Below are 63,397 nucleotides of genomic sequence, written 5' to 3' on the forward strand. Positions count from 1 at the left end.
TATGAAGCTCCCAGACCCCTGAGGTTCATCTGGATCTGTTAGTTCCTATGAAGCTCCCAGACCCCTGAGCTTCATCTGGATCTGGTTTGTTGTGGTTCCAGAACCAGAACCAAGCAAGGTTCATCAGCGTTCAGTTATTCTGCTCCTCACCGGTGGAACAAACTTCCTGTAGACCTGAGGTTTGCTGCAACTGTAGATCCTTTAAATCAGGACTAAAAACATTACTGTTTACTCAAGCGTACTCTTAAATTAAATACTTACCTGCTGTACCTTACTGCCCTTATTTTTAACAGCTTGTGCTTTTTATTATTTTACTTCTTTTCTTATCATTTTATTTATTATTTTACCTCCTTTTCTCATAATTTTATTTACTGTACTGTTGTGTGCTGCTGCACTTGCTGCTTTTGATGTCGATGTAAAGCACCTTGAATCACCTTGTGTTAAATTGTGCTATATAAATAAACTTGCCTTTATTGATCAGTACAGATAAATTCATCATAGTGGGTGACTTTAACATTCATATGGATGTTGATAATGATAATCTTAAATTAGCTTTTAATTTTCTTTTAGAATCGATGTGTATCTAACAAAAAGTAAAAAAACGACGCACTGTTTCATTCATACCCTCGACCTGTGACCTTGCAGTGGAGTCCTCTGCTGCAGAAACCGCAACATTTGCTTTAATCTTTCTGCAGACGGTGGAAACTTCAACAGCAACAGATTTTGTGGATATATCAAGTAATTTTCTTATAATAATTGAGTTCTACCAACCGTGTCCGGCACAGATTCTTCAGTTCGTCCACAGGACGGAGTTAGTCACCAACGGACTTTTTTCTGCAGTAATATCCTTGTCCACCTTGTTTCCCTCCCCACAGGGACCATCCCACCCTGCCTCCACAGTTTTCTTATTTGTGAGGCAGGTGCTCATGCTCGACCCCTTTTAGGCTTTTTTCAAAACCTTTAGCCCAAACCGTCCTCTACTTTCTCACCAGTCAGCTGGAAAGCGTCCTCTTATCACACATCACACACACAGCCCACACACACTTTTTGCCTCTCCCACCACCATTTCAATTTTGTCTTCACCTCTGTTCATTTGTTCGCTTTGACCCATCCATTCTCAATAAGTCCACGGCAACCTGCCCTACATGTCTAACGACTGCTTCTATGTGTGTGTCCTGGATAAACTGATTTCTGGACTTCACTATCTCTGCAGAGCAGACTCCCGGCATCATCCCGCAGCCCAGAACGGCCAGAAAAAAGCCGCAGCAGCTCCGATTTGATTTGATGGTCGGTTCTAATTAAGAATGGCGCTCTGAGAGTGGGATTAATGTGCGAGGCATTAGTGGCCTTATGAATGGGGAGCTAATTGTGCCTGGACTCTGCACTGCTGACAAGCTGAAGTGTTACGTAACTCTAGGAACAAATTTAGACAAGAAAGTTCTTTCTCCATAAATTCACAGCAAAATGAGTTCTGCTCTGTGTCGCTATGTCTCCCTCTGTCTCAGAGTCTTCTGTATAAATCAGTCTAAATCAGGAAGAGGGGGCTGTAAAGAATTAAATAGGAACTCCATCTCCTTTGATTTAGGTGGTTAGAGAACTTACTTCAGAAAGTGCAGCCCCATAAAATGATTGAGGAACATCTAACTGGAACTTATCTACAGACATAAAACATACTATCTGAGTCCTTATTGTCATGTTTCGGTTTGTTTCACGTGAGCCAGTGAATCTCATCTGGACAGTATTGACCTTTGTCAGTGTGATTTGATCAACAGTGCACCTGTGATACTCCAGACATCCACTAGGGGGAGTCATGTCCTTTCTCCTCACTCCTCTTTCTGCTTTCCCTTTTTAGAGTCAATTACTTGAATAAAATTAGTGATGAATACCAAAGATGTCCTTTATAGAATCAGGCATAACGTAGAGCTCCTGCTTTAATCAGATTTTTTTTTTTTCAATTTTTCGGACAAACCAAGTCCCAACATTCCAACTTCCGATGCAGAAATAGGAAAAGCTGCAGTTCCTCTACTGACCACAAGGTCTGGATCCAACAGTGAGTAAATCTCCATTCTATTCATTCATATTTTAAAGAGAATAAGTTCAGATATGTTGTTAATTTTACTAACAGGCTGGTTGTGTGTTGGTCTAAAATGGGGGTCTGCAACCCGCGGCTCTTTAGCGCCGTGTGGCTCCTGGAGCTTTTCAAAAATGTTTGAAAATGGAAATAGATGGGGGAAGGAAATATATTTTTTGTTTTAATATGGTTTCTGTAGGAGGACAAACATGACACAAACATGCTTAACGTTTTCAAATGTAAAAATGTTTAGAATAAATACAAAATTTCAACATTTCTGATAACGAAGATTTGCTTCAGAGCCTGCAACACATGTTTCTACCAGCAGGGGGCGCCAGGCAGGAGGCTGTTGGAAACAAACCGGCCAAACAACGGAAAAAGGGAAAAATAACTGAGGAGAAAAGAGGATTCAACGTTTCTTGGACCAAATCATTTGCATTCATTGCAGACCTAATTGCTGACTTCGTAAACAAAACCGAGATAATACAGACTCTCCGCTCAGACAGTGAAGGAAAGGGCCGTTAAAACGGCAGCAACATCACCGATCAGCAAATCAAGGACAGACATTCAGCGCCAGCATACTCAATTATTGTGTCATGTGATGTGATGGATATTGAGACTGCGCTTTTATGCAGGAATGTGAACTCTTATGTATTTGTACCCAACTTAGTCATTTTGATAGCAGGCTAATATAACTAATATAGATACATGCAGCATGTGTTGCCTTCATTCTAAGGCTTATACAAGACTTTACATTTTTTGCGGCCCCAGACATATTTGTTTTTTGTTTTTTTGGTCCAATACGGCTCTTTCAACATATTGGGTTGCCGACGCCTGGTCTGGAGGGTTCTGAGAATGGGAAAAGATAAGCTTGTACTGATCCAGTGTCGACTCACTTCTGACACCGACACAATGAATTGAAACATATTGATGTAGATGTTCAGCTTCGGCGGGGCTCGGCACACATGGTGGATAATTCCAGGACCCCTCCAGTGGAAGTCTGCTGGGATCCGTGGTCCCGTATCCCGCAAAGTAGTGAGGTTAGAACCCCAATCAATAGGAGGCCACGTGACAGTGGTTTGGACAGGTTTGATCAGAATGAATGGAAAGTAACATCAGTTAACGTCGTAGGTTAGCGTAAGCTAAGTCACCAAGCTAACTTTGATTGACAAAAGGTGGGTGTGTCAGCCAGCTTCCAGGCCTGTTCAGCAGAGGTGGTAGTAACGAGTTACATTTACTCCGTTACATTTACTTGAGTGAATTTTGGGAAATGTTGTACTTTTAGGAGTAGTTTTGAATCACTATACTTTTTACTTTTACTTGAGTAGATTTGTGAAGAAGAAACTGTTCCTCTTACTCCGCTACATTAGGCTACGTTGAGCTGTTACTTTTCTTTTATCCCTTTTATCCACGTACGCGTCAATCTCATGACATCACTGAGTGATTCTTTGGGAAAAATGTTTGTTTTTGCATGTTTTGTCACATTTACACAGACTCAAACACACACAGAGTTTCTATGAGTTCATGTTTGTTCTAGTTCTGCTGGTTAAAAAAGAAAAGTACAAAGGCTGGAAATTTTGTGCTACTTGTGCTTAATTTATTTTTTTATTCTGTTAATTTATTTATTTTATTATTTATTAAAGTAATTGAATTTACTTTAAGCTTATTTTAATTTAAGGTATTTTTTATTAATTTTAATTTATTTTTATTATTTTATTGATTTAATTTGCCTGAAGATGATTATTTTGTACTTTTGTCTGTTTGAATGGTTGTGTTAAAAAAATAAATCAGACGTTACTCAACAGTTACTCTGTACTTGAGTAGTTCTTTCACCAAGTACTTTTTTACTTTTACTCAAGTAATTATTTGGATGACTACTTTTTACCTCTACTTGAGTCATATTATTCTGAAGTAACAGTACTTTTACTTGAGTACAATTTTTGGCTCCTCTACCAGCTCTGCTGTTCAGTCAGGTCCATTTGCAACATGGCACCACGCAATACAAGGAAATGAGACCTAAAAGCATTATTTCTTACAAAGTCTATGTTAAAAACATTAAAAACCACCTGCCAATAGCTGGTCTTTGGTTTCATATGAACTACCATGCAAATGTTTTCATTGTGCCATCATTTTATGTTTTTTGAAAAGTAAAGAAGGGACAAATAAAATAAAATCATTTGGGCAATTTTTAGTACTCGCATGATTCAACAGCTTGCGGATCCAGAATTAGCTGAGGTAAGACAAGGGGATACAAGGAATGTGCTGTTTGTATTCATCAGTGTCCCATGGTTCTGGAGGAGTTCTGGTGCATTCATTGAGTTGTTTGGACCTTCACTACACAGTACGCTGTGTGCTGCTGACGTCCCCGACCCCCCTCCCCCAGTCTGGCCTTCGGCAGGAGGGTTCCCTGTGAGGTTAATCAACCTTTGAACTTGTTTTGTCCTCCTGAAACTGTCACATGCTTGGCTAACAGAAGTCACAGCAGCCACTTCCTGATCTACTCAGGGTTTTGAACTGTCTGGTGACATCTGTCTACTGTAGTGTGATTGACTGAATCACATGTTATCAATTCCACCCATTGTCTACTGTCTACTGTTCACTGTCCTTATATGGTCATTTCCTGTCACGTTTCTTAATAAAAGCATAATGCAGGAGGAGTGTACTTTGGGGAAGCTCAGGAGTTCTCAATGAGAGCCTCCTTGCTCTGCACTCCTCTGCTCCCCCCTCCCTCAGGAGTGCGTTAAAACTATTCCAAGCAGTCTCTGTGTCTTTCCTCGTTATGAATTTATGTAATGTTGATTTAGACCTAAGATCCTATGATCCAGGTCCTGCTCAAGGCTTCTTCCCTCCTAAAGGGGAGTTTTTCTTGCCACTGTTTGGCTTAAGGTTTTTCTCCCACTATGGGAGTTTTTACCTGCCATTGTTTATGTAAAAATTGCTCGGGTTTATGTTCATATTCTGGGTCTCTGGAAATTCAATTCAATTCAATTCAATTTTATTTATATAGCGTCTAATACAACAGAGTTGTCTCTAGACGCTTTACAGAGACCCACACCCAGAACATGACCCCCGAGCAGTTATTACATAAACAATGGCAGGTAAAAACTCCCCTAGTGGGAGAAAAACCTTAAGCCAAACAGTGGCAAGGAAAAACTCCCCTTTAGGAGGGAAGAAACCTTGAGCAGGACCAGGCTCATAAGGGGGGACCCTCCTGCCGAGGGCCAGACTGGTGGGTCAGGGACGGCAACAGCACAGCAGGCAGGTGGAAGCAGCAACGGGATGACCAGGGGTGGGGACCGCAGGCAGGTGGAAGCAGCAACGGGATGACCGGGGATGGGGACCGCAGGCCAGCACGCAGCTCCCGAAGCTCCGGTCCAATCAGCAAGTCCTAGGTTGGGGTGCAGGGTCGGGGAAAGACTTGTGCTCCGTAATGCAAGCTACAAGCCACCCACGACCACCTGCAGGTTCCGGTGTCCGGCAAAGGATGCTGCAACATGGACAAAAGAGAGAAAAGGGAGGAGAAGGGGGGGCCAGCACAAGAAAATACAGGAGCGACTCTGACACACTAAAGTTTACACTACCTAGAGATTTACCAACACCAGCTAGAGGTTTACTAAACACTAACTATAGGCTTTACTAAACAGAAATGCTTTAAGTTTAGTTTTAAAGGTGGAGGTGGTGTCAGCCCCCTTAACCCAGATTGGACTGTGTGGGCTGATGTGTGGGCTGATTGGGTAACGTATTGCGTCACGCATCGCGTCACTTCCTGGTGTTGCGGTCTGTGCTGCTGCCGTCTCACGGCGTTTGCAGGCTCAGATCTCTCCCGACTTTTTATCTAAAACTTAGACTGTTTTCTGGTAAAATAGCACTATATCTGGTACATTACTGTCTTTATTTCAACACTCGCTCATTTTCTCTTCCGTAACTTTCACTGTCACCAATCACCGATACATTTTCTGTCCGTTAGCCTCCGTTAGCATCTTAGCATGGCCGCTCCGGCTCCCACCGCTTCACCTCTTTCCTGCTCAGTGTGTGAAATGTTTAGTTATTCCTCTGCCTCCTTTAGTGAAGACGGTAAGTGCTTAAAGTGTAGCTTATTTGCAGGGCTGGAGGCGAGGCTCAGTCAGTTAGAGGTCCGGTTCGGCCAACTAGACCATAGTCCGATAGAATCCTCTGCGGACCGGCCCGTAGCAGCTGAGCGTAACCGCTCCCCTGCAGCTCCCGAGCAGCCGGCCAGGCAGGGCAGCTGGGTGACGGTTCGGAGGAAGGGTAGTCTTAAAGGGCTCACGGAACACCACCCGCTTCATGTGTCTAACCGTTTTTCCCCACTCAGCGACACATCTGCTGAGAAACAGACCCTGGTGATTGGAGACTCTATTGTGAGACATGTGAAGCCGACTCCAGAGACCTTAGTTAGGTGTATCCCGGGGGCCAGAGCGGGCGACATAGAAGCAAATTTGAAGCTACTGGCAAAGGGTAATCGTAAATATGGTAAAGTTATCATCAATGTCGGAGCTAATGACTCCCGTCTTCGCCAGTCGGAAGTAACCAGAATGAATATTGTCTCGGTGTGTAACTTCGCCAAGACCATGTCGGACTCTGTAGGTTTTTCTGGCCCCCTCCCCAATCTGACCAGCGATGACATGTTTAGTCGCATGCTCTCGCTCCGCCGCTGGTTGTCTCAGTGGTGTTCAGAAAACGACGTGGACTTTATTGACAACTGGGAGACATTCTGGGGAAAGCCCGGTCTGATTAGAAGGGACGGCATTCATCCCACCCGGGATGGTGCAGCTCTTATGTCTAGAAATCTGGCCAATGTTATTAGACACTCCCCCTGACAATGCAGGGTCCAGGCCAGGATGCAGAGCTGTAGTTTAACAGGGCTGGAGGCGAGGCTTAGTCAGTTAGAGGTCCGGTTTGGCCAACTAGACCATAGTCCGATAGAATCCTCTGCGGACCGGCCCGTAGCAGCTGAGCGTAACCGCTCCCCTGCAGCTCCCCGGCAGCCGGCCAGGCAGGGCAGCTGGGTGACGGTTCGGAGGAAGGGTAGTCTTAAAGGGCTCACAGAACACCACCACCCGCTTCAGGTGTCTAACCGTTTTTCCCCACTCAGCGACACATCTGTTGCTTCTCAAGGACCAACGCCTGCCAACAAAACTGTAGGATTGCATTATGTAATTAGCGACTCTAAAACTGTAGGATTACATGATATTGGCGACTCTGGCCAGGTGCCTAGAAAAATAGAAGTGGTTGCAGTTCCCCGCCCTCCAAAAGTTCACCAGGTGCAGCGTTATAGAGGCGTTAACCAAGATAACCTTGTAAAAATTAAAACCAATGTACATTTGGTACCAATTACAGACCTAAAAATTAGATGCGGACTACTAAATATACGATCATTAAGCTCTAAGTCTCTGTTAGTAAATGATATAATTACAGAGAGCAGGAGTGATATTTTCTGCTTAACAGAAACATGGTTACAGGAGGAAGAGTATGTTAGTTTGAATGAATCAACTCCGCCCGGCTACTTTAATCATCACATTCCTAGAAGCACGGGCCGAGGCGGAGGAGTCGCAGCAATTTATAACTCCGGTCTCGAAACAAAAATTGAACCTAAGTGCAACTATAATACATTTGAAAGCCTCATGCTTGGTCTGAAATTTCCGAGCCGGAAATCAGAGAAGCCAGTTGTGTTAGTGGTAGTGTACCGGCCCCCTGCTGGTGCGTATCTGGAGTTTTTGTCTGAATTTTCAGATTTCCTTTCTGGATTATTGATCAGCACAGATAAATTCATCATAGTGGGTGATTTTAACATTCATATGGATGTTGAAAGCGATAATCTTAAATTAGCCTTCGATTCTCTTCTAGAATCAATGGGTATCTCACAAAAAGTGGATAAACCGACGCACTGTTTTAATCATACTCTCGATCTCGTTCTCACCTACGGTGTTGAAACTGATGGTCTGTTGGTGTCACCTGTAAACTCCCTTTTATCCGACCATTACTTAATAACGTTTGAATTTAATTTTGTTGATGTTGAAGTGCAAAATAGGAGGTATTATTTTAGCAGATGTTTGTCTGATGAAGTTATTGTTAAATTTAGGGAGGCCATTGCTTATCTTACGACAGTGCGAAATAGTGATGTAGTCGAGGCCAGTGACCTGGGTTCTACCTCTGCAGATGTTGATTTCCTTGCTAGTAACACTGCTGATTTGTTGCATTCAGCTTTAGATGAAGTTGCTCCTTTGAAAAGGAGGGTTTCTAGCCACAGGAGCTTAACTCCCTGGTATAATTCAGATATCCGCATGTTGAAACAAAACGTGCGTAAAATGGTAAGGAAGTGGTACTCTTGTAGGTCTGTAGACTCTCATCGTGAATGGAAAGATATTCTAATAGTATATAAAAAAGCCATTCGCAAAGCCAGAACAGCTTATTATTCAACGTTGATAGAGGATAACAAAAGTAACCCACGTTTTCTGTTCAGCACTGTAGCCAGGCTGACAAAGAGTCACAACTCTGTTGAGCCGTGCATTCCTGCAGCTCTCAGTAGTGAGGACTTTATGGGCTTCTTCAACAGTAAAATCGCGAGAATTAGAGAAGAAATCAACCAGCCGGTTGTAGGTGTTTCTTCAGCTTTAGCGACTTCCCTAGGCTCTGACTTGTCTCTAGACTGTTTTGATCCTATAGACCTCCCTGAGCTGACTTCACTCGTTAATAGAGCTAAGTCAACCACATGTATGTTAGACCCCATCCCGACTCGACTATTCAAACATATTTTTTCTCTTATTGGTACGACAATACTGGACCAAATTAACTTATCCCTAAGTTTAGGATATGTACCACAGGTTTTCAAAGTCGCAGTAATTAAACCTTTACTTAAAAAACCTTCTCTTGACCCAGACACCTTAGCTAATTATAGACCAATTTCCAACCTTCCATTTGTGTCTAAAATTCTGGAAAAGGCAGTTTCAAGCCAGTTATGTGACTATTTGTATAGAAATGATCTGTTTGAAGTCTTTCAGTCAGGGTTCAGAATGCATCATAGCACAGAGACAGCACTTGTTCGAGTCACGAATGACCTCCTTATGGCCTCAGATAAGGGATTAGTGTCCATACTGGTTCTACTGGACCTCAGTGCTGCTTTTGACACTATAGATCATGGCATTTTACTGCACAGGTTAGAGCATGTTGTTGGGATTAAAGGGACAGCTCTATGTTGGTTTAAATCATACCTATCTGACAGGTTCCAGTTTGTTCATGTACATGAGGTTTCTTCAGAACAGTCAAGGGTCTGTTATGGTGTTCCGCAGGGTTCAGTGCTAGGGCCAATCTTGTTCAGTTTATACATGCAGCCGTTGGGAAGTATAATCCAGAATCACGGCATACAATTTCATTGTTATGCTGATGATACGCAGCTCTATTTGTCTATGAAGCCGGATGAAACAGAACCGTTAGTTAAACTTCAGGCATGTCTTAGGGACATCAAGGACTGGATGTCCAGAAATTTCCTGCTTCTAAATTCAGATAAAACAGAGGTTATCATTCTTGGTCCAGAGCATCTTAGGAAGGGATTAGATGGTGTTGCGATGGCTTCCAGTGCAACTGTGAGAAATCTTGGTGTTATTTTCGATCAGGATTTGTCGTTTAAACCATATGTCAATCAGGTTTGTAAAATAGCCTTTTTCCATCTCCGTAATATTGCAAAGATTAGGAAAATCCTCTCACAGAGTGATGCAGAAAAACTAGTTCATGCGTTTGTATCTTCTAGACTAGATTACTGTAATGTATTGTTAGCAGGATGTCCAAGTAATTTGCTGAATAGGCTCCAGCTGATCCAAAATGCAGCAGCACGAGTACTGACAGGAATTAGCAGGAGAGACCACGTCTCTCCAGTGTTAGCGTCGCTCCATTGGTTACCCGTAAAATTCAGAATCCAATTTAAAATTTTATTACTTGCGTATAAAGCCCAAAACGGCTTAGCTCCGCATTATTTGCAAGACCTGATAGAGCCTTATGTTCCTGTCAGAGCTCTCCGCTCCCAGAGTGCAGGTTTACTCGTAGTTCCTAGAGTATCTAAATGTAGATTTGGAGGGCGGGCGTTCTGCTATCAGGCGCCACTACTATGGAACCAACTTCCAATCTGGGTTAAGGGGGCTGACACCACCTCCACCTTTAAAACTAAACTTAAAACATTTCTGTTTAGTAAAGCCTATAGTTAGTGTTTAGTAAACCTCTAGCTGGTGTTGGTAAATCTCTAGGTAGTGTAAACTTTAGTGTGTCAGAGTCGCTCCTGTGGTTTCTTGTGCTGGCCCCCCCTTCTCCTCCCTTTTCTCTTTTTTGTCCATGTTGCAGCATCCTTTGCCGGACACCGGAACCTGCAGTGTGGGAGTGAGGGGGGCAGGGTAACGGCCCCTTTTGGGCGGGGGAGAATGTTCGTCCCTCAAGACTCCTCTCCCTGGCCCTGCCCCTTCTCAACCTTTCCCCGACCCTGCACCCCAACCTGGGACTTGATGATTGGGCCGGAGCTTCGGGAGCTGCGTGCTGGCCTGCGGTCCCCACCCCTGGTCATCCCGTTGCTGGCCCCCCCTTCTCCTCCCTTTTCTCTCTTTTGTCCTGCAGGTGGCCGTGGGTGGCTTGTAGCTTGCATTACGGAGCACAAGTCTTTTCCTGACCCTGCACCCCAACCTGGGACTTGCTGATTGGGCCGGAGCTTCGGGAGCTGTGTGCTGGCCTGCGGTCCCCACCCCCGGTCATCCCGTTGCTGCTTCCACCTGCCTGCTGTGCTGTTGCCGTCCCTGACCCACCAGTCTGGCCCTCGGCAGGAGGGTCCCCCCTGATGAGCCTGGTCCTGCTCAAGGTTTCTTCCCTCCTAAAGGGGAGTTTTTCCTTGCCACTGTTTGGCTTAAGGTTTTTCTCCCACTAGGGGAGTTTTTACCTGCCATTGTTTATGTAATAACTGCTCGGGGGTCATGTTCTGGGTATGGGTCTCTGTAAAGCGTCTAGAGACAACTCTGTTGTATTAGACGCTATATAAATAAAATTGAATTGAATTGAATTGAATTGAATTGGAAGTTGGTTCCATAGTAGTGGTGCCTGATAGCAGAACGCCCGCCCTCCAAATCTACATTTAGATACTCTAGGAACTACGAGTAAACCTGCACTCTGAGAACGGAGAGCTCTGACAGGAACATAAGGCACTATCAGGTCTTGCAAATAATGCGGAGAGAGACAACATCTGTTGTATTAGACACTATACAAATAAAATTGAATTGAATTGAGTTTTCCGAAGGTTCCACCACAGCATCTCCACCAGGTCCAGGTCTGGACTTTGACCAGGTTATTCCAGAAGCCGTCGTGGGTTCAGTGACCACAGTTGTCATGTGTCATATTTCTATGTTCTGTCTTAGTCTGTCGCAAAAAAGTGCTCATGTGAATGAAATATGGAAAAAAAAATGAATAAAGCATTGATGTGTGTTTGTAAGTCCATAGTCATCATCATGCCTCCTTGAATTCAACCATTCAGAACACAGTTGGACCAACTCTTCTCACTTTTATAAAGAGCCTCTGGTGATTTTCTGAAATCGTTTCAGGATTCTGGAGTTATGATGGGTCAAAGACTGCTCCAGACTGCTCCCTTTTGATGATTTTAACCCTTGCGCTGTCTTCGGGTCAAGGAAGGAGGAAGAGAAGAAGGAAGGAAGGAAGGAAGGAAGGAAGGAAGGAAGGAAGGAAGGAAGGAAGGAAGGAAGGAAGGAAGGAAGGAAGGAAGGGAGGAAGGGAGGGAAGGAGAAAACAAGGAAAGAAGGAAGGAAGGGAGAAAAGAGGAAGGGAAGAAGGAAGGAGAGGGCAGGAAGAAAGAAGGAAGGAGAGAGCCGGAGGAAAGAAGGAGAAAGAAGGAGAATTAGGTCATTTTGACCCGAAGACAGCACGAGGGTTAAAGGTGTAAACCACCATCAAGCTGGAGCCCAGAGAGCTTATGCGTCTCAATAGTGAAGCTGCTCCTCTCTGTGGACTGAAGATGTACTCACCTCTCCTGCTTGACAGCTCTGTGGTGAACCACTTAACTCCTCCAGCCTACAATTACACACTCTTTCAGCTGCTGGAGCTGGCAGCCCTCTCTCTCATCACATTCTTGCAAAATATTGTGAGACATCATTCCTATATGAAGTTATTTTGTGTCCATATGTGGAAAAACGACGTTCCAGGACATGAAGCAATGTGTTATCAAATGTGGCAGTTTCACGATCAACTGAAAGGTTGTGCTGGATTATTTCACGCGGGCCATCATTCGTGCGGGACAGCTCAAATTGCAGACTCTAAACCCATCTTTATAGTGATGACACGTCAGACGTGGCCCTGTGTATCACTGTGTCTGGATTTTCCCATTGGAGGAGTAAAACAACATATCAGGTCACATCCTACAACATACCTCCCAAATATTTGTCCAACTACACATCCAACATTATAAAAACAATTGCTTTTGTCATTTTGAAAACTGAAATTCCTTCTGCAGGGTTGGGGGGTGTTACCCACCACAGCTGAAAGAAGGGTTATACATGACAGGCCACCATTTGTCACCACTCTGGCACTAATAACAGGAAAAGTTAAAGACACATATCAAGATGCTGAGAGCCTAACAGAAGAAAAAAAAAATTGACAGTGGGTGATATAGTCCTGCAGAGGGGAGTCATTTTAAACTACTTACATGTCAATTTGTATTCAGCATGCATAGTTGCAATGCATTCCCTTTTTTAAGTGTCACTTTTCATTCACATCTATCAGCTCTGGGTAACAACTAACGTGACACATATTCCAGCGAGACCCGACAGCAAGTAGCAATTATAATACTAACACAGAGCATGGAGAGAGCTGCCCAGGTAGGAAAATGAGCTGTGTCCAAGAGCGCAAACTGACAGCACAAGACGCCCTCCAACACCGCACACTGTCATAAAAAACAGCGGTAACACGCTGTCTTTCGTCTGCTCAAACCCAAATGTTATTAGGTTTATTTGAGCCAACAGTAATCTGGAGTGGTGGATTTATGGTTCAGGCAACATTTTCCAAAACTGCATATATAGAAATATGTGGTTTTTAAAGGGAAATTAAAGCAATAATGTGTAATATTTCAAGATAAATGCCTTTCACTTTGATACAAATAAACATATTCTGTCCAAGTAGAACAGCCGTTTCCTTAACCGACACCACAGATGTTTGCTATCTATTCATCCATTACAATCTGCTTCTTTTCAGACACATCTAGAGTCACTCTCCATCCAACACAACACCCTACCCTCCAAATGTCCATTTGTCAATCCATTTTCTATACCCGCTTTATCCTTTGCAAGATCATGGGGGTCTGGTGGAGTCTATCCCAGCTAATTACAGGTGAGAGGCAGGTACACCCTGGACAGGTAACCAGTGCATCGCAGGACCACACATATACACACAACCAGAGATATGGCGCTTTTCCACTAGTACCAACTCAGCCCGACTCGCCTTGGTACGGCTCGTCACGCATCTTCCCGGCTCCACCCACTTTGTCCTCGTTTGTTTTTCAACAGTCAGGTGAGAAGTGGGCGGGTTGGGGTGAAGTGGTCGGGTTGGGGTGAGAAGTGGGCAGGTTGGGGTGAAGTGGTCGGGTTGGGGTGAAGTGGGAGGGTTGGGGTGAGAAGTGGGCAGGTTGGGGTGAAGTGGTCGGGTTGGGGTGAGAAGTGGGCAGGTTGGGGTGAAGTGGTCGGGTTGGGGTGAAGTGGGAGGGTTGGGGTGAGAAGTGGCTAGGTTGGGGGGAAGTGGTCGGGTTGGGGTGAGAAGTGGGCAGGTTGGGGTGAAGTGGTCGGGTTAGGGTGAAGTGGGAGGGTTGGGGTGAGAAGTGGGCAGGTTGGGGTGAAGTGGTCGGGTTGGGGTGAAGTGGTCGGGTTGGGGTGAGAAGTGGGCAGGTTGGGGTGAAGTGGTCGGGTTGGGGTGAGAAGTGGGCGGGTTGGGGTGAAGTGGGCGGGTTGGGGTGAGAAGTGGTCCGGTTGGGGTGAAGTGGGCGGGTTGGGGTGAGAAGTGGGCGGGTTGGGGTGAAGTGGGCGGGTTGGGGTGAGAAGTGGGTGGGTTGGGGTGAAGTGGGCGGGTTGGGGTGAAGTGGGCAGGTTGGGGTGAAGCTGCTGTGACGTACCCGATTGCGCAACCCCTTTGTTTGTGTCGCCGCTGATCAGAAAATCAGCCGGCTGAGAGTAAAACAGAGCTCCTGGTGGATCTGATCGATCCTTATCGCCCGTCTACATCCTTTTTTAATTCTCTCGTCAGCCACCAGGTTTATGAACATCTGCACCTCAATGGCTGAGTTATAGTTCTGCGTCAAAACGACGCTGTGCCTACGGCGTGTGCCGTGTGCTACGGCGTGTGGTATGCGTCGACGCGTCACGCCGTAACTGACATGCACCTCCCAAAGATTGTAACTACGCGTCGAGGCGACGCAGACCAAACGCAGACCAAACGCAGACCAAACGCAGACGAGAGGGCTGTGATGGTTCTCTTTCGTGTTCGAGACTGACTCTCCACTACAGATTAATTTCATTTATCTGTATGGGAACTGACCTCGAACGAGGCAGTCTCGTGGAATACCTCTTTAAGACACACGTACTGGTGGCCCTGCCTCCATGCCAATCACGGGGCTACATAAGCCCCCCGTGGGCAGTGCCACCCTGATTCATTTGATTTCCACGTTGGCAGACGTGGGGTTACCTCAAAGCGTTTCTGTGAATATTGTAGCTTACCTTTGTGTAGAGAGCAGGTCCTGCGGGGCTCCTCTCAGGATCCTTTGGGGTCCCAGCTGTACAGATTATTCCCATAGAAAATCCGGGCACGGTAGTCGAACCCGCCGGCGGCGGGGGAAGCACTGTTGCCTTTGTCAAACAGCGGGACATTGTACCGAACCCGCCTCAGGCAGGGGAGGTGCAGTAGTCGCCGTTGACTCGTCGCGTCGTACTGCTTGTGTTAAACCCGCCTAAGGTGGGGGAGACCTGGCAGTCGGCGCTTCATGAACTGACTGTACGCGGCGTTCCTCAGCGTGAAACCGACCTAGTTGGTGGAGCGCTCGTGGCGCCGTGTACATCACATTTTGACGTTGTAAACACATACATATATATTATTGTCGCAACGGCGTTAGCGGCCTAACCGCGGCAACGCATTGAGTTTGTAGGTTGGCTACTACTGTTGTTTATATATACAGGGTTCTCCTAGATTATATATATATATAACTAACGTTGTAAACAAACGACTAGGGGACAGCATTAGCAGCAGCACCGGCATCTGTCTTCCGCTTCCGCGTGACGTCGCCGTCGGCGGGAGGGGTGGGCACAGGCCACACTGCGGCCGGTGTCCACGAGAGGGCACTGTTGCCTGTGCTGCGGTTTGCTGGCTGTTACCTGGCGTTATATATATATGGTGTGGTTTACACACATATACATATATTATTGTTGCAACGGCATTAGCGGCCTACACCGCGGCAACGCGTTGAGTTTGTAGGTTGGCTACCACTGTCATTTATATATACAGGATTCTCCTATATTATATATATCTATATATATATATATATAGATATTATATTATATATAAATACAGTTTACCTCTGTGAACAATGGCCACTCCCGGTTCACAGGCTCCCTTATGTCAGAACTGTGAAGTCAGGATGCCTGCAGAGGATGCCCATGACATGTGCCGGCTGTGTTTGGGACCGGAACATGCCCGTATGTCCATGCGGGACCCGTCGGCATGTATGAGCTGCTTCATCTTGCCGGCCAGGGTGAGGAGAGCTAGAGCTGAGTCATTCTCTCTGGACCCCTCAGGCGGTGGTCCGGCTCCAGCCAAACGACAAAGGCGGTCGGTGGGGGACGGCACGTTGTTTACGCCACCTCCGGAGACTACGGTGTCCGTGCTGCCGCCCGCATCAAACTCTAATGCCGCCTCAGTGACCGAGCAGCCTGTCGAGCAGCCTATGGACGATGCGGCGGAGTCGGAAGATGAGGTTGATATTCTTGGGTTTGACTCAGAGGGAGAAGACCCCTTCAGTCAAGGAGAACAGGGGGAGGCGGAGCAAGAGCAGGGGGAGGACCAGGAGCAGAGGGACCCTCCACCTCTACTGCATGAGATCATGGCTCGCGCCGCTCAGGCATTGGGCGTCGAGCTGCCAACCGAGCATCGCCGGGGGGCCTCCCGGTTTGCCGATGAGGATGAGGAGCAACCACGCCCCCGAATGGTCCCGTTACTGCCGGATGTAGAGGATATTGTCAGTGGACTGACCCGTCCAAGGCCCGCAGGTGGTCAGGGCTGTTTAGACAGCTGTCAAATGTGAGTGACAGTCAGAAGATTGGCTGTGGGCCGGCTCCCGAGGTGGATCAGTCCTTGAGGGCTTTCTTCGCCCCCCCCTCCGCATCGGTTCTGGGGCAGCCGAAGTGCTCGGGCAAATACACTAAGCCATTGGACGCATTGCTTACTAGAGTGCACGCAACCACGGCGGTGCAGTCTAAGCTGGTCAATACGGGGTCCATCCTGGCTCTGTACCAGCGCCACCTAACCAAGCGACTGGTAGGCGGGGACTCCAGTGTAGCGGCTGAGCTGCATCGGGTGTCCTCGCTCTCGGCGAAGCTGATGCAGGAGCAGGCGGTGGCGTCCGGTAGGGCCACAGCCTCGGTTTGGTTGGCAAGGCGCCATCTGTGGTTGTCCCAATCATCGTTTGGTACGGAAGACCGGAATGTGCTGTTTAAGCTGCCGGTGGTGCCGTCTGCCATGTTCGGCCCGGACGCCAAGGCACTGCTCGAGGAGGCCCGAGAGGCCCGCAAGTGTGCCAAGGACCTGTCAGGAGGCCTCCAGAAACAACGGGGCCGTGGGCAGGGCTTCAAGGCTCCCCAGGTGGTGCCGCGGCGGCAGCCGGTACAACGGCAGTCAGATCAGGGCGACCTGAGGGTCCAGCTGGATGCTGCTCGGCGCGGGAACGCGGGACGCGGGCAGCGTTCGGGTCGAGGTCGGGGCAAGGGTCCCCGTGCAGCCTCGTCTCGTCCCTGACAGTTGGTGGGGCCCAGCCCCCTCTTGCCGTCCCCTGGCTCAGACCTTGTTCTGGGGGACAATAGGGGCCGACCCCTGGGTAGTTTCCACCATGACCCAGGGGTATCGGGTGCAGTTTCTGCACAAGCCCCCACAAACGGAGTCCGTCACCCTTACGGTAGTGACAGACGCACAGCAGAGAGGGGTTTTGGTGGTGGAGATCGGCACTCTCCTGGCGAAGAGAGCCATCAGGGAGGTGCCGCAGATCAACCGGCAGGCTGGGTTCTATTCCCGTTATTTTCTCGTCCCCAAGAAGGATGGGGGGTTGAGACCGGTTTTGGACTTGAGGGGGCTCAACAAATTTTTGAGACCCCTGCGTTGCAGGATGCTGACGGTGCCGAGGGTCCGTCAGGCGGTTCTTCCGGGCGATTGGTTTGCCACCATCGACCTAAAGGACGCCTATTTCCAAATTCCAATCTGGGAGGGTCACAGATGTTACCTCAGATTTGCCTTCAACGGCAAAGTCTACGAGTTCTGTGTCCTTCCGTTCGGCATTTCTTTGGCCCCGCGCACATTCACGCAGTGCATGGATGCGGTCTTGGGTCCCCTGCGTCAGGAGGGCATGCGCATCCTGAATTATCTGGACGATTGGCTGGTGTGTGCTCGCTCAGCGGAGCTATGTCGCGACAACGTTGCTCGACTCCGGCGGCATCTGGATCTCCTGGGCCTGCGTCTCAATCTGGTGAAGAGCAGGCTTCAGCCGTCGCAGTCCACGGACTTTCTGGGCATGTGTGTGGATTCCAGGGCAGGGACACTGTCCCTGACTCCGGTGAGACAGGCTGCCATCAGGACGTGCTTGTCTCACTTTCGGCTGGGAGCCAGAGTGCGCTGGAAGCTGTGCCTCCGCCTGTTGGGGTTGATGGCGGCCACGGTGCACGTGGTGCCCCTGGCGCTCTTGCATATGCGGCCGGTACAACGGCGCTTCCTGGGGCTGGGTCTCTGTCCACAAAGAGACGGGCAGGCCAGGGTGTCGGTGACACGCACGATACGGCTGGCTCTCCTTTGGTGGGAGCAGCCCGCCACTTTGACAAGGGGCAACACACTGGGCCCTGTTTTGCGTCGCCAGGTGGTGTCTTCGGACGCCTCCCCGGTCGGCTGGGGTGCGGTCCACGAGGGCAGCGGCGTCAGCGGTCGCTGGCAGGGTCATTGGTGGGCTCAGCATATCAATGTGTTGGAGCTGCGTGCGATATATCTGGCGCTTCTCCACTTCGGGCCAGTCCTGGCGGGCCGCCATGTGCTGGTGCGAACAGACAGCACGGTGGCAGCAGCGTATGTCAACAGGCAGGGGGGCTTGGGCTCCCCTCGCCTCTGCAGGATGGCGCGGATACTATGGGACTGGGCTCACCCACGGTTCAAGTCCCTGAGGGCGATGCACGTGCCGGGGGTCGTGAACGTCGCTGCGGACCGACTCTCTCGGGGGGGCCCCCTCGCCACGGAATGGAGACTGCATCCCCAGGTGGTGCAGCAGATCTGGGACCAGTTCGGTACCGCAGTAGCCGATCTGTTTGCGTCCAGGGCGACAACACACTGTCCCCTGTTCTTTTCCGTGGGGAGGGACGACCCTCCGCTGGGCACAGACGCGATGGCGCATCAGTGGCCCCGGGGTCTCCTCTACGCTTTCCCTCCCTTTGTTCTCCTTCACTCGGTCCTTCAGAGAGTCCGGGTCGAGGGCGTGAGCCTCATATTGGTGGCTCCCTATTGGCCGCAGATGTTCTGGTTCTCGGCGATTGCGTCCCTTCTCCAGGGTCAACCCTGGGAGCTTCCGGTGCGCCGGGACCTCCTGTTGCAAGCCCACGGGACTCTCTTTCATCCCTTTCCCCGGGGTCTCAAGCTCTGGGCCTGGCCCCTGAAAGGGCCGAGTTTCTAGCCATGGGATTGGCCCCGGCTGTAGTGGGCACTATGGAGGGGGCCCGGGCTCTGTCAACGACGAGGGCATACGTCTACAGATGGGGAGTGTTCCGATCGTGGTGCGATGCGAGACAGTTAGATCCTCTGACTTGTGGGGCTGGTGACGTCCTCCTGTTCCTCCAGGGACTGTTGGAGGCGGGTAGGTCCCCTTCGACTCTCAGGGGGATGGTGTCGGCCATAAAGGCAGCCCGTGTCGGGCCGCGCAAGCTGTCGGGGGACAGTTGCGCCCTTATTGCCCGGTTCCTTCGGGGCGCCCGTCGGGGTCGCCCCTCACTTAGAGGGCCGAGACCACCCCCCCCCTCCTTGGGATTTGGGACTAGTCCTGGCGGCCTTGCGTCACGCACCTTTTGGGCCCCTGGAGTCGGTCGAAATTCAGTGGCTCTCTTTCAAGACGGCCTTCTTGGTGGCTATCGTGTCTGCGAAGAGGATAGGAGAGCTCCATGCCTTGTCGGTCCATGAAGACTGCTGCCGGTTCCTGCCGGGTGATGCTGGGGTGGAGCTGCGGCCGAACCCAGCTTTCCTACCGAAGGTGTGGGAGTCCCAGACTAGTCAGTCCTTGGTCCTTGGGCCCTGGGGACGCCGAATTGCAGACGTCTTTGTGCCCTGTCAGCAGCCTACATTCAGCAGACTCAGGCCTATAGGGCGACGGACCAGCTCTTCGTCTGTTATCGGCCTAACTGTAGGGGTCAGCCGGTCTCGAAGGACCAGCTGTCTCATTGGGTCGTGGAGACGATTCTGGAGGCTTACAAGCAGGCGGGCAAGCCGGCCCCGACCCGGGTGCGCGCACATTCAGTACGAGGCGTCTCTACCTCATGGGCTTTGTGGCGGGGTGCCTCGTTGTCCGAAGTTTGTGCGGCAGCCTCTTGGTCTGCGCCCTCCACATTTGCTAGGTTCTACTGCATGAATATGGCAGCCGGCACTCCGTTCGCGGAGCGTGTCCTGGGCGCTGCGCAGTAGAACAGCTCGTTCTCACCTTGCCTTCGGTCGCCTCGGTTTGGCTCGGAGTGATGTTGGGTTTTAAGCTAGCCGTGCGTCTGGCCGGCTATTTTACTTTATTGACTGGCCTTTGCGTCTGGCAGGGCCAGCTGGGCCTAGGTTGCGTCTTGCGCCTAGGCCGTGACGTCTTATTTGACTGACCTTTTGCGTCTGGCGGGGTCAGCTGGGCCTAGGTAGCGTCTCGCGCCTATACGGCTTTTGCTGGCGGAGTTTTTTCGGTAGGCGGGCTCATTTGGGGTTGAACCGCTTTGGCTGCCGCGGGGCGGCTGGTCTGCTCGTTCTTCGCGGTGTGTCTTACAGCGTTCCCATACAGATAAATGAAATTAATCTGTAGTGGAGAGTCAGTCTCGAACACGAAAGAGAACGGAGGGTTACACAGTAACCCAGGTTCTCTGAGTGGAGAGACTGACTCTCCACACAAGAGCCGCTCTGAACGTCGTGTCAATCAAAAATTAAATCAGGGTGGCACTGCCCACGGGGGGCTTATGTAGCCCCGTGATTGGCATGGAGGCAGGGCCACCAGTACGTGTGTCTTAAAGAGGTATTCCACGAGACTGCCTCGTTCGAGGTCAGTTCCCATACAGATAAATGAAATTAATCTGTAGTGGAGAGTCAGTCTCTCCACTCAGAGAACCTGGGTTACCGTGTAACCCTCCGGTTTGCTTGGTAGCAACGCATTTCCGGTTTCCGGTTTGAAGCAGTTTTTTGGTTTTGTTTTTTTTTTCCACAATAGTTGTCCTTATCTCTTTGATTCACTGTGACCGGAAAAAGTCGGATAAACCATTCAGGAAAAGATCCTGAATTAGCGGTCACGGGGGGTACTGCACCGCGGAGAAATGGAGTGACGGAGAAGTCCGAAGGTTCACGACGGCGTCACGGTGACGGCGTGTGCACAGCGTCGATTTGACGCAGAACCATAATTCAGGCTTCAGAGTTGGATCACCAAACAGACGTTACTTGAAAAAATTTAAATATGTTTTGTTGATGAGAAAATATGTTTCTCTATTTTTCTTATTTTTGCAAGAGGGGATATATATTGTTTTTCGGCACTACCTTGTTCTCTATAGCTGATATAACATGAATTACTCCTATGTGGGATCAATAAAGTTCTTATTTTTGCCGTCTGAGAAAATTAAATATATTATATTTGGTGCCTAACTGTTTCCCAAGTATATTAGTGCGTGTGTGAATGAATAAATGAGACGTAAAACGTACATTTTGTTTGTAGAAAGGCGCTTTATGAAAATAAGTCCATTTACTTGTATTAGTTTACAGCCTATGGGCTATACACTACCCCCTCCGGCCAGATGGGGTGGGGAGGATCTGGCCGGAATAATATGATCCTTCCACGCGCTACGTCCGGCCAGTGTAAGGAGGAAAACTTGAGCTCAGTGTAGGGGTTGATAGAGGGGAGCAATGCCCAGGATGGCTGGACAGAACCAAACAAGATCTCACCTCATCCATCTTCTCTTAATGACTAGCCCTAACATCCCACATCATGAAAGTCCTGGAGAGACTTTAATTGGCCCACTTAAATAAACAAACAAACGCCTTCCAGGACCCACTGCAGTTTATCATAATGGGGATGGAGTTGTAGACGCCATCATACACCTGCTTCTACCAACCCACAATCATCTGGAACAAAGCAGGAGAACTGTGCGGGTCATGTTCTCTGATTTCTCCAGGGGATTTAACTAACTACTATATATATATATATATATATATATATATATATATATATATATATATATATATATATATATATATATATATATATATATATAGTATGGCATTTCAGGAAATTAATATTTCAATATATTGAATTACATATATATATAAACATGTGTATATATATATAAATATATATATATATATATATATATATATATATATATATATATATATATATATATATATATATATATATATATATATATATATATATATATATATATATATATACATACATGGCTCCTTAATTTGAAAAACATGAATGTATGCAGCTGACAGATCTCTCTCAAACACAAGTTCACTGAATATGACTTTCCTTCTTTTTTTTTCGCTTATTGATTTAAATGCAAGACCAAAATTTTTACCAAAACAAATTATGGGGGACATAAATATTTATCAACCTTTTCCCTCTGTCCTGGACCGACATTCATTGTTTTTTTCTGTTGTAATGAGATTTGGCTGCTTTCTTGTCAATCACAAAGACTAACAAATGGAGCAAGCGAGGATAGTGTAAGCAGCGTGTCAAGCTGCCAGTAATGGCCCATTAGCTTAAATAATTCCTCTTTAATACATGATTCATCAAGCTCTGAGTATCCCATGTGGTGTTTTGGGGAGAGATGCACTGTGTTTCAGAACTGAGCTGAAATGATCAGAGGCCTATTTCTCCCCATCTTCCATAGATAACGGATTCAAGCCATTACAATCTATCGCTTATTGATTTACTGTTGGCTGAGATCAGCTGAGACTGCATCGAGCCAGAAGCAGCTTAACCTCCATCCTATCTGCTGGGCTGTTGAAGTTTATTTAAATCAACTATGCGAATAATGCTCAAACCAGCTCAAATCCCTCTGACCAAATGCTGCAATGGTATTCAAAGCTAATTAGGGCCCGAGCACTGACAGTGCGAAGGCCCTATTGTATCTGTAGGAATTGTTATTATTTTCCTTCTGACAAAAGGAGGGCCTTTTTTCCCCCTAAACGTGCCCAAAAAGTCACCAAATTTTGCACGCAAGTCAGGCCTGGCGATAAATTTGATATTTAATGGTTTGTATTAATGGGCGTGGCAAAATGGCTCAACAGCGCCCCCTAGAAAACTTTGTGCCTCAAGCCCCACAATACGGTTTGAACAGGTTGTGATAAAGACATGTGGGTGGTGTCATCGGACTCGGTATTGAGTACTTGACCTTCATTGGCATGATTTAGCCCCGCCCCTTTTTCTGATTGGTCAATATTTGATAGTCCCTATTTTCTGGCATAACTTTTGAATGGTTTGACATAGAGAGTCGTGGGTGATGTCATCTGACTCGGTTTTGACCCCTTCACCTTAATTGGTGCAAATTAGCCCCGCCCCTTCTTCTGATTGGTCAATATGTGATACTTCCAATTTTCTGCAATAACTTTTGAATGGTTTGACATAAAGACTCGTGGGTGGTGTCATCGGACTCGGGTTTTGAGTTCTTGAACATATTTGCTGCAAATTAGCCCCGCCCCTTCATCTGATTGGTCAATATCTGATAGTTCCTACTTTCTGCCATAACTTTTGAATGGTTTGATATAGAGAGTCGTGGGTGGTTTCATCCGCTAAATGTCCAGGCCTGAAGAATCTACATGCAAGTCATACAAGCCTCGAATAAAAGCTGCAAGCCCGTTCATCGCTGCTTGCAGCTTTAATTGATTATTTCTTCTTCAGCTATTTTGTATTTGTGTTTTTCTCCATATGAACTTTCTACAGATTTGCTGGAAGTATGTTGGAGCCCATTCACCGTTGGTTTTATATCTATCAGAGAAGTCCAGCATGACAATTCTGCTGGAACCGTGATCCTGGCAACCCGACAGGAGTCCAATTTCCATTTGTGTCTAACTCTGTCTGGTTTCAGACACAAATTCTGTCTATTTTACTCTTTTCAACACAGCAGGAGAGAGAAAGTCAGTCCATTCAGACAGACCTTCAAAACATTGTGAAAGGTGCAAGTGTGGCGGTTAATATAAGTCACTTTTACAAACGAGCCCCGGGAGTTAACTTGGCAGTGTGTTTGCGCTGATATTCACCCCTTTAAATGGTTCCTTCAAATTAGTCCATCTGTTCTTTGCCCTCTATAAAGATCTGTCTAACCTACCAAGCTCGCTGTTATCATCAAATGGCGATCCCACCTACTCCCCAGCTTCCTCCTGCGAGCTGCGATTGTATAGGTAGGTGGGGTTAAGGTCTGATAAATAGAGCTTGAACAGAACCCAAATGCCAAAACCAAGTATTTTTCTAATTAAAGAGTTTCGTTTGTGTTGTGTGGGATCCTTCAGAACATAATATGTCCCATAGTACTTTGAGATTCTTACAATCAGCTGCTGCCTACTACTAATCAATTCAATTCAATTCAATTCAATTTTGTTTATATAGCGTCTAATACAACAAAAGTTGTCTCCAGACGCTTTCCAGAGACCAGAACATGAACATAAACCCCCGAGCAATTATTACATAAACAATGGCAGGTAAAAACTCCCCTAGTGGGAGAAAAGCCTTAAGCCAAACAGTGGCAAGAAGAACTCCCCTTTAGGAGGGAAGAAACCTGGACCAGGACCTGGATCATAAGGGGGGGGACCCTCCTGCCGAAGGCCAGACTGGGGGTCAGGGACGTCAGCAGCACACAACAGGCAGGTGGAAGCAGCAACTGGATGACCGGGGGTGGGGACCGCAGGTAGGTGGAAGCAGCAACGGGATGACCGGGGGTGGGGACAGCAGGCAGGTGGAAGCAGCAACGGGATGACCGGGGGTGGGGACAGCAGGCAGGTGGAAGCAGCAACGGGATGACCGGGGGTGGGGACAGCAGGCAGGTGGACGCAGTAACGGGATGACTGGGGGTGGGGACCGCAGGCAGGTGGAAGCAGCAACGGGATGACCAGGGGTGGGGACCGCAGGCAGGTGGAAGCAGCAACGGAATGACCAGGGGTGGGGACAGCAGGCCAGTACGCAGCTCCCGAAGCTCCGGCCCAATCAGCAAGCCCCAGGTTAGGTGCAGGGTCGGGGAAAGGTTGAGAAGGGGCAGGGCCAGGGAGAGGTCCGGGGGTCGGGGTGGGGGTGACATCCGCTGTTAGTCTGAAACGAGAAAAACACAGGGAAACGCACAACGGGCACACAAGCCTTGGAGATCTGTAAGAAAAAAATCAAACTGACACAAGAACAGGCAGAGACATAAGCAGCAACCATTTCAGGTCCCTGAGACTGAATCAAAGCTAGACTACTGAGATTATCTGTCCCCCAAAACTGAGGAGTGAGTATGTAGGTGAGTGAGCAGGTGTGTATGTCTGTTTAACTGTGTGTGCAAAGTGAAAACAAGGTTTTACCTGAACTGCAACTACAGTGGAGGAGAGAGGGCACAACCACGTCACCCGAGAGACCAGAAGCCGACAAGGAAGAAACCCGAACCCGGGCCACCAGCCACCCCATGGAGGACCAGAAGAGGGCGGGAGGATACCCCCCGCCAGCAAGGCCCCGCCCCCTCATTTGAATGAGAGAAGTTGTATGTATTTATTTCATACATATTTGCATCTGAGGCCGAGCAACTGGTGCACCTCCGTCTCCTCTTTGGTCCTCTCCGTGAGCACGGTTTGATCATCAATCCTGCAAAGTGCCAGTTTGGACTGCCTTCCATGGATTTTCTCGGCCACCACATCACCTCTGCCGGAGCAATACCTCTGCCATCCAAGGTGGAGGCTGTCCAGCAGCTCCCACGCCCTACGGCGTGGGTCAAGGCTCTACAGGAGTTCCTGGGGATGGTGAATTTCTACCACCGCTTTATCCCCCATGCAGCTCATCTGATGCGCCCTCTGTATGAGGCCCTCAAGGCAAAGACCCCCAAGCACCCTTAGCAGTCAGGCATTTCCGTTTCCTGCTTGAGGCCCGCCCATTCACTGTTTTTGTGGACCACAAACCGCCGATTTTTGCCATGGCAAAAGTGTCTGAACCATGGTCTGCCAGGCAGCAGCGCCATTTGGCTTTCATTTCAGAGTTCACAACTGACATCCGGCATGTGGCAGGGAAAGATAACCCTGTGGCTGACTGCTTCTCTCGTGCAGCTGTCGGTGCAGTCCATATCGGCATCGATTATGCTGGTATGGCTGCAGATCAAGCCTCCGACCCTGACCTTCAGGCATACAGAATGGCATTTTCCGGCCTCAAGTTGGCGGATGTCCCTTTCGATGATGATGGCACAACGCTGCTGTGTGACGTGTCTATGGCACAGCCACGCCCCGTGGTTCCGCGCGCATGGAGAAAGCAGGTTTTTGATGCCGTTCATAGCCTGTTCCATCCGGGCAGGAAACCCTCCCAGCGCCTGTTGGCTTCAAAGTTTGTCTGGCACGGTATGAAGATGGACGTGGCGAGTTGGGTGAAGACCTGTGTGGCATGCCAGCGTGCCAAAGTCCACCATCACGTTAGAGCCCCACTGGAGCGGTTCACGGTCCCTGAAAGGCGTTTCAACCATGTCAACCTGGACCTGGTTGGGCCCCTTCCCCCCTCCAGGGGCTACACTCATCTCCTGACAATGGTGGACAGGACAACTCGGTGGCCGGAGGCGGTCCGCTGTCTGGGACAACTGCAGCTGATGTAGCTCGGGCCTTCATCAGCACCTGGGTGGCCAGGTTTGGAGTCCCCTCTGACCTTTCCTCTGATCGGGGGGGGCCCAGTTTACTTCTGAGCTATGGACTTCCATTAGCCAGCAGCTAGGGGTCTCCGTCCACCGCACTACGGCTTATCACCCGCAAGTCAATGGCTTCTGTGAACGCTTTCACAGATCCATGAAGGCTGGCCTAAGAGCTAGTCTCTGGGATGATGGCTGGGTCGACAGGCTTCCTTGGGTGATGCTGGGGCTCCGTACCGCACCTAAAGAGGACCTGCTCTCATCCTCTGCTGAACTGGTTTACAGCCAGCGCTCCCGAGTCCCAGGGGATTTCCTTCCCTGTACCACAGTTCCCTGGCCGGCCCTGGAGCAGCGAGGCGCTCTGCTGGACAGGACCAGGTCGTTTCTGCCGGTCCCAACCTCATACCATGGTGCTCCTCAGGTGCGGGTCCCTACTGATCTGCGGGCGGCGGAGTATGTGTTTGTCCGTCGCCCAGAGGGCCCATCGGGGCCCTCTGCGACCTCCTTATGATGGGCCGTACCGGGTTCTGGAGCCTGGCGACAAGAACTTTGTCATTGACCTGGGTGGTGAGGCAGAACGCATCTCAGTGGAGCCTTAAGCCTGCTCACCTTGACTTGGACCACCCCGTTGAGGTGGCCCAGCCTACTGTTGTGGTGGCCCAGCCTCCTCGCCGTGGTCGCCCCCCCGGCAGGCCGTCCCCATCGTCAAACCAGACTCCTGCTGACGTCCCTTCCTGCCCTCTGGTGCCTGCTGGAGAGCCGCGGAATCGTTTTGGACGGGTCATAAGGGCCCCAAGTCGTTATTTAGGGCCAGTGCTTGTGGGGGGACGTGTGTAGTGGCCACTCACGAGCAGGACACTGTTTAGTTTCAGTAGGTTAGAATTCACAAGAATCTAGCCGTTATTAATGATGACGATGTGTTTTCTGTTGGTGTTCTGTTACCATTGGTAAGGAAGGAAGGAAAGAAGGGAAAAAAGAAGGAAGGGAGAAAAGGAGTAAAGAAGGAAGGGAGTAAAGAAGGAAGGAAGGGAGAAAAGAGGAAGAGAGAAGGAAGGAGAGAGCAGGAGGAAAGAAAGAACAGGAGAATTAGGTTATTTTGACCCAAAGACAGTACAAGGGTTAAAGAAGAAAATGAGCCACATTGAAAACATGCTGGCAATTAATTGGTCTTCGGTTCTTCTTCAAGCTGGGGCTGGCCTCCGATTGATGGTTAAACTTCATATGTTTGGAGAGTCCATGTTCTTAGCACCAGTTCATCTTTTCAGTGGGCAGTGCATGTCTCGTCGTACCTGGAAAGAGAAACCCAAATAATGGGGATGTGAGGATGTGTTTCTGTCTGCCTCTGTGCTGGGTGATGTGGAGTAGGCAGAGACCGTTGTCATGGAAATACTTCACAGAATTGAGGCTGCCCAACGATCTCCCAGAACCAGAAACCTCTGCAAGGATAGAAACGTCCCCAAACTAGAACTGTAAGCTCAAAACTTTCAACCACATTCAGTCTTTAATTAACACAATCAGCTTCATTCATCAAAACGATCTTCATTTTTTACCGAACCAGCTGCTCCGCAGCATGATTAAGTGACTCTTCAACATGAACACTGAATAAATGCAGTGATTTTCAACTAATCCTAAATTCCGTTGAATAATTTTTATCATTAATCTGGTCCATTCTATCATATTGCAGTAATATTTTTGAAGGAGCATTAGAGTATATTTGGTGATCAGATAAGGGATGACAGCAGTAGGAGCAACCTCAGTCACTCTTCTGTACCCCGTCAACTCCCTGGTGAAAGGTTGATTCTGTTTTGTTCTCTCTCCAGTTTTGAACCACGTTTACGGCGTTCTTGAACTAGTGAATACAGAAAACTGTCAGAATAACAGGAAGACCTTCATATCGCCTACAAATGACTTAACCATAGAGATTATACATCCGTAACTCAAAAGTTGAGGTCAAAATTAAAAAAAGTGATTCTTCAATGAGTTGTATACTTTTGTAGGCGGTGTGAGCCAAAGACATTGAATCTTTTTCACATTTGTTAATATAAATCTGTTTCAAATGACAGTTGGTACAGTAAATATTTTACCACTTTATAATGTTTCCACTCCATCTCAACACTTAAGGGAGAATCAGGCATCCAGGGTTCCAAGTGATGAGAAGTTTTGTGTGTTATTTCGTCCCGTTCTTCCTGGAAATATGTCTGAAGCTGAGCAACAGTACGGGGTCTTCATTATCACTTTATTGGCTTCCAATCTCACCACACAATCTCTGCTGGACACAGAACTGCAGACAGACCAGGCCAGCATCCAGAATTACCCTTGTCTTCCTTATCCATGTCTTTGAAATGTGTTCAGAATGTGGTTTTACATTGTTTTCTTGTGGATGTTGTTATGGATGACAGTGGAAAATATGAGAAGGCACTAGATGTTAGTTTAATATCAATGCTGGCATTACAGAAGTAGATATGAATGTTGGGCACTGATCCCCCTCAGACCATCACAGAGCCTGGATTTTGGACTACTTAGAAACAGTCTGGATGACCCTTTTCAATCAAATTCATTTCAATTGAAAAATACTCAATTTATCCCCAAAGGAAAATTATTTGTTGCACTTGTCCACCCCACCACTCCCTTTCCTCAACATCCTCAACAACACAATGTCTACTGTTGAACCTTTCAGGTTTCTGGGATCCACAATTTCCCAGGATCTTATGTGGACCACCCACATGGACCCAGTCCACAAGAAGCCCAGCAGAGGTGGTCCTTCCTGAGGCAGCTTAACCTGCCCCAGGATCATCAACCAGTCAACCATCAACCAGTCTGTCCTGTGCTCTTCCACCACTGGTTTGGACCGGCCACCAAACAGGACAGGTACAGACCACAACGGACGGTGAGGTCTGTGGAGAAAACTATTGGGGCTGACCTTCTCTCCAACGAGGACCTGTACCGGTTAAGGCTCAGGAAAGTGTCTGCAGACCCCTCACATCCTCACACAATCTTCAAACGTGTGACACAGAGAGCTGCACACCGACACCACCGCCTCAGAGACACTTCCTCCCTCAGGATCATCACTCTGCTGGACTTCCAACGGTCTCAGAGGGAGGAATATTTGTGCGGCATCTTCACGTCTGTAAATGCTGGTTCTGTCTTGTATTTGGTGTGCATGTTTTTTGATTGCTGTGGCTTTTTATTTTTATTTCTTTCTTTCCAAAACAATCAAATTTTCCAGAGCAAGATTAAAAAAGGAGAACAAAAACTAAATCTGCAAGAAATGAAAAGTTCGATTCACACTGTCAGACATTCAGTCAAAATGAGGATGGATAAACATCAGGATGAGTGTTTCTTGGCCGGGTTTTGGTTCTTGCAAATCCCCGGTTTGTCATTTTTGTGTCCAGTTGTTCAAACAATGGACCATCATCCTTTGTGGTTCTGCACATACGCAGGTTTTTGGCGTCCTCGTCTCTGAAGCTGAGCAGCTCGTGGATCTCTTCGTCTAACCAGTTACTCATCTTGCAGACATAGATCCTACCTGTGACGTCCTGCTACTGTTTTTACTGTCATCAGCTGTTTCTTCATTTTATGAAATAATAATAAAGAAATTAAAGCTGACCTGTTGATCGGGCCCTCGCGCTCATGCCCCAAATTCACGCATTTTAACAAGTTCAAACGCTTTCAAGCCACACATGGCATTTCTCACGTTGAGAAATTAACCCCATGGCACAGTAATTCCAACAGCCCACCTTACAAACAAGTCAAGGTACGGTACCGTGCGCCGAGCTCTCAGCTGAGAGCATCTCTCTGGAGTTGCCAACCTGCCAGACAATCAGAAATCAGGTAAGGTCTGCGTAGCATAGCGGAGGTTATAACACCCATCGCTCTTAAAACACACACAACAAATCAAACTCATCACCAGGTGCGAGAGTGAGGTCTTCTTCCAACTATGTTTCCCACATTGGGCCTGGGGCAGGGGGGACCATTGGAGGGACTGATGGCCGGACCCAGGTATGGGCTCGCCATGCTGCCTGGGGGGGGGCTGCTGGGCTGTGCCGGGCCTCCAGGGGGTAGATGGGAATGGTGAGAGAATCATTGTCCATGTCTTTGTCAGTGAGTGTATGTTGGTGTCTGTGGGGGTGGCTTTCCTGCGGGGGACTGGCGGCCTGTCCGGGGTGTGCCCCTGCCTCTCGCTGTAGTTGGCTGTGACGGGCTCCGGCAGACCCCCTTGACCCTGCAAAGGATAAGGCAGGGATATAAAATGGATGGATGGATGGATGAATGGGTGTCCGTTGTCTTAGCTGGGTTTGGGACTCTTTGCTTTGGGCGTGTCTGGGTGGCTCCTTGTCGGGGGGTTCCCGTGCTCCATCCCCGTCTCCGCTTCCCCCAGCTGCCCTTGCAGTTGGGCGCACCTTTGGCTCTGGGGTTCCCGCTTTCATTGGGGTGGGTGCCGGCCCGCGGGCGTCGGCTGTCGGGGTGGCCCGGTCTCTCTCCGGGCAGGCTGGCGCCTCGCAGGGTGGGAGTCGTTGACCTGGAGGGTGGCTGGTGCTCGGCTGGGTCCTGGTCCATCAATTCAATTCAATTCCATTCCATTTTATTTATATAGCGTCTATTGAAACAGAAGTTGTCTCTAGGCGCTTTCCAGAGACCCAGAACATCACCGTAGGTTTCCTGGCTGCTTCCTCCCGTGGTCATGGGGGCTCCGCCCGGGGCTTCCCTCTGTCGTTTGCTGGGAGGGGGCAGGGCTTGCTGGCGGGGGAATTCCTCTGGCTGCTGGTGGCCTGGGTTCGGGTTTCTTCCTTGTCGGCTTCTGGTCTCTAGGGTTGCGTGGTTGTGCCCTCTCTCCTCGACTGTAGTTGCAGTTTATGTAAAAGCTTGTTTTCACTTTGCACACACACATTTACACAGACATACACACTTCTCATTCATCTACATACTCAGTTTTGGGGGACAGATAATCACAGTAGCCTAGTCTTGATTCAGTTTTAGAGACCTGAAATGTTTGCTGTTTGTGTCTGTGCCTGTTCCCGTTTCTGTGCGTTTGTTTTCTCTCTTGCAGATTCCCGTTGTGTGTTTTCCTGTTTCTCTCATTTCACATTTGCAGCAGATGCCACCCCTCAACACCCCCCACCCCATATCCTTCTTACATATATGTTTAAAAAAAGAGATTAAGAAGATTAAAATGCATATATATGCTTTAAGTTTTTACCATTAATATAGGGACAAGGGAATAAAACACACACACAAACCCCCCGCCCCCCCGCATTTACATTTTTCTTTAGTGTCGGCCAATGTAAAAGGCCTTTTATCCAACTGCAGGCATTGTTTTAAAACTTGTATCCATATCTTTTACTCCCACAATTTCCCTCAGAGACAAAATGCTGTGCTTGCCATATTGTTTTTTCATTAGTTGATATGGTGCATTTTTCCACCAATAGATGAGTCATGTTTTTGCGAACAGTGTGTATGTGCATGCGTGCGTGCATGTTTTCTTTTGCGCTTCTCAGTTCTTTTCCAATAAATCTCTTTTTCACATTTATTCCTGATCTGAACATGATGGCAATGCGCAGAAAAAACATACCGTATTTCAGTTACCATAACTCTGGTTTTAGTAGGCATGTCAATGCAATTTAAAAAAATTTCATATAGTCTGCAGTCTGCATCAATGCCAGACTGGGACAAAGAGTCTGGTTTGGAGTCATACACTCCCCCAGCCCACCCATACTCATACACTGCACACATATGCTCACACTTGAGAAGCTGCTGCACACAAACCCAAATCCAAGCACACATATGGGTAAGTAATCAGAAAACATTCATTATTCTGTATCAACTTTTTTTTAAAACTCCATTAACACAAAACTATAAGCCACCAGCCCAGTGCTTTTCTCTCCTCACTCATCAAAAGGTTCAATGCAAAAGTCACAACAGGACTCAATAACATAACTGTCTTATTTTATCTGTAAATTATTTCCGTGCCAGATTACTATAGTGATTTTAACAGAAAGTTATGAAGTTGACTCAACTTTAAAAGACAAGACACTGCCCAACCTTATGAATAAAATAAACACAAGAAAGATTCTCCTGGTACAAAAGTTAATAATTATAAGCAATCTGTTCGGATTTTCATCTATGAAATGGTGATACATTTTGAAAAATGTTGATCATTATTCCCCAAAGCCCAAGAAGACATCCTTACCTTATTTCTTCTTATTTTTTTGTTCTTAGTCTTATTTTTATACAAACCAATAGTCCACAATCACAAGATATTCAATTTACTGTCACAGACTGACAAACGAGGTCATTTCTTGTATTGATGAAAGCATCTTCCAGATGGAGCTGGTTGATGTGCAGTCCTCATTTGCTCTAAAATAGCGCTTACAGTGTGGGGGTTTCAGTGGACCTTCGGGGACTGATACTGTTAACCAGTATCAGTCCCCACAATAAGGAAACTTGCACTGCTAATATTGACAATGTTTGGATCTACCTACACCTGTGAGTCCAACTTTTCTCATATGAATAGCCTCAAGACGTTGACGTTGAGATGATTCAAACAGGCCAGCTTTAAATTTACATTACACTACTACTCTTGTCGCTTTACCATGCAGCAGTTACATTCTTTATAATCCTTCCCTGCACCAACACACCTGATTCTAATTAGGCTTAGGCTATTTACACCCGGGTGCAAGTACTGACGTGTAGGCTATTCACACCATGCTACCAATATCAATGTATGCTATTGCATTCATGTATTATTAGAAAAAAAAATAAAAGAAATAATTTATATAAAAAAAAATCCATCAGCTCAACAGTGATTGGCAGGTATTCACACCACTTTTGATAAACTTCATTTAATCTCGTCAAAATATCTTACAATTACATGAAAATAAGAGCAAAATTTGTTCATATGAAAGTGTGAGAGCAGACGTTTGCCTGGCTCTATTGTTTGACATGGTTCCAATTTCAGAGTGGTGCACATGCGCATGGGGAAGTGAAAAAGCGCCTTCTGTTGCAGACACGTTGGTGCACATGCGCATGGGCAACGCATTTGTTTTCATATGTGAACAGGGTGTGAATAGCTCAGCTGGTGGGGGCTTGTTATTTGTATCCTGGTGCAAATAGTCACTCTGTTTTAATTAATGGTCCTCATTGGGGAGTGGCAGCCTAGTGGTTACAGAAGTGGACTGGAGTCTGCAGGACCAGGTTCAAGCCCCCAGAATGCAGCCCAGGTCAACCACCCTGGGCTCCTGAGCAAGCCCCTCAACCCCAGCTCCCCGGGCACCGTTCACATGGCAGCCCACTGCTCTCTAGTCTAATTAGAGATGGGTTAAATGCAGAGACCTCCCTTTTAAAGGGACTGGTACTGGTACTGGTTACAGAGGAGGGCTGGAGTCCTCCAGCCTACTGGTTACAGAGGAGGGCTGGTTGCAAGCCCTTGGATTGCAACCAAAGTCAACCACCTTGGGCCCTTAACCTTACTGCTCCCCGGGTGCCGTGCCATTGCATGGCAGACCACTGCTACTAGTTCAACTAGAAAATGGGTTAAATGCAGAGAAAGAATTTCCCCATTGTGGGATTACTAAGGGAAGCATTTTTTTTATTTATTTTTTTTATTTTATTAGCTTGTCACCAAGGTCTGCACAGCTCTGTTGATAACACAGGCACTTGTATCACTGTGTGCTGAAGCAGGGTAGCATCTAAGGGGGGCTCGAACACCAGGGTTGGGAAACACTGCACTTGTGTAATCGTGATGTATATGCCTATTTTTCAAATCTTAACCCTTGTGCTGTCTTTGGGTCAAGGGAGGGTGAAGGAAGAAACGAAGGAATGGAGGAAAGAAGGAAGTAAGGAAGAAAGGAGAAAAGAAGGAAGGAAGTAGGAAAGGGAGTAAGGAAGGGAGAAAAGATGGAGGGGAGGAAAGAAGGAAGTAAGGAGAAAAGAAGGAAGTAGGAAAGGGAGTAAGGAAGGGAGAAAAGATGGAGGGAAGGAAATAAGGAAGTAAGGAAGAAAGGAGAAAAGAAGGAAGGAAATAGGAAAGGGAGTAAGGAAGGGAGAAAAGATGGAATGGAGGAAGGGAGAAAAGATGGAAGGAAGTAGGAAAGGGAGAGAAGATGGAACGGAGGAAGGGAGAAAAGATGGAAGGAAGGAAAGAAGAAAGAAAGGAGAAAAGAAGGAAGGAAGTAGGAAAGGGAGTAAGGAAGGGAGAAAAGCTGGAGGGGAGGAAAGAAGGGAGAAAAGATGGAAGGAAGGGAGAAAGAAAGGAAAGAAGGGAGGGAGGAAGGAATGGAGTAAAGGAAAGAAAGAAGGGAGGGAGGGAAGAAGGAAGGAATGGAGAAAATAAGGAAAGAAGGAAAGAAAAGCAAAGAAGGTAATAAAGGAACGAATGACGGAAGGGAGGTAGGAAAAAGGAGTAAAGGAGGGTAAAAATGAGGAAAAGAGGAGGGGAAGAAGGAAGGAGAGAGCAGGAGGAAAGAAGGATAGAAGAATTGGGTCATTTTGACCCAAAGACAGCACAAGGGTTAATTTTTGGTTTATATACGTGTTATGAGTGAGTGCATTAAAAAAAGAATGTGGCATTGTCCAAACATAACCCAACCCTCCGTGTTTGTGTATTGGTATGTATAAAAGAGGGGTGGGTGGAGGGGGAGTAGGTCAAGGCTTGATGGGTATATCTGCATAGCTAGCCCAGGGCGGCCACAGGAGCCGCAGGCTCACATCCCCACCACCAGGAACCCCCCCTGCACCAGAGGCAGACTGACATACCTCTCAACCGCAAGCCAGGTACCCAGACCGGCCCCCGGGAGGGCCCCCGGGCAGGACCGCCACTGACCAGACAACCAAGGGGTTGGCGCCCCCGGGACAAACATCCCAACATAGGGGGAGTAAAAGTATGAGCATGATACCAATTCTGACAACCACCATGAAAGGTTTTGACACTCCCCCCAGCTCCACGGATATAGATCAACAGATTATCAGGCTGAGGAACAATATGCTAATTGTACCCAAGGGAAACAGGAGTAAAGTTGACATTTTGTACTTGTTTATTATAATTTATTTTGTTTGATTATTTATTTATTAGGGCCCGAGCACTGACAGTGCGAAGGCCCTATTGTATCTGTAGGAGTTTTTGTTTTTCTCATCCTCGTTTTTCTTCCGACGAAATGAGGGCCTTTTTCCCCCCTAAACGTGCCCCAAAAGTCACCAAATTTTGCATGCAAGCCAGGCCTGGCGAATAATTTTATATTTAATGGTTTGCATTAATGGGCGTGGCCTAACGGCTCAACAGCGCCCCCTAGAATACTTTGTGCCTCAAGCCCCACAATACGGTTTGAGGTACATGCACAAAAATCGGTACACACCTGTATCATGTCGCAACTTAAAGAAAAGTCTCTTGGCGCCATGGCCGAAACCCAACAGGAAGTCGGCCATTTTTAAATAATCGTGTAATTTTGGCGCAATTTATGCCATATCTTCGGCAGTTAATGCGGCCCGAACCATAACGTGCAGCCAGGTGTGTTACACATCAAAATGTGCGTCTCCATCCTGCGACGATGCGCATTACTTTTCTCAGTTAAAAGCATTATTGTGGCGACGATAGATGCCAAAAAGCGTGCCCCCCTTCATCTGATTGGTCCATATTTGATGGTTCCCCAAAAGTCACCAAAATTTGCACGCAAGCCAGGCCTGGTGAAAAATTTGATATTTCATGGTTTGTATTAATGGGCGTGGCCTAATGGCTCAACAGCGCCCCCTAGAAAACTTTCGTGCCTCAAGTCCCACAATACGGTTTGACGTACATGCACGAAAATCGCTACACACCTGTATCATGTCGCAATTTAAAGAAAAGTCTCTTGGCGCCATGGCTGAAACTGAACAAGAAGTCAGCCATTTTGAATTAATTGTGTAATTTTGGAAGAATTTATGCCATTTCTTCGGCCGCTTCTTCGCCCGAACCGTAATGTGCACCCATGTGTGTTATACATCAAAATGTGTGTCTCGATCCTGCAACGATGCGCATTACTTTTCTCAGTCAAAAGCGTTACCGTGGCGACGATAGATGCCAGAAAGCACGTCCCCCCTTCATCTGATTGGTCCATATTTGATAGTTCCTACTTTCTGCCATAACATTTGATTGGTTTGATATAGAGAGTTGTGGGTGGTGTCATCAGACTCGGTTTTGAGTCCTTGACTTTTATTGGTTTAAAATTGCATGCGCGAGGGCCCGTTCATCGCTGCTTGCAGCTTTAATTTTTAATTTTTTTTTTTCCTGCAAATAGAAGTGGTGAAGTCTGAAGTTATTATAGCAGATTAGCTGAGGGTCGAAATATGTATCATACATTTAAAAATGTATTAAATGTTTTCCAGATTTGGTCAAAATGGGAGGTTTTGTTTTTAATTGAGGCAGATATATTTTTTCCTTTGATACGGAAGGTAATATTAATAGATTTTTTTTGTTTTCCAGTTCATGAGGATTTATTTCTTGGCGATGATTAGGGCAATAGTGAGGATTTTCCAGGAGATATTTTCCAGTGTTATTATAGAAAGATCTCCCAAAAGACAGAGCAGATTAATTTGATTATGATAATGAGGATAATTATCCATTAAAACACGCTCATCCTAACAAAGAAATGGTAAAAAAAAGTGAAAAAAAAAATGAACAAGAAAAACATCGGCTGTGAGCTGGAGAACTCCTGTCAGAAGTTGAGGTCTGGAAAAATACTTTATTTGGCAGCACTTCCTCCGATTTAAGCTGTAAAAAGAGGAGTAACATGCTGTAGTTGTGTAGTTGCATTGCATTATGGATATCATTGTTTCTTGTTTTGTGTCGCGCTCCGTGAAGAGTTGTGGGTTTATTGTGTTCGTCCAGGTTTGTGAATTATTTATATTTAGTGATAATGCATCATTACACTCTTTTTTCTTGCTTGTATTTTAAAAATCGGAATTTAATTTGATGGGCCCAATAGGCCTATACGTGTGTTTTGAGTCTTACAACTCCCAGAATACGTGTCCACAATCACCTCTCTCATAAATATAACAATCTGAACAGCATGGATTTATATTTAATCCTAATCCTGCAGTAAATCTATTTGTTATTTGCTGATTTCTGTCCATGTTTCATTATGTTTTTGCTTCCTAAGTCTCGTCTTCACTGGACTTGTTTACTATGGACTTCCTTAGCTACCAAGATGGCTGCCGAGCCCCACAATGCAATGGGCTCATTCATCTGACTACAATACACGTTTCTAGTGGGTTTTAAGTGTATCATGGTCCATTTCAGACACCTCAAGTTGATGGGAAAACACCTGAAATATCTTAGGTTTTTACATTACAAAGTAAAAACTTGAGTTTTTATTTACAAAGAAACTGTCTCTAAATCCGGGTTGTAACCTGCTTTAGCTTGTACCCGTTGCCCCAATGCAGCACAGTTTTCCATTTCTTGAATGAAGTGTAGGTGCATTAAATGAGCACCATCTCAGTGAGTTAATGTTGTTCCACATGGTCCAATAAGTGGGCTGATGAGCAGCTCTATAAACCCAACGCTGCTGCTACACAACAGGATACATGTTTAATGACCAACAGTGTGTTTGAATGCGCCGCAGAAGATGTTGCTGTCACTTCGGATCCTGCATTATCCCTTCCCACCCGCCCCCAACACACCTCTTAGACAACAGTGCCAACCGGACTCGTGAATTATGGAGAAAGGAGAGCGTTTTAATGGAGAGTGCGTGTCTGTTGGTGAAGGTGTGTACTTCTATATTTAGTAGACCAAAGACACAAGACACAAATTCATCTAGGTACAGCTGAGTGAACAGCTAAATAAATACTTTTTAAAATAATAAATGCATTTTATGAGGACCCATTTGCATTACAACATAACAACTTTATTTGACAGTGTCATTATCCAATAAAGTGAAAACAAACAGCCTAGCGTCCTAAGAATTATGGGTCTGCGTCACCTATTTCTGGAAACCAAAGTTGCATTTCCTGTTTCTCAGCCTGAGGAGTCCAATGTTTCTGTGAACACGCAACATCAGTTTGGGAAGAACGTGCAGTCTTACATGCCAAAGTTTTTGCCACCGCAACCTTTATACTCTATTTTATTATCTAACCCAAACCTGTTGTTTGAGTTTCTTAAAATAACTAAGGAATGGAATGTTGTTTGTGTATGTAACCAGAGAAGAGTTTAGAAAAGAGGGGGAAACCCCGGTAAAAAAGGACCACAGACTGTTTTTTTTTTTGTTTTTTTTTTTAGAAAAAAAAACAAAATTTTTCCTGAGCAGGATTTAAAGCTCCAAATTAATAATATTGAAATCCAACAAGTTTCATGTGTAAAATTTCTTGGTGTACTAGTGGATGAAAGATTGTCCTGGGGAAAACATATTGAGTATGTATGCAAAAAAATTATGAAGTCCTATGGTATTATTAGTTTCTTTCTTAGTTAATCAGTCCCGTCTCATGATATTATAGTCTAATTTATCCATACTTGACGTATTGCAACATTGTTTGGGGCGCTTCTTATTCTTCGTACCTTAATCAATTATTTTTAATTCAGAAAATATTTTTGAGAATGATCTCATTTTCTACTCATCAAGCACCTTCTGCACCCTTAATCCGGGCATACACTGTGCGATTATAAATAAATCGTGGGCTCTGAACTTTTGAACTCCGCAATCTAGTCGTGCAGTGTGAGATGGGGCAGTCTCATATGATTTAAAATATCGCACAGTGTATGCCCAGCTTTATTTAGCAAATTTAAATTATTATCAATTTTTTCTATTAATATGTTTCAAACATGCCTGTTTATGTTTAAGTTCATTCATTCCAAACAAGACATTCCAGGCACTTTTCATAATTGTTTTCTGTTATCATCAGATATTCATTGTTATTCAGTTAGAGTTCAATTCAATTCAATTCAATTTTATTTATATAGCATCTAATACAACAGAGTTGTCTCTAGACGCTTTCCAGAGACCCATACCCAGAACATAAACCCCCGAGCAGTTATTACATAAACATTGGCAGGTAAAAACTCCCCTAGTGGGAGAAAAACCTTAAGCCAAACAGTGGCAAGAAAAACTCCCCTTTAGGAGGGAAGAAACCTTGAGCAGGACCAGGCTCGTAAGGGGGGACCCTCCTGCCGAGGGCCAGACTGGTGGGTCAGGGACGGCAACAGCACAAGCATAGAGGTGGGAAGAACTTTCATTTACCTCTTTGTCGTACCTGCAATCACAAATCCTTTATCAAATTCCATGGCCCTCAACTCTGGAACTCTTTAGATAGATCTCTTAAGTTTGCATCATCCTTAAAAATGTTTAGGACCAGCTTGCTGGGGAATCTCTTATCTAGGCAAAATTAATAGGCTATTCTAATTGAAATTTCATGGATATTTTTTGTTTGTGTGTTTATTGTGTTTTTCTTTGTTTCTTTTACCTTTTCTTTTTTCCTTTCTTTTCTTTTTCTATTGATTGATTTGTTTTTGTGATTTTGTATTGAGGGGGAGGATTTTTTATAAGCCCCTCGGGCTTCTTTTCCTCTCCTGCACAATTATTTGTCCTTGTATTGTTAATATAATTACTGTTTTACCATTGTAAATATGAATAAAAAAAAACAAAAAAAACAAGGAGAACCAGATAAACCGTGTGTTGTCACCAAAATAAGTTTCATAGATAGGCCTATACAGCTGTGATCCAGACCCTTCCAGGTGGTCATGGTGGCTTATCTGGAGCAGGGACCTGGAGTGGTGCCCAGCTGACCCCTGGGAATGCCGGCCCAGCCCCTGGCCATGGGCCAGCCACTTCTGATCAACCACACCTTCTACCAGGTGATACTGTGGACGAAACAGCCAATTGGTTGAACTGTTTTTGTAGCAGGTTGTAAATGTTTGTCCCTCCTGCAAAGTTAGACATTTTAACAAGTTGCTCAGTGGAGATTGACTTGCTTTTGGAGCCATTTGGAGAAACTTTGAAATCGCTGCTTCGATTAAAAAGTCAGTTTCACTAGTCCCTTGGCTAGGACAAAACAATATAATGTCACAGTGATATGCTGTTCAATGAAGAGGATATATATAGTTTCCTTCAAGAGGTGCAATATTTCCTCCCCAGTGATTTTTTTTCATAAAGCATTGTGTTATTCTGCAATCTAAGGACATTCCCCCTCCTCTACTTTATGGTCCACAATCAGTATCAAGCCCTAATGTTTCTGACTGCTTCACTGTGTTGATGCTGAATAAAGCACATGCTGAAAATGATTCTACCTCATTCACACGCAGCAGAGCTGGCCACAGTTTCCCTGTCACTATTTTTGCAGACTCCTCCATTTTGATAACCACAGCAGCAGGGTTCGCTGAGTTATTGATGAGAAACAGGATGAGAGGCAAAGGTCATAATAGAGCCGGTCCCAACCAAGTGCTGGTTCTCCAACTTTGGTCGTATGCCAGATGGTATTTTTTCAAGCTTGTCACTGGCATGTTGCTCCTGCCATAGCCACACATAACCCTAATACATGCTTTCAGATCACCATTTAAAGTAGCACTATGTAACTTTTTCCACCTTAGTCTAATATTTGGTCTGCGTCGCCTCAACGCGTAGTTACAATTTTTGGGAGGTACGCGTCAGTGACGGCGTCAGTGACGGCGTCAGTGACGGCGTCAGTGACGGCGTGTGGTACGCGTCGACGCAAACCACACGCCGTAGGCACGGCGTTGTTTTGACGCAGAACCATAACTTAGCCTTGAGTCTCACCAAATCAGACTTCTTCTCCCATTAAATCTCATATATCCCACGGATGCATTTGGACTCGGAGACAACTTTCTGGAGGCTCCTTTTCCTCTTTGGTCGGGAGCACACAGTAATAAATTGTTTCATAAAAGATCTGGATCATTTAGCAGATGCTTTTATCCAAACCGACTTACATCTGAGGGAACAACACAAGCACAAAATCACATAGGAGGGTACAGCTGGATAAGTGCTCGTCAGACTGCTGAGAGTCCAGTTGGACACAGGTGCTGTCACGCCAGTGCTAGAATATATATATTAAATAAGAAAGCTACGTCTAAGAAGCTACGTCTAAGAAGACACCATCTTGTCATAAGTGCATGCATCTTACTAGATACTGTAGTGTTCCTTAAAGAGCTGAGTATTTAACTTGCTCTTAAAAGTAGGTACAGACCTTGTAGATTGGATAGAGTTAGGTAGGTCATTCCACCATCGGGGAACAATTCAATTCAATTCAATTCAATTCAATTTTATTTATATAGCGTCTAATACATAAGAGTTGTCTCTAGACGCTTTACAGAGACCCATACCCAGAACATGACCCCCGAGCAGTTATTACATAAACAATGGCAGGTAAAAACTCCCCTAGTGGGAGAAAAACCTTAAGCCAAACAGTGGCAAGGAAAAACTCCCCTTTAGGAGGGAAGAAACCTTGAGCAGGACCAGGCTCATAAGGGGGGACCCTCCTGCCGAGGGCCAGACTGGTGGGTCAGGGACGGCAACAGCACAGCAGGCAGGTGGAAGCAGCAGCGGGATGACCAGGGGTGGGGACCGCAGGCCAGCACGCAGCTCCCGAAGCTCCGGCCCAATCAGCAAGTCCCAGGTTGGGGTGCAGGGTCAGGGAAAGACTTGTGCTCCGTAATGCAAGCCACAAGCCACCCACGACCAACTGCAGGACAAAAGAGAGAAAAGGGAGGAGAAGGGGGGGCCAGCAACGAGATGACCAGGGGTGGGGACCGCAGGCCAGCACGCAGCTCCCGAAGCTCCGGCCCAATCAGCAAGTCCCAGGTTGGGGTGCAGGGTCAGGGAAAGACTTGTGCTCCATAATGCAAGCTACAAGCCACCCACGACCACCTGCAGGACAAAAGAGAGAAAAGGGAGGAGAAGGGGGGGCCAGCAACGGGATGACCAGGGGTGGGGACCGCAGGCCAGCATGCAGCTCCCGAAGCTCCGGCCCAATCAGCAAGTCACAATGGAGGAGAAGAGTCTGGCTACCTATTTCATGCCATGTTGTGGTGGAAGCACCAGGCGTCTTTCACTGGCTGAGCGGAGCTGTGAAGAGGGAGTGTATCTGGATCACGTAGTGAAGGTATTGAGGAGCCGTTTGGGTAAGTGTTTGGTAAGCCAGAAGCAGAGCTTGGACCTTGATGCTGCAACTGGAAGCCAGTGCAGAGAGATTAGCAGCGGAGTGACATGAGCTCTCTTGGGTTGATTGAAAACCAGACGTGCTGCTGCATTCTGGATAATCTGTAGCGGTTTAACTGAGCATGCAGGAAGGCCGACCAACAAGGAATTACAGTAGTCAATACGTGACATGACCAAAGCCTGAACCAAGAGCTGTGTCATACAGTATGTTCTGTCAGGAAGGGTCTGATTTTCCTGATGTTGTAGAGAGTGAAACAGCAAGACCGGGTAACCGATGAAACATGCTCCTTAAAGGTCAGCTGGCTGTCTAACATGACACCAAGATTCCTGGCAGAAGATGTGGGCACACGTGTGGTGGAATCTAGCTGCACGCTTATCTAAGGAGGTTAGGAGTGACTGGCTGGGCAAACAATGAACTCAGTTTTGGACAGATTTAGCTGAAGGTGATGGTCCTTCATCCAAGCAGAGATATCAGAAAGACTGGGCGATATTCACATTGAGACGGCCGTGTCACCAGGTGGGAAGGAAAGGAAGAGCTGTGTGTCATCAGCATAGCAGTGGTAGGAGAAGCCATGAGAGGGGATGATTTCACCTAGTGGGTTGGTATATAGTGAAAAGAGAAGAGGGCCAAGCACCGATCCCTGTGGCACTCTGGACACTCATCCTTGCCAAGATACTCTGAAGGATCTTCGTGCAAGGTAAGACATGAACCACAAGAGGACAGATCCTGAAATGCCAAGCTTTGACAGTGAGGAGAGGAGGATGTGGTGGTTGACCGTGTCGAAGGCAGCAGAGAGGTCGAGCAGTATGAGGACTGACGACAGACCAGCAGATCAGTTTTGAGGCGACTAGAAGTTTAGAGACTTCGTCCTCGTTTAGAGACTGGAAGGAGCAGAGAGAGGTGCCAATGGCCGGTTGGGGTGGAATGAGGTGGGAAGGCTCAGATAATTGGTTACTGACAGTAGCAACCTTTTCAGTAAAGAAGGAAGACAACTTTTCTGCATACAACCCAGTGGGTGGTTGAGCAGGTGGTGGAGAGAGAAGAGAATTAAACGCAATGAACAGTTGTCTGGAGTTGGGAGCATTTTGGATTTTGTTCTGGTAAAAGGATACCTTGGTAGCCTTCAAGCTGGATGTGAAAGAAGAAGTTTTTGTCGGTACTCAGACAAGTCAGCGCGCTATTTGGATTTGTGCCACTTTCTTTCTGCTGCCCTAATTCCAGCTCTGTGTTCCCTCAAAACCTCTGCGAGCCATGGACTGGGAGGTTTCTGTCCAGCTGGTTCGGACACCAGAGGAAAGTTTATCCAGAGAAGAAGCAAGTGAGGAGCAAAGTGTTTGCCTGTGTTTTGCCGATGTGAAGGTTCATATCTCCCAGTACAATTAGTGGTGAGCCATCATCAGCGATGTCAAAGAGAATCATGTCCATTTCAGAGATGAACTCATCTAGGTTGCCTCCTGGAGGGCGGTATATGACCAGAATGTAAGCAGTGAAGGGCTTAGAGATTTTTACTGCAGCGATGAGCAGTTAGCAATGGGACAGATGGATGTGAAAATCCACTTCTTGTACATAAGAATGCCTGTGTCACCTCCTCGTCCAGCAGAGTGAGATGTTTGAGTGAATTCTCCATCTACGGATAGAGCAGCTGGTGTAGCTGTGTTTTCTGTGCGGATCCAAGTCTCTGTCAGGGCTAGGACCTGAATGTCTGAGAGATGTAATAATGAACTGAAGAACTCTGTTTTGTTAACTGTGAACTGACAGTTCCAGAGACCAAAGGTAACTGAGGATGTGGCAGACGGGTAAACCATGGGACAACACAGGTTTTGCGGATTGCGCTGCCTACGGGAGGCGCATCTCAGTCTGTACCCATAGGTGACCGGGATTGGTTTGAGACACATTTGCACTACTTAGTTTGGAACTTTGCTCGATGGACAGGTAGACTCGCAGGTCTTTATCCTACGTGGTCTTTCTGCTTTCCCCGAGCAGTTTACAAAACCGTGGGTGTGGCCCGCGCAAGTGAGCTCAGATATTAGACAGAGAGAGCTGCAAACGGCAGAGTCAGACTAACATAGGCAATCAAGTGCCCGAAACCAAACCAGAAACTCACTTCAGATGCCCACCGAAACAGACTGATCACTCTCTAGTGAAATCCGTGCTTGTTCTGCCAAGTCTTGGTGACTTTTTTCTTATTTAGGACGGGATTCCCCTTAAATCACTGTCTCTTTCTGCTTCCCCCGAGTAGTTTACAAAACAGTGGGTGTGGCCGCCGCCAGCGACCTCAGCTGTTAGGCAGAGAGAGCCGCGGACGGCAGAGAGAGCCGCGAACGGCAGAGAGAGCCGCGGACGGCAGAGAGAGCCGCGGACGGCAGAGAGAGCCGCGGACGGCAGAGAGGGCCGCGGACGGCAGAGAGGGCCGCGGACGGCAGAGAGAGCCGCGGACGGCAGAGAGGGCCGCGAACGGCAGAGAGAGCCGCGGACGGCAGAGAGGGCCGCGGACGGCAGAGAGGGCCGCGGACGGCAGAGAGAGCCGCGGACGGCAGAGAGGGCCGCGAACGGCAGAGAGTCAGACTAACAAAGGCAATCAACTGCCCGAAACCAAACCAGAAACTCAATTCAGACGCCCACCGAAACCGACTTATTTATCTGCCCACTAAACGTTACCACTGTAGGATCAATCCAGATGCCTCCAAGTCCATAGATGTTTCCTCTGGAGGGACTATGAAGGACCTGAGAATTTACTGTGAATGCATGTTTTTTGTCTTTTCTTAAACTGACATTGCTGCCTTGCATCTTCTGGCCCCCATCACTAAAGATGCTCCCATTGCTTGGATGTTCCACCGCTGAAATGAGAAGGGGAAACACGGATGCATTCACGTGGAAATTTTACAAAGGGAATCTTGGAAATATTCACTGCTAATCTGTTGGGACTTTAAAAGGAGCAGACTGTTATAGGAATAACATGACTGAAAAATTAATAATATAGCATTACTGCAGTAATTCATTGGGTATCTAGGACAGAAATAACACAACTAAATGTAGCTGCAAAATTAATGCTGTTTGTCAGTCAAATAAATTCTACTTTGTGCTTTCTCCAGCCCCAGTTTTTTATTAAGTTTAGTTTACAGTGCATCTGGCCTGTTAGCCCTCAGACTGAATGTACCCGCAGCTGTACCGGGTTGACTTGATTCAGAGCATTTATGGCTGTTTTTTCTTCTATCATATCTCTGTCGCTTTCTGTCTCTAAAAAAATTATATATATATTTTCCGCTGTTTGGTTTTAGCCACAGTACATAACACAAATGGTGGATCAATAAATCATATTTGAAAGCCAAACATTCACATATTTAGAGGAAATATCCAACACTGTGTCAATAATGATGATTAAAGGGAAAGCAAACCAAAACCTGGAGAATCAAATGACCTCAAGGAAGGATAGTTGTGTACAGACTTCATAGCTTATGATGTATTCTATTTAACTGCTGCAAAGGAAAGCATCCCTATTATGCAACATTGTCCAATCATTTACAGCCATTTCACATTTCCCATTACTTTAATGTAAAATGTTTAACTTATTAATGTGTATTAAACCATTCAGACAGATGGGTGTGGTGTCTTATTTGCCTCAGTAGTCTGGAGAACACTGGTGATGCACCCAATGAAAAATAACTTTGCAGCTTTAGCTATCTTCAGCAATAATCCTCATGGCCTCTTTTTATTTTGTTTGTCAGTTATTTAAGATGTACCAGCTCCTATACATGGACTCTTATGTACCTTCAGACTTTAATTATACCAGCTGATAGAGTCTCTCTGATATCTGAGTGAGTGACTTCATGGGTGTGGCTTTGGCATCATGTGTAGCTCAATTTTTTTGCTTTCAAGTTGTGTCGAACTGTTTGGGCATCTATCAATCCACATTTAGACAAACAAACTGCCAATAAATCCATCCATCCATTCATTATCTCCTGCATGTCCTCGTTCAGGTCGTGGTTGAAGCAGCCTGAGCAACTCTGAGGAGACCGAGGCCTTCTGACACTACTAGTCCAGGGGCCAGAGCCCAAAACTTCACTGGTCAGCACCACTCAAGGTGACCAAACTTACTTATGATTTTTGAAAAGATCCATGTCTGTAGATGATATTCTGGTATAAAACCTTCCTGAGTGGCAGCTGGATCAGAGTTACCCACCTCCTTCAGAAAATTACATTTTAGATGCTGGTGTATATCCTGGTTTAGACTCATGTACAGGAAATCTGTCAATGTTTCACTATATTGTCTTTGGTATCATTTTAAAGGGGACCTTTTAAGCATTCATTGACGCTAAGATGTGAATCTTTCTGACCAACATAGAGGTCACTGCAGCCCTTTAAACTATAAACACACATTTTTACACAATTTCCGCCTAAATGATATACTATCTTTTAGCCCTGTGTCATCTAGGAACAACAGAGACACAAAATACAAAAACTGGAATACTCACAGGACCATAAGGATTCAGGAAATGTATAATATACCCCTACTATATTGTTGTTACAGGTCATTGTGAGCCTTAAACTAGAAGAGCATCATTAGGCTCCTATGAAACTATATCAGTTTCCCAAGTATATTAGTGCGTGTGTGAATGAATAAATGAGACGGAAAACATAAATTTCTTTGTAGAAAGGCACTTTATGAAAATAAGTCCATTTACTTGTATTAGTTTACAGCGCAGTCTTGCCACATCCATTATGGCGACGTTGACGTGTCGCAGGAGCGCTCGATGCGGCGTCTACGTATATAATGTCTATGGTTGTAATGACAGGAAACCTTTTTGTTGCCAAAAGGGCCATTGATGAGCAGTACTCTTCTGTATTCATCCACAGACTGTAACTACGAAACATTATACAATGATGTTTTGTGGGGAAAAACCTACTAATTACATTTTCTCCTGATTGTAACCAGTCTGAGTGAGAGCCCTTCACCTAGCCAATATAAAACATTTAATGTCTAGACGTACTGCACAAGAACATGAAAATAATTACAGGGACAGAAAAGAAGCAGCCCCTCACAGAGGACTTCCCATTAATTGACTTTCGCAGCGTAATGTGGTGTTTTCCTCTCCCACTCGTCATAATGGCTTACCACCTGACTGCTGTACACTCAATTAAAACATCATAGAAAATTGACTTAAGTAGTCAGCGCTTGCTGAGTGAGTTTCCTCCAGACTAATCAATGTGAGAGAAATCAGAGAAGGATGTTCTGATCATTTTATTTTTAAATTTCCTTCTGTCACATGAATTTAGTTTTACTCATCTGCAGCCTGGCTGCTATGGCTCCAGCTTCTGGACGTCACAGTCATCATCATTTAAGGTTCTGTATTCTTCTTTATTGGCAGCGGGCTGTTTTTCCTGCCATGTGAAAGTGAAGCATCTCAAGAGTGTGTAGCATTAGAAATGATGGCTGTAATAACCCCTCACTCACGCACATTTCCACACATCTGCCAAAATTGTCTGTATTATCTGTTTGGCAGTGATTAAGTGTGGCAGTAAAAAGACACAAGGATGCGGAATGACTGTCGGGTGGCTTTTCCAGAGAGCTGATGTAATTTCTCCCGCTGCCAACTCAGCCCCGTCGTTTGTCAGCCACCACTTGCGGCGCTGGCAGCCGCTCCGCCAACCACAGTCAATCATGCAGCTTATGAATCAGAGTTGCAGTCAATCGGTGCGGCCGTGGATCTGAACGGTAGCTGATTCCTCTGAGCAGGAAGCCATCGACGCGTCTGGCAGCTCCCAGCAGCTGCATGAATATCAGGCAGCAGGACGTCCTGGAGGCAGGCTCAGAATAATCAGCCCAAACGCCTCGGAGATGAAAGATGGCTCACTTTGACTAAATCTTCCCTGTTATCAGCTAAGATTAGAACATGCAGAAGAAATCACAGGTTTAATGAAAGTGAACCAAAGAGTACTGAACTTTTATTTACATATGCGGGTGTCTGAATCACACCTCCTCTGTTAGCGCATAGAAAACTTGGCATTTAGTGATTCACAGGGAAATTTGTTTTATAGAGAGGACTCTAATGTCACAGCAGCAATATTGTTTTCTACTTTATTTACAGCATAATTATATGTCAGGGTTTGACATTTCCCCCAGTTTGTGTTTTCTGTTCTGCCCCGCCTGTTTTCCATCTGCCCTGATTGTTCGCACCTATGTCTCGTTACCCCCTGTGTATATCTGGTCTCGTCTTTCCCTTGCTCCCTGTCGGTCCGTCCTGTTTGCTCCGTCCATGTTCTCGCCGTCAGATTTCCTGTTCGTGTTCCTGGTCCAAGTTTTTTGATCCTGCTAAGCAGTGCTTTTGGTTCTTGTTTTTTTGTTAAATAAACCCTGTTTTTTGGAACTCCTGCCTCCCGCTCTCCTGCCTCTGGGTCCTCAAACAACACACTCCCTGACAGAACGGACCGGCCAGCATGGATCCAGCGGGAGAAGGTTTTGCCTTCTGGCAATATGTCTACAGGGAGGCAGAACTCTCGATTCCTGGTTGGCAGGACCCTGAGGAGGAGGAATCTCCCTTCTGGAGAACACGCCTGGCTCGAGGGGGGCCCGGTTGTTCTCAGCCCCAGGGGAGGAGACGACGACTACGGCGTCGGCGCCAGCCCCAGCTAGCCTCTGTGTCGGTGGTGGTCCCGGACGCATCAGCCCCTGCTCCTGTGGTGGTCCCGGACCCCCCGCAGCCAGCGCCGAGGACCCGGGTTCCTCCTCAGCTGGCTCCTCGTATCCTGTCTGTCCCCAAGCCAAGTTCCACGCCCAGTCCAAGTTCCACGCCCAGTCCAAGTTCCCCGCCGAACGGCCCCCGGAACTTTGGCCGTGTGTTGACCTGGGCCCCCTCCAAAAAAAATTGGAGATGGTTCATAGGTCAGGGGGGGTTTAGATACCAGTGATGGTACCTACGTCAGAAATGGTTAGTAGGTCAGAGATGGTTCGTAGGTACCTGAGAAATATTGCCAAGGCCAAAGCCTACCTGCCACAGAGCGATCTGGAGAGAGTCATCCATGCTTTTGTCACTTCACAACTGGACTACTGCAACGCCCTATACACCGGCATCGACCAATCTCAACTCTGACGCCTGCAGTTAGTTCAAAACTCAGCCACTCGACTCCTTACTTGCACAAAGAAGCCACTGGCTACCCATCCGCTACCGTATTCATTTCAAACTTCTCCTGACCGCTTACAAATCCGTCCACGGCCTGGCCCCCACATACCTGTCTGATATTCTCCACCACCACATCCCATCTAGAGCACTCCGGTCAGCTGACCAACTGTTGTTGGAAGTGCCCAGGACCAGCTTAAAACCAGGGGGGACAGAGCCTTCGCTGTGGCCCCCAGACTGGTACTACTGGTACCATAACTGGTACTACTGGTACTATAACTGGGGACAGAGCCTTGGCTGTGGCAGGCCCCAGACTCTGGAACTCCCTCCCTCTACACATCCGGGCGACCCAGTCTTTACATATTTTTAAATCTCAGTTAAAGACCCACCTTTTTTCCCTTGCTTTTAATTAGTGTCTTTTTATATTGTCTTATTCAGATTTAGTCTCTTAGCCCTTTTCTTGTCCCTTTTTTTATGTCTTCGCTTTTTAAGCACTTTCTGTGAAGCACTTTGGTTGCGGCTCAGCCGTTTGTTTATGTGCTATACAAATAAAATTTGACTTGACTTGACTTGACTAGGTAAGTTATGGTACGTAGATCAGAGATGATTCAAAAGGCAGTGATGGTACGTAGATCAGAGACGGTTCGCGGGTCAGTGATGTTACCTAGATCAGAGATGGTTCAAAGGTCATTGATGGTTCGCAGATCATAAATGTTACAGAGCTCAGTGATGGTTCACGGGTAAGATATGGTTCGTAGGTCAATAATTGTATGTAAGTCAGAGATGGCTTGCAAATCAGTGATGGTAAGTAGATAAGAGATGGTCATAGCTAAGTGATGGTACGTAAGTCAGAAATGATTCAAAATTCAGTGATGGTTGGTAGGTCATCCATGGTTCGCAGGCCAGTGATGGTACGTAGATCAGAGATGGTTCGCAGGTCAGTGATGGTTCCCCTGGTAAGAGATGATTTGCAGGCCAGGGATGTTTCACAGGTCAGAGATGGTTCACAGGTCAGTGATGTTACATAGATCCGAGATGGTTCAAAGCTCAGTGATGGTTCACAGGTCAGTCATGTTATGTAAATCAGAGATGGTTCAAAGCTCAGTGATGGTTCACAGGTCAGTGATGTTATGTAAATCAAAGATGGTTCAAAAGTCAGTGAGGGTTTGTGGGTCAGTGATAGTACGTATGTCAGAGATGGTTCACAGGTCAGTGATGCTACGTAGGTCAGAAAGAGTCCGCAGGTCAATAATGGTTCACAGGATAGAGAAGGTTCGCAGGTCAGTGATGGTTCGTAGGTCAATAATTGTATGTAAGTCAGAGATGGTTTGCAAGTCAGTGATGGTAAGTAGATAAGAGATGGTCATAGCCAAGTGATGGTACGTAGGTCAGAGATGGTTGGCAGGTCAGTCCTGGTTAACAGGTCAGAAATGGATCAAAGGTCAGTGATGGTTTGCGGGTCAGTGATGTTACGTAGATCAGAGATGGTTCAAAGCTCAGTGATGGTTCACAGGTCAGTGATGTTATGTAAATCAGAGATGGTTCAAAAGTCAGTGATGGTTCGTGGGTCAGTCATAGTACGTATGTCAGAAAGGGTCCGCAGGTCAGTAATGGTTCACAGGATAGAGAAGGTTCGCATGTCAGAGATGGTTCGTAGGTTAGTGGTGGTACGTCCATAAGAGATGGTTCAAAGGTCCCTGATGGTTCGCAGATCAGAAATGATACACAGGTCAGTGATGGTTCACAGGTCAGTGATGGTTCACAGGTCAGTGATGGTTCAAAGTTCATTGATGGTTCGCAGATCATAAATGTTACAGAGCTCAGTGATGGTTCACGGGTAAGATATGGTTCGTAGGTCAATAATTGTATGTAAGTCAGAGATGGTAAGTCGATAAGTGATGGTCATAGCTAAGTGATGGTACGTATGTCAGAAATGGTTCGCATGTCAGTGATTGTATGTAGGTCAGAGATGGTTCGCATGTCAGTGATTGTACGTAGGTCAGAGATGGTTGGCACGTCAGTCCTGGTTAACAGGTCAGAAATGGATCAAAGGTCAGTGATGGTTCACAGGTCAGTGATGGTACGGCGATCAAAAATGGTTCAACGGTCAGTGACAGTTTGCAGGTCAGTGATGGTCATAGGTCAGTGATGATACGCAGATCAGTGATGATATTTAGATCAAAGATGGTTCGCAGAACAGTGATGGTTCACCGGTCAGTGATGGTTCGTAGGTCAGAGATGGTCATAGGCAAGGGTGCACACTCGAGGGCTAGTCTACTGCATATTTTAGATGTGTCCCTGTCTTCAACACACCTGATTCTAATCACTGGTTGTCGTCAACATGTCATCAAGGTTTACACAACTCTGTTGGTGACACAGCCTTGTCTATCAGGGTTGTGTTGAGGCAGGGAAACATCTAAAACGTGCTGTAGACTGGCCCTCGAGTCCCGGCTTGTGTGCACCCCTGGTCATAGGTCAGAGATGGTACATAGGTAAGAGATGGTTCACAGGCGAGTGATGGTACGTAGTTCAGCGAAAGAGGATTCCAGAGACCTGGGAATGCAAACAAATGATCACCCCCCTTTTTTTTCCTCGACCGTGGGATCTCTGACAAATATTTGCCAGCAGAATGCAGAGATCTCCTGGGTTGGTGAAAATATAAATGTTTGCATAAATATGGAGGTACAATTCAATTATCTGCACTCAATACAAACAACAAGATTTTAAAATGAATTCTGAAATGTACTGGTAGCCAGTGGAGCGAGGACAGGACAGGTGTGATAGGTTCCCAGGTTTGGATATGTTCAGGTCTCTGAGCGTTTGTCAACAGGTGAACAGCAGCAATTTGTACAAGTTGCAGGTTATATAGAGAAGTTTGACTAATTCCAAAATAAAGTGCATTACTGTAATCGAGCTGGGAACTGATAAAACATGTGAAAAATGTGAATGGCTTTCTCAAGGTCACTATGTCACAGGAAGGTGTTGACTTTAGCAAGGGGTGGAAGTTGAAAAAAGGCTTGCCCTGACAAATTTGAGGCTGCTGTCTAGGGTCATACACCGATTTTTAACCACATACTGAAGGTGGGGGGACAGAGCATCAAGACACGGAGCTGCTGTGGATACAGAATAATTGAACTACTGAGCCATTTACTTCATAGGGAAATTTATTTTCCTGACAATAAATCATGCACAATTACTGTCATCTACAGAAGAAAATTGCAGGTGATCAAGAAAGTGAAATCACTAAGAAAAACAGTTGTGACATGATTGATCATTATTAAGAGTTTCATGGGACAAAAGCTATTGAGAAGTTGAGAAGAAAGTGGAGAAATCTGCAAAGCAGAAAGAACGGAGGCAGAGAGCTTCCACTCTCCAGGTAGATTTACGGATCCGTCACAACTTTATGTGGCTGAAATGGAAAAAAGAATTGGGCTATGTTTACAGCACCATAAAACTTTCTTTTAAACCCAAGGACTCGGCCACCCTGAAACTGTAGCGCAGCGCCCATAAAACTGAGGCTAATGCTGTCCTTTAAATCTGACCAAACATTTATTGATTCTTCTTAGATTTTGTTTTATTTGCTCTTTTTCTCCTACCTCTGGGTTAATAGAGGCGAACTAGAGGGCGACAGTGATAGGCTACTGAGGTGTGTGGAGGTTTGGATGGGAACAGAGAGGAAGTGCAGGGGCCACAAAAGGTTACAAGAAGAAATTGGTGTCAGGAAAATAAATTTCACTGTGATGTAATATGGCTAAGCAATTCAAAATTCATTGCTGTATGAACTGTTTTATATAAGTTTTTTTTAGGTATTTTCTTTCATAAAAATATATTTCTTAGCTGAAATGTTATTTGCATTAAGTGCATTTACTAAACACTCAGCTTTAATTTGAGGATATTTAAATGCAGGTTTCAGGATGGTTTTAAAAACTGCAGCTCTTTATTTGTGTAAACTGATTGTACCCCAACTTTAAATCCTGTTTTTATTTGTGTGTGTAGAAACGTACTAAAATTATCAGCAGGATTCATTACTTTGGTTGTCACATTTAACCCCAGCAGCTGTCTCCTCCAGATGTTCTCTGATGACTCAGCCATTGTTGCCTGTTGTTTGTGAGGTAATCTCCTCTGGAAGTCAGAGGAGAGTCTTAAACACCGGGTGCTCACCTCATCAGCAGACTGGACTGGTCCCACAACAGTGATGTGCTGTACAAGCAGGCCCGGTTCTATGAGGGTGCATAAGCATGCATTGCACTCTCAGTGTATGTGTTTGCATGCTCAGTTGAAAAGACCAGAAGAAAACTGACAAATGCACGCGCGTTAAGCCTGATTTATGGTTCTGCGTTAAATCGACAGCGTAGCCTACGGCGTAGGTTACGCGGCGACGCGCACCATACGTTCGCGTCCCCGCATATCCTACGCCGTAAGCTCTGCGTTGGTGCAACGCGGTTTATGGTTTATAGTTATAAATCAGCCAGTGTCCGTCACTGATCTGCGTCCAGCAGTTTCCTGCACCAGCAAGACGCTGCTCTCTGCTGCTCGGTTAACACAAAGTAACGATGGATATTCAGAAGTGGTTCAACCACAACGACGCAAGCAAGTTTACAGGACTGTCTCAGAAAATTAGAATATTGTGATAAAGTCCTTTATTTTCTGTAATGCAATTAAAAAAACAAAAATGACATACATTCTGGATTCATTACAAATCAACTGAAATATTTCAAGCCTTTTGTTATTTTATTTTGATTATGGTTTACAGTTTAAGATTAAGATTCTTAGAATATTCTAAGTTTTTGAGATAGGATATTTGAGTTTTCTTAAACTTTAAGCCATGATCAGCAATATTAAAATAATAAAAGGCTTATAATATTTCAGTTGATTTGTAATGAATCCAGAATGTATGACATTTTTGCATTACAGAAAATAAAGGACTTTAAAACAATATTCTAATTTTCTGAGACAGTCCTGTATATTTATGGTTATATTTATTTTTGTTATTTATTTTTCTATGTTTTATTTTCTGTTGCTAGATTGTCTGATGGGTGAGGTAGCCCAGACTAAATGTAGCATTTTCTTTGTTCTGCAGCGATATTGCTGCAAAAATGCACTTGAAACACACTTTAAATATTATTGTTTGACTGGTATCATTCCACTTGAAATGACTGTCATGTTTAGTGATGGTTTTGAGCTGTGTAGATAAAATTAGTTTGAATGTCTATGTTTTATTTTCAGGGTAAGACACATCTGTGCTAGATTGTCTGATGGGTGAGGTAGCCCAGACTAAATGTAGCATTTCTTTTGCGTTTTTTTTTTTGTGGTCTCAACTGTCCACTATGCAGTCGTCTGGAATAGGAAGAATCTGGACAGGCTAGTTAGGAGAACCAGCTCTGTCCTGGACTTCTGGACTCTGTGGAGGTGTGTGAGAGGGGGATGTTATCCAAACTGGCATTCATGATGAACACTCCCTCCGAGCCGCTGCATCAGACAGTGGAGGCCCTCAGTGTAGGAAGGAGACAGATCTTTAATCCAACTGCTGTTGGACTGTACAACCCTGTAGTTGTATTCTGGTCTTTTTTCTTTCTCTCTTTTCACTCCACTGTATTTAGCCTGGAGAGAGGAAGAATATTGTATATACATTGTGTATTGTATTTTATGTTTCACTATGTTTAATGCTAAATTATCTATTTGTTTGCTACTTTATTTTGTTTCTAAATTTGAGACACTGTTTGCCTCAATATTTGGGCTGCAACCCCTAATTTCCCAGTTTTGGGATCGTCATGTATTAATATCTATAATCCAGCCATCTACTTAGAATTATTCTGTTGTGCCGCAGGGGGTGTGCTGGTAAGTTATCGAGGAGTTATTAATGATTGTCAAGGACAATCCTTAATAATTAATGAAATAGATTATTTATCAAATTGAATTATCAAAATGACTTAATCGAAACGGGGCACCACCTGATGTAATCAGGGAAATTGATAACTAAACAGCAAAAATCAGTCTCAAGGTAAATTATTCTACGGAATAACAGTGAAGGAAGAAGATCGAACACAACCAGAAACTGTGATAAATATGTGTAAAATAAGCACAAACAATTTCTCTCATTCAAATGAATCAGAGTTTATTTACACAAGTGTCAAGAAGATGGTAAAAACACTTCGGATAAATTCTGATGGCTAAACTACACTAAACACACTAACTAAACATGACACAAAACTTCAGATTACGTGTGTGTGTGTGTGTGTGTGTGTGTGTGCGTGCGTGCGTGCGTGCGTGCGTGCGTGCGTGCGTGCGTGCGTGCGTGTGTGTGTCTCACGTGACTCAAAATGGCTCGGGGGTTCTCTTTATGACTGAGAGAAGAGTGTGTGTGTGTGTGTGTGTGGGGGGGGTTAGTTCAATTCAATTCAATTTTTATTTATATAGCGTCTAATACAACAGAGTTGTCTCTAGACGCTTTACAGAGACCCATACCCAGAACATGACCCCCGAGCAGTTATTACATAAACAATGGCAGGTAAAAACTCCCCTAGTGGGAGAAAAACCTTAAGCCAAACAGTGGCAAGGAAAAACTCCCCTTTAGGAGGGAAGAAACCTTGAGCAGGACCAGGCTCATCAGGGGGGACCCTCCTGCCGAGGGCCAGACTGGTGGGTCAGGGACGGCAACAGCACAGCAGGCAGGTGGAAGCAGCAACGGGATGACCGGGGGTGGGGACCGCAGGCCAGCACACAGCTCCCGAAGCTCCGGCCCAATCAGCAAGTCCCAGGTTGGGGTGCAGGGTCAGGAAAAGACTTGTGCTCCGTAATGCAAGCTACAAGCCACCCACGGCCACCTGCAGGACAAAAGAGAGAAAAGGGAGGAGAAGGGGGGGCCAGCAACGGGATGACCAGGGGTGGGGACCGCAGGCCAGCACGCAGCTCCCGAAGCTCCGGCCCAATCATCAAGTCCCAGGTTGGGGTGCAGGGTCGGGGAAAGGTTGAGAAGGGGCAGGGCCAGGGAGAGGAGTCTTGAGGGACGAACATTCTCCCCCGCCCAAAAGGGGCCGTTACCCTGCCCCCCTCACTCCCACACTGCAGGTTCCGGTGTCCGGCAAAGGATGCTGCAACATGGACAAAAGAGAGAAAAGGGAGGAGAAGGGGGGGCCAGCACAAGAAACCACAGGAGCGACTCTGACACACTAAAGTTTACACTACCTAGAGATTTACCAACACCAGCTAGAGGTTTACTAAACACTAACTATAGGCTTTACTAAACAGAAATGTTTTAAGTTTAGTTTTAAAGGTGGAGGTGGTGTCAGCCCCCTTAACCCAGATTGGAAGTTGGTTCCATAGTAGTGGCGCCTGATAGCAGAACGCCCGCCCTCCAAATCTACATTTAGATACTCTAGGAACTACGAGTAAACCTGCACTCTGAGAACGGAGAGCTCTGACAGGAACATAAGGCACTATCAGGTCTTGCAAATAATGCGGAGCTAAGCCGTTTTGGGCTTTATACGCAAGTAATAAAATTTTAAATTGGATTCTGAATTTTACGGGTAACCAATGGAGCGACGCTAACACTGGAGAGACGTGGTCTCTCCTGCTAATTCCTGTCAGTACTCGTGCTGCTGCATTTTGGATCAGCTGGAGCCTATTCAGCAAATTACTTGGACATCCTGCTAACAACACATTACAGTAATCTAGTCTAGAAGATACAAACGCATGAACTAGTTTTTCTGCATCACTCTGTGAGAGGATTTTCCTAATCTTTGCAATATTACGGAGATGGAAAAAGGCTATTTTACAAACCTGATTGACATATGGTTTAAACGACAAATCCTGATCGAAAATAACACCAAGATTTCTCACAGTTGCACTGGAAGCCATCGCAACACCATCTAATCCCTTCCTAAGATGCTCTGGACCAAGAATGATAACCTCTGTTTTATCTGAATTTAGAAGCAGGAAATTTCTGGACATCAGTTAGTAGAAGAGAGATGAGCGGAGAAAAGAATGAGATAAACAAACAGGCTTAAACTAATGAACACAGTTATGACGGGATCAGCGGTCCGCCTCACAACGTAGAACTACCTTTTAAAATGTGTTACTAAGTTTCTCTGTCCAAACACAAAACAGCCTCTTACGTGAATCTTTGTAGATGAAGAAAAAAGAGTAGTTTGGTCTGGCTGGTCAGCGTTCCTTGGTGAACAAAGGGTGTTACGCTCAGCAGGGGATCCTGATAAGGAGTGTCTCTCTCTCTCTCTCACTCCTGTTCCTTGTGGATGAGGAGATGCATCATGGGTACAGCAGCTTGGCCTCCTTCAGCTCCAAGTCGGTCCAAAGGCGTTCACGTTGAGGCATGCAGGGTCCCTGGTTCGGCTTTGTTGGGCTTGGAACCTGGATTATTGCGAGAGCGACTCGCGGCTCGAGGCGATTTTATTATAAAGCGCAAAACGTCTGTTTGGTGATCCAACTCTGAGGTGCAGATGTTCATAAACCTGGTGGCTGACGAGAGAATTAAAAAAGGGATGTAGACGGGCTGTTTTACTCTCAGCCGCTCGTGGCTCCAGCTGATTTCTCATCAGCGCCGACATGAACAAAGTGGTTGCGCAATCGAGTACGTCACAGCAGCTTCACCCCAACCCCCCACTTCTCACCTGGCTGTGGAAAAACAAACGGGGACAAAACGGGTGGAGCTGGGACAAGCCGCGCCGAGCCGAGCCGATGAGGTACTAGTGCAAAAGCGCCATAAAGGGCCTTAGATGCAAATTCTGCTTGGAGACTCCATGGGGGGTTTTCCTTTGTTCCAGACCATGCGGTCAGGTATCATAAACTCGAGGCTGGTCTCAGCCTGAGGCCCCAGGACTGGGCCTCAAAGCTGACCCAAGGCCTCAACTGTTCATATCTGACTGTTGCCCAAAACTTTGCACTTTAAAATGTCTTGTGAGTTGCTTAAACAACTGTGGGATCAATAACGTTTGATCCACTCTGATATTGTCCCAATTTCCCAAAACTCATCAGGTACAGTATAAGGTCAAAAGTGGATTTATTGTGCAGCATTGCATTTTCACGTCCATCCGTCCCATTGCTATCTGCTCATCACTCAAATATCACGTAGTAATCTCTAAGCCCCTTCACTGTATAGATTCTGGTCATATACTGCCCTCCAGGAGGCAACATAGGTGAGTTCATCTCTGAAATGGAAATGACTCTCTCTGACATTGCTGACGATGGCTCCCCACTAATTGTACTGGGAGACATGAACATTCACATTGGCAAAACACAGGCAAATGAGTTTCTGGCTTTCATCCACTCATTCAATCTTACACTGGTCCAGACTCCTCCAACAAACAAAGCTGGTAATAAACTTCAACTGGTGCTGACCAGAAACTGCACTACAGCTGACTTGTGTGTCACACCACTGCACCTCTCAGACCACTTCCTAGTTACATTTTCCATCTCCCTTCCTAATGTTCCTCTCCATTTGCCTCATGCCTTTGATATGGTCAACCACAACATCCTCCTCTCCACACTCTCCAAGCTTTTGCATTTCAGGATATGTCCTCTTGTGGTTCATGTCTTACCCCACAGGAAGATCCTTCAGAGTATCATGGCAAGGACGAGTGTCCAGATCACATGAGCTGGCAACTGGGGTGCCACAGGGATCGGTGCTTGGTCCTCTTCTTTTTTCACTATACACCTCTTCAATAGGTGAAATCATCAGCTGTCATGGCTTCTCCTACCACTGCTATGCTGATGACACCCAGCTCTTCCTTTCCTTCCCACCTGGTGACACAGCCGTCTCAATGCGAATATCAGCCTGTCTTTCTGATATCTCTGCATGGATGAAGGACCGTCACCTTCAGCTAAATCTGTCCAAGACTGCGCTCATTGTCTGTCCAGCCATTCATTCCTTACCTCCTAAAATTTAAAAAGCGTGCAGCTGGATTTCACCACACTTGTGCCCACGTCTTATGCTAGGAATCTTGGTGACATGGTAGACAGCCAGCTGACCTCTAAGGACCATTTTGACTCGGTTTCAACATCTTGCCTATTCACTCTTTACAACATCCAGAAAATCAGACCCTACCTGACATACAACACAGCTCTGGTTCAGGCTCTGGTCATGTCACGCATTGACCACTGTAATTCCATTTTAGTCGGACTCTGTAGCCGCTTGTTTCTCACTGCCAGGTGGATAGCTTCTCTTAATTTAGATGGTTTGTATAAGCCATTCAAAGTAGGTTGGCCCTCGGGGGCCCCCTTCTGGCTAGGGGGCCTAAGCATTTCCCTGATATGCCAGTTGGCAAGTGACACCTCTGATTGTGCCAGCAGCATCCAAGCATTTATTTCTTTATTCATTCATAGCGTGCATCCCCTGCAATGGCTCTCCTCCTGCAAGATGCAGTGAAGCTTACATAATCATGATAATACATAATAACTGTGATTTTTGACTCGTGAAAACACCTTTCATCTTAATGTAGTTCAAATCCTTTCTAAAACCCTTTGAACAGTTGAACCACAGGTTCCCCGGGTTAATGAAATGTAGATGTATAAGTCCGCCCACAGTGTTTTTATTTTGAAACTTCCTCGATTCCCTGTACCGTTTTTGCGTCTGACTTCCTGCCAGCCCCATCAGCTTTGGTGCTTCATAACTGTGGTCCAGCAGCAAAACAGGCGGGATCTATAATTTTAGTGGAGCAGAGAAGATGTTGCCTTTAAACCACCCCACGGTGCTCCTCGTAAGACCACCATCGTTTGAAAAACACGGCACCTTGTGTGCAAAAAGGCTGAGAGTCACAGAGCCAGGTCTTTCTTCAGCTATTAGTCGTGATGGCTTCAGGAGCTTTTTCCAGTAAAATAAACAACTATCAAATCATTCCAATTAGAAACTAAATTCCCAGTTTGCTTACCATTACAGGGCAGTTTTGGAAACAAACGTGGAGTCTGGATTGTGGACTGTTCCTGTCCTGTTGAGCACCCTGACCTGGACCCCACCTTAACACTTTAGATATTTTGTTTCAGCCAAACTTTTTCAATTTGATTTGTAAATTTGAGCTGTTTATCAGATACAATATAAATTCGGGGAACAAAGCTGATTAACCCTTGTACTGTCTTTGGGTCAAAATGACCTAATTCTCCTGTTCCTTCTTTTTCCTGCTCTCTCCTTCCTTCTTCCTTCCTTCCTTCCTTCCTTCCTTCCTTCCTTCCTTCCTTCCTTCCTTCCTTCCTTCCTTCCTTCCTTCCTTCCTTCCTTCCTTCCTTCCTTCCTTCCTTCCTTCCTTCCTTCCTTCCTTCCTTCCTTCCTTCCTTCCTTCTTTTTCCCCTTATTTCCTTCTTTCCTCCCTTCTTTCCTTCCTTCCTTCTTTTTTCCCTTCCTTCCTTCTTTTCTCCCTTCCTTCCTTCTTTCCTTCCTTCTTTTGTCCCTTCATTTGTCCCTTCCTTCTTTTCTCCCTTCCCTCCTTCTTTCCTTCCTTCCTTCTTTTCTCCCATCCTTCCTTCTTTCCTTCCTTCATTCTTTTCTCCCTTCCTTCCTTCTATCCTCCCTTCTTTCCTTCTTTTCTGCCTTCCTTCCTTCTTTTCTCCCTTCCTTCCTTCCTTCCTTCTTTCCTTCCTTCCTTCTTTTCACCCTTCCTTCTTTCTTTCCTTCCTTCATTCTTTTCTCCCTTCCTTCCTTCTTTTCTGCCTTCCTTCCTTCTTTCCTCCCTTCTTTCCTTCTTTTCTCCCTTCCTTCCTTCTTGCCTTCTTTCTTTCTTTTGTCCCTTGCTTCCTTCTTTTCTCCCTTCCTTCTTTTCTGCCTTCCTTCCTTCTTTTCTCCCTTCCTTCCTTCTTTCCTTCCTTCCTTCTTTTCACCCTTCTTTTTTCCCTTCCTTCCTTCTTTCCTCCCTTCCTTCCTTCTTTTCTCCCTTCCTTCCTTCTTTTCTTTCTTCCTTCCCTCCTTCTTTTCTTCCTTCCTTCTTTCCTCCCTTCTTCCCTTCCTCCTTCCTTGACCCGCAGACAGCACAAGGGTTAACAATAATAGAGAGATATGAATGAATGTAATTTATTAAACAGACTCTTGATACATCAGCACTATTTCCATTATTATTGACTGAGACAGATTAGGCAGTTTGGTTTCCCAGCATGTGTCAAAACTGCATGTTTTCATGGTGGTTCTTTGTTAGTATCAGTCTTGATCCTCATATCCCACCAGTTTTATACATATGCATCGCATGCTGCCCATGTTTTTCACAACTTCATTTCATCCAAATGAGAGTGGGAACAAAATAGAGCTGTCTGGGGAGGTTTGTTATGAGACACAGAGGCAGAATAGGGCTGTTAATTTGAACTATTCCATCATGAGCTTCATTGCCTCGCACACTTCCCATCCCTCGGATTTCTGCTCCTCGCACTCGTTTTATTGCTACACCTCCACAGACATTTACTTCATGATGCAGACACTAATAGCAGACTGCGGCTGGAGCTCCTGCAGCGAGCTCATGGGCTATTCCTCCTCTCCTAATTGACTGCTTGATTCAATTCAAAAGTTGACCCATTTTATGGAAGATTTTTCTACTTAAATTAAAAATGGGAAATTTGGAAAATGAAATTCAATAAAGAAAAAGGAAAGAGTACAAACCATTGCCTTAAACTGTCTGATTATTTACTTCTGCCTGCTCTGCCCCCCTTCGTCGCCCTTTGTTGAACCTTTCACTCTTCACTTACGTCTAACAATGAATTTTCTGTTGCTTCAAGAGAATAATGACCTCTTTCATTAAGGCTGAATTTTGTAATTTAGATTAGTACTCAAGCACAGCAGAAACAGCAGCAGCTTTCTGAATGTTAAGCCTTGAAGAAAAGAAATTAGGGGTTAGTCTTAGTTCAGCCGTCCATTTATCTGGCCGACACATGCTGCAGTCACATGTAAAAGCTAGTAAGGATATAATCCCAGGTTTTTTATTAATTCATTAATTATTCAATGAAATTGAAATCATTCAAATGATTATCTCAGTATCACAGAAGTCCAACTTCAGAAAAACGTGACTTTTATCACAGTGCCATACTTTATTTCACAAAAACAGAGCCTAATGATAGTAATAATAATACATATGGGGGCATTACCAAGTACTCTAATCCTATTGGAGAAGTACTTACTGCTTTTATAACATTCAAGAGACTAAGTAGTACATGCTTATAATCATTATTGTGTCAATGTATGGATGAGTAGGACCCAGATGCAGGAGACTGAGGTGGCAGGATTCCCCAAAAACTTGGTTTATTAACTTAAATAACTGGGTCTTACTGTTCCAAACCCTGACACATTGATGAACTGAAATCTACAGTAAATCCAAACATACCAGAGTTAAAGGTCTTTTTTGGATTAAACTGCCAACGTAACATCCAGGAGATCGACCCGGATGTCTACATTTGTCATAGGATAAACAAAAGCATTAGTATTTTTAACTTTGCTAACGTTAAACCTGTTTAATCACACACGTCATGTAGAAACAGAGACTTGTATACGTTAGCACACTATAGCCGATGTTAGCAGTGAGCATGACTGACTACGTTTACATGCAGTCAAAATTGGGGTTATTGCTAATATTCCAGTTACTGAAACATTCAGAATATTCCGTTTACATGGTAATTAATCATTCAGGATATCTGGATCAAACCAGCGACGCACGGAGAACGTCATGACGCAATTCCCGTCATTTCTGCTTCTTCTTCCTGTATCCAAATTCAAAACAAATGCTGCTTCAGCAACTTTTCTCTCACCT

At 46.0% G+C, this 63,397-nt stretch overlaps 1 pseudogene; it reads right to left on the reverse strand.

Moving 5' to 3' along the window:
• Nucleotides 1–30,201: 30,201 nt before the first annotated feature.
• Nucleotides 30,202–49,571, reverse strand: LOC133424148 (uncharacterized; annotated as a pseudogene).
• Nucleotides 49,572–63,397: the final 13,826 nt, after the last annotated feature.

Source organism: Cololabis saira, chromosome 3 (assembly GCF_033807715.1).
Source record: "Cololabis saira isolate AMF1-May2022 chromosome 3, fColSai1.1, whole genome shotgun sequence".
NCBI classification, from domain to species: domain Eukaryota; kingdom Metazoa; phylum Chordata; class Actinopteri; order Beloniformes; family Belonidae; genus Cololabis; species Cololabis saira.